This window comes from Pleurodeles waltl, chromosome 7 (genome assembly GCF_031143425.1).
Source record: "Pleurodeles waltl isolate 20211129_DDA chromosome 7, aPleWal1.hap1.20221129, whole genome shotgun sequence".
Classification (NCBI taxonomy): domain Eukaryota; kingdom Metazoa; phylum Chordata; class Amphibia; order Caudata; family Salamandridae; genus Pleurodeles; species Pleurodeles waltl.
Genome location: NC_090446.1, coordinates 1,188,732,493 through 1,188,804,581, shown reverse-complemented (window position 1 = coordinate 1,188,804,581; position 72,089 = coordinate 1,188,732,493). Strand labels below are relative to the sequence as shown.

The following is a 72,089-nucleotide window of genomic DNA, read 5'->3' as shown; positions in this document are numbered from 1 at the left end:
CTCATCTACATTTCCAAGGTGTGATGGTTTTGCCATATCTATACAATTGGTTGCTAGCAGCAGCTGCAGAAGAACCAGCCATAGAGGGATAAAAAATAATGATGAACTCTCTATCCAGGCATGGTTTGCTCTTAAATCTACCAAAACTACACCTTAGACTTTGGCAGGATTAGAGAATCAAAGGTCCACATTTCTGAATGGATTGAGGAATAGTATTCCTTCAACAGGAGTGAACAGTCAGATTAAGACAAGCTTTTACCAGACTTCTATCAAAGAATCAAGCCTCAGCAAGAACCTGGATGAAGGTCCAAGAACATATGGACTTATGTGTGTTCCTTTTTCCTTGTACATTGTGTACTACATGTAAGATCTATGCTAAAACACCCCCTGAAATAATTGAAAACATCATCAGTGGAATTTGAAAGGCAAATACCTATGAATCATCACATCTCTGCAAAACTTTACTGGTGGCTGAAGAAGAAAGGATTTTGCCCTAATACCAGTACCTCTGTTAATCGTAATGACAAATGCAAGCCTGTTAGGATGGTGTGCAACATTGGAAGAATGGACAGTTCTGGAGAAATGCAGTGGAACATCGACCATCCTCAAACTGGAGAGAAATGATTGTACTTTGGAAAGCCTTGATTCATTTTAAGAAATCACTACAAAACAAACGTTCTAATTAGAACAGACAATCAGGTGCCATTGTCTTACGTGAATAGATAGGAAGAATCGAAATAATCATCTCTGAAAATGATGACAATGAGAATAGGAGTTTGGTCTGAACAGATTCTTCAGAATCAGTCGCTGACTGCCAAATACATAAAAGGGAAGGAGAGCATTAGAGCAGACTATCTCAGCCAGAAATTAATACCATCATGCGATCTGAGTCTAAGCCGATCTGCATCCCCAGAGATTTGCCACATATTTGGAAATCCAGAAATAGATTTCTTTGCTTCTTCTGTCCAGTGCACAACTGGACAAATTATATTACTGATTTGCAACTCTGGGTGCATGGGAAGTGGATGCTCTAACTATTCCTTGGCCTTTCCTTCCTCTTTATGCGCATTGTTTTCCATTGACTGCTCAACTTCTTGCAAAGATCCAGAGGCACGCAGCTGAAGTAATTGTGGTGGTACAATTTTGGCCTAGAAGTCAAGGTGCCCTCTTCTTCCATCTATGGCTCTATGTGTGATATGAATTGTTGAATTGCATGAATGTCAATTGGTGAGAGTGGGCTGAGCAGCAAAGATGCTGCTCCTGGTGGGGCTGCTACTATTTACCATTCTATTTACATTACCTGTAAGTAAGACTTATCTTCAACAATAAACCTTCTTTATATACCTACATCACTGGCTACCTGTATACTTGCGTACTAGTGCCCATCATCTATTACACTCTATCTTCCCCTTTGGAAGACTCCTCTCCATTAACCTCCTATCCTATTCAGTCATTGAGATCCCTTCCTCTTTGGAAACTGCGCCTGTCAGAGTAGAAGTTGAAAGGGTGGGGCTTTTAAAAAAACACTATTTTAGATCATTTAGCCCTTTCCATACAACAATCCAGACATCTTTCCACTCTGAAAGCTTACTCCAAACATTGGAAAAACTTTCAGACATGCTGTTCAGGGAAATCTATCTTGCCTGTTAGATGTAGTATCAAAGTAATATTTTTTTATTGGTTTCAAAAAGATTTAGATGTTCCTACAAATGAACACATTGGATGGCTGAGCTTTCGGAGAACTCTGTTGAGCAGCGGTACCCGACCTGCGGCCCGGAGAACCCTGGGGGTCCACAAAGCCCCCTCAGGTTGTCCACGACTGCTTAGAGAATTAAATAATAGTAACAAATTAAGACCCCAGCTTTCAGTCATGACTCAGTGGGGGGATCCCCAGATTCAAATTATGATTCAGTGGGGGTCCCCAGTTTCCAGTAATAATAAAGTGGACATCCACAGAAGTCAAAAGGTTGGGAACCACTGCTGTGGAGGATTTTCTGACAATGAACATCTAGTTTTTATAATGCTTAGAAGTTTTTTCTTTGTCTGGACCAACAATTCCCCTATTGTGTCCAACTTGGGACTTACTCTTGGTTCTACAGGTTCTTCAATGGTTTCCCCTTGAAACTTTGAAATTGATTGAATTAAAGTTCTTTACCTTGAAGGTTGTTTTTCTAAAGGCCATCATTCTGCTCTGAGGGTTGGACAACTGGGAGATCTTTTATGCAAACATCCTTATCTCTGAAATTTAGAAGATGTTATAGTATTAAGACCAAATTTTTAATTTCTTCCTAACATTTCTTAGCTCACAGAGTTCACGGCAATATTTCTATCACTTTTTTTTCCTGATCCTGATTCTTAAGATCATCTATTGTTACATTCCCGGGAAGTCAAGAGAGCTGTTTTGAAATACTGATATTTGGAAACAACTAATGCATTTAGGAAATCTGACCATATGTTCATTACATTTGGAAACATTAATCAAGACAATAGTCTCTCTAACATTCCTATCAGGAGATGGATAAGAGAAACTATTTATTCTGATAATATTCTGGTAAAAATTCCTTTTCACGTTAATGTTACAGGAAGGTCTACTGGGGTGTGGCTGCATCCGGGGCAGAATTCAATGGTGTATCTTAGATTGAAATGTACAGAGTTGGCACATGGGCATCACCGCTCACACTTCTGAATTTCTATTTAGTTCAGGAATTGGATGCAGGAAATTTTGGACAGAATGTTTTGAAAGCACTTAATTCAAGAAACTGAAAGATGTCTTGAATTTGGTTTATTCACGCACTTCTTTCATTATTAAATTATGGATGCATTTGATGGTGATATGTGTTTATTTATAAGTGTTGCTGCCAGCAGAGCATTGCTACACCCCAGTAGTACTGTTTTAGAGGAGGATGTAGGACATAGAGATAATTCCTTAATTACTTACTGTTAATCTTCACCACTCTTAGTCTGAAACGTCCTTGAGACATTCATTAGGATGAACTGCTGGCCTATTTAAGCTTGGTAGAATCAGGAAGAATTGGGAGTAATCAAGTCTAACATTGACACCTCTAGGTTTTGTTTGGGGTTCTAGTCCTATCCCTCCTGATTCCTTTCCCTTTCATAAGGTGGAATCCACCTCATTAGTAATGACTGTGATGATGATGTTTTAGACTAATGTTAAGCAATTGAGGCATTTCCTTCTAACAGACTCCGCTAAATATTTTTTTGAAATATTTGTTTCATTTGACTTTCAGCTGCAGTGTAGAGCAACATAGTGCTCATAACAACGAAACAAACAACATCTGATTTTTTAACTTTTCCTGTCTTCAGGATGTATATATTATGTACAAAAGGAATACATATACAAACATTTGTATATTTGTATCGTTTATAGATGAAATTTTATTTTATGTTTATGGATGAAATTTTATCTAGCTAAACAATTAATTATGTTGAACATAGTGTGGCAAAATTTCAAAGGACCCGTTGCTTGGCTCTAAAATATTTAAAGAAGTGGGAATAACTGCATGAGTAGTATCTTGATTTCACATTACACAGCTGTCTCAGGATATCAAAATGTCCCTTATGACTTTTAATGAAATTGACAAGTGACACCCAACAGTTCATATCAATAAACACAAGCTTCCAAATGGACCAGCACTTTGTCAGTCTGTGAGTTTTAGATAAATGCTAATCTTGAGTTTATCTTTTAGGGAACATCATATCCTTAACTACTTTGAAGCTGATTATAAAATCCACTTATTAGGTTCCCCCCAAACATCCTCGGAAAGTAAGGCTGCCTTTAATGTCACCCTTAAATAAGGAATTCAATAGATTAATACGACTGCAGCTTATCTCATTTTGTAAGAAAAGGGTTAGACTGATAACACTATTAAAGAGAAGAAGGAGGCAGTTAAAAACAAAAGGCCAAAAGTCAATGGATTGAGCTGAAAGAAGCGGCTGGTTTGAGACATTCATGTAAGTTATGGGCCATTATCGCAGATTGCTGTGGCACCAGAAAAGCCACTTTTTTACCCCCTATGAAGGAGGAGGGCTTGTGGAGAGGTTACATTTTTTCTCTTTATGCAGAAAATGTAGATACTGTTAATGTCATCAAAGATACACTGCCTGCCTGTAAAAGGGATGTGGCTAGTTATGGCCCCCGTTCAGAAGCAGAGACTGAGCTAACTTTTAAAGTAATGAGATCTCCAGGTGCAATGGGCCCAGATGAGGTTCCTATTTCAGTGATCAAGCAAGAGGCCTCTCTGCGGGAAAACATTTTTCACCCTGTATTTGAATACTGCTTCCTCGAACAGTACAGTTACCCCCTCATGGGTTGGAAGTGTCATTATTCCCCTGCATAAATAAGGTGAAAGAAGCACTCCAGCAAATTATAATCAAATTGCTCTGTTGGACACTGTTGGCAAGCTGTTCACCAGAAGCCTGCGAGAATACTTTAAGTCATGGGTAGAGAGCTGCATGATTATTCAGCTGGAACAGACTGGTTTTAGAAAAGGGCATAGTACTCTTGATAAGATTGCAGCTTTACAGCTAATAACTGAAAGATATGTAACAAGAAGGGGTGCTCTGGGCTATGCAGCTTTCATAAATTTCTAAACGACCTTTGATAAGGTTAACCGCCCTATCTTGTGGAAGAAGTTAGCCAAGCTTGAGGTTCCAGCAAATCTTCTGCATTTCATTATAGCTTTGCATACTTCGACCTTTGAACTTCCAAATGTGTAAAAGCTGTTTTTCTATCATAGCCATTTTTATTGGTTTGGTGCTTTTGCATAATACATAAAGCCTAAAGAAGGCCCTTATTGAAATCACAAGTAAACGGAAACATAGAAGAAACTCTCTCTCCCTAACCTCTTCTGGTGGGTAGCAAAATTCCGATCAGACAGCCTCCATAATACTACACAATCAATTTAGCTTACGCTTACACTCTCAATAGCTCTTTCTCCTGAGAGTCTAATTGATCCTGCAACTTCAAGGATCTCAAAGATCTCGGGCAACCTTTGATTGTCATCTGTGCCAATAGGTACTCCATTAGAAAATGCCAGGCTTGTAACATATATTTATAGCCCATGTCATGAAGGCCCCATGAAAACTGAAAACTCTTTCATCACTAATAGGGCCCACAGCTTGAAAGATTGTCCATAATATAGCTGTTTCCACCTAAGAGCTATCAGCTGTTTTACTGCTAGAATCTTGAATGCATATTCTGCAGTCATTTAAGGTGCTGATATTCTGTGGGTCATGCAATAAGATTATGGCAGGTTCCAGATGCATTGGGTATCCCAACACTTCCCTCAAGGTGCTAAGGATTTCCTTCCAAAAGATTTGAAGATGGTAAAAGGCCAGCACACATGTGTTTCATCTCCCTGCTGGTTTTAAACCTTTCATCATCATTTATAGTTTTGGGTTATGCAGAGCTTACTTCTAGAATGTGCTTTGGCCCTGTCCACATTCCCTGGTGTTGGTGAATACTAACTTCACCCCCATATTGCTGAAACAATTTTTTTCCAAGACAATGATTGAGCAACAGATTGTAATTGTAGATCCACAATGCAGTTAGTAGGGGCTGCTCTTCTTAAGTTAAATTGGAAGGTATTTGACATATGTCTTTCTTCCTCCATATGTGATTGGCATCGCTCTGTTTGGAAATTCTTATTTGTAACCAGCATATGGGGTCTGATACACTTAGGGGGTCATTCCGACCCTGGCGGTAAAAACCGCCAGGGCCGTGACCGACGGAAAGCACCGCCAACAGGCTGGCGGTGCTTTCCTGGCCATTCTGACCGCGGCGGTAAAGCCGCGGTCAGAAAAGGGGATCCGGCGGTTTCCTGCCGGATTACCCCTGGCTGGGCTGAATCTCCATGGCGCCGCTGCTTGCAGCGCCGCCATGGAGATTCTGACCCCCTTCCCGCCATCCTGTTTCTGGCGGTTTTTACCGCCAGGAACAGGATGGCGGGAACGGGTGTCGTGGGGCACATGGGGGCCCCTGCACTGCCCATGCCTCTGGCATGGGCAGTGCAGGGGCCCCCTAACAGGGCCCCAGCATGATTTTCACTGTCTGCTTAGCAGACAGTGAAAATCGCGACGGGTGCAACTGCACCCGTCGCACCCCTGCAACACCGCCGGCTCCATTCGGAGCCGGCTCCTGTGTTGCAGGGCCTTTCCCGCTGGGCCGGCGGGCGCTCCTTTCCCGCTGGGCCGGCGGGCGCTCCTTTGGCGGGCGCCCGCCGGCCCAGCGGGAAAGCCAGAATGGCCGCCGCGGTCTTTTGACCGCGGTGCGGCCAGATGGCGGTGACCGCATGGCGGGCGGCGGTCAGAATGACCGCCTTAGTAATTTAAGTTTTCATGAATTCGTACTCCTGATATGCTTGGGGAAACATGTATCGCCATGTCCACTTTTGTGTAGGGAATTTACCTTGGCACCTAACCTTTATTACTTTTTCTTGGTCCATATGGTGATAAGTACTTATAAAGGGTGTTACTTAAGTTAACAATAGGACTCTCAGATTCACTGTTATGATTCTTACCTGGTGAGCTTCTTAGTACATGATGCATAAGCTGATTGTCTGTATACCCTCCTCTCAGGAGGATGAACCTTTGTATACTGTATGCTTGAAGAGATTATTTTAAGAAATAGAACCAGTTTGAAGACAATTATTGCTTTAACCCTTCTTATCTGGTTCTTTAAGCTTGTAAAATCCGACAGAGGAAAATGATCAGCTCTCATCAGTCAGTCATATTTAAGAGGTTCAACAATTTGTCATTCATCGTCCTTTCCGTCACAATGAGTGAAGGAACATTTTTGGACTCAGCCACTCTAAGTTGAAATTTAGTGATAAAATTGGTTCTCCCTTCAAACTGTCTGTATACCATTATTTTATCAACTGCTAAAACTTCTTTTAAGATTTACATCAAACCACAAAGGGATTGCAAATGGCCTAATTGTGAACTTCCTGTGGAGTAAATCCATCTAACTGTTTTTGCTATGCCTATGAAGAAACACGCATTGATAATACCAATAGGCCTGGCTTCAATGCAATGTTGTATGGTATTATGTATGGTAATATCAAAAACTGTATGGTAAAATAGCATAGAAATCAAATTGATAAAAAGGTCAGGTGACAGTTGCACTGTCTAGCCAGATCTATGAATCCATGCTGGTTAATTTTAGCAACACAAAAGGATGATGGACGTAGTGCTGAACAATGCAAACACTCACCCCCAGTCACAGATCTGGGTTTAATCCATCGTTCTTTTGCTCACCATGCCACCCCAGTTTCGACCCAGCCATATGCAAATCAGTCTTGACCCTATTCCTCATGGGAACAGTCCAGCCCGAACTGCCAAGCCAGGTCCTCACTGGACCAGAAGCAAGCATCCTGGGACCGGATGTTTGACATTGTTCAGCATTCCATCCATCACTTGTTCTTTTTGAATTTGCTGCCCCAAGTGGGAAGGGTATGCCCAGATGTGGGTCCCTTGCTCCCCATGCCACTGGAGTCAAGCTAGCCTGGCTGATGAAGGGTGATACCCTGAAACCGGTCCTAGGATGCTTGATTCCAGTCCAGCGAGGACCTGGCTTGGAAGTTCGGGTTGGACTGTTCCCATGGGGAACAGGGTCAAGACTGATTTGCATATGGCTGGGACCAAACTGGAATGGCATGGGTGGCAAAAAAATGATGGATTTAGGCCCAGATCTCTGTACTGGGGGTGAATGTTTGACATTGTTCAGCATTCCGTCCACCACTTGTTCTTTTTGCATTTGCTGCCCCAAGTGGGAAGGCTATGCCCAGACGTGGGTCCCTTGCTCCCCATGCCACTGGTGTCAAGCTAGCCTGACTGATGAAGGGTGATACCCTGAAACCGGACCTAGGATGCTTGATTCCAGTCCAGGGAGGACCTGGCTTGGCAGTTCGGGCTGGGCTGTTCCCATGGGGAACAGTGTCAAGACTGATTTGCATATGGCTGGGTCCAAACTGGAATGGCATGGGTGGCAAAAAAACGATGGACTTAGGCCCAGATCTCTGTACTGGGGGTGAATGTTTGACATTGTTCAGCATTCTATCCATCACTTGTTCTTTTTGCATTTGCTGCCCCAAGTGGGAAGGATATGCCCAGACGTGGGTCCCTTGTTCCCCATGCCACTGGAATCAAGCTAGCCTGGCTGATGAAGGGTGATACCCTGAAACCGGTCCTAGGGTGCTAGATTCCAGTCCAGGGAGGACCTGGGTTGGCACTTCAGGCTGGACAGTTCCCATGGGGAACAGGGTCAAGACTGATTTGCATATGGCTGGGTCCAAACTGGAATGGCATGGGTGGCAAAAAGACGATGGATTTAGGCCCAGATCTCTGTACTGGGGGTGAATGTTTGACATTGCTCAGCATTCCGTCCATCACTTCTGTGCTGCTGATAGAGAAAAACACCATAAATTCTAATTAACTAAGACACTTTAGAAGCATTACAATGTCACGTGTGCCCTGTGTGCCCCTGAAAATTCTGTCCCCTCGCTAAAGTGCCGGAGGTGCCGCTTGCACAGTGAAACATGGAGCAGCTGATTAAACCATTTACACTGAATTTCACTGAATACACTGCCCCAGGGCAGCCTGGAGTCTTTGACATTGTCATTGAGTGCATTGTTCATATTTGCACCAAGCGCACCTTTTTAAAGGTGCCCCATGGTGCAAACATGAACAGTGCATCTGATACATAATGTGACCCCTGAGGTCCACTGCAAATCATGCAAACTTGTTTGGAGCTGCAACAACAGAAGGCTCTGGTTGTCACTCAGTGTGCAGGTGAAGCCAAAACACTTTCCATCTCTTATTCTAGAGAATTCTTCAAGATCACAGTGAGAGGAGGTGAAAGCAAGTTCACAGAGACAAAGGGGGGGGTGAAGGAGCAACTCATTTTGAACAAGAACCTATGAGCTGGAGGTAATGTAATGTAAGGTGGGTTTGTAGTGTGCTGCTTGTCACAAGTGAAGGTATCTAGGTGGTAAGTAGGTGAGTGTAGGAGTGTGGTGAAGCTGAGCCTGAATACAAGCAGTCTGTATGGACCTGCAATAAAACTAGTTGAATCAGGACTTCAGCTTCCTGTGGAATTCAAGAAGTGAGGAGAAGGCACTGATGTGTTTCCAGGTGGTCCTTCCAGGATTTGGCGGCTTGGTAGGAGAAGGATTGACCTCCAGTTCTGCTTCTGTGGATGCGGAGTGTGTGTGCAATTGAGAATGATGCTGAGCAAAGTTGTCTGGTTGGTCGGTGGAAGGGAAGCCAGTGATTGTGGTATGTGGGTCCCTTGTTGTGTAGTAACTTGAATGCATGTGTGAGAAGTGTGAGCTGGCAGTACTTCTGGATGGGGAATTGGTAGAGCTCTGTGGGGAGTGGTGTTGGTTCATCGTGGGAGGTCTACGACAAGTCTTGCAGCAGCATTTTGGATGGTTTGAAGCCATGTGATTAGGGCCTGTGTGATGGTACTTCTGGCGCCCAATGGTGGGAGCCACTAAATGATTGGACATAACATCCGGAAAATGTGGAAGAATGAGGAGGTGACAGTGTTGACCTGGGACTTCATGGCAGGATTGGTGTCCAGGATGAGGCCTAAGTTCCTAGTGTGGTCAGTTGGGGTGGGTGTGGGCCTAAGATCAGTGAGCAACCAGGTGGAGTCCCAAAGTGTTAGAAGAATGCTTCCACAGTGACGACACTAAAAAAGCTGCCATAAAACAAGATGCAACCTTCCATATGTATATGTGTGTGTGTCTGTGTGTGTGTGTGTGTGTGTGTGTGTGTGTGTGTGTGTGTATATATATATATATATATATATATATATATATATATATATATATATATATATATATATCCACACTCCATTCTCCATCAAAGGGGCCTCCAACCCTGCAGGGCTGCTCCATAACACGGGGATGGAGAATCCCTTGAATTGAATTCCAACACCAAACGAAATACTGGAGCCTCAGTTCCATAAAAGCCACACATTTATTCCTCATAAATACTGGCAGCAAAGGTAACTTTCTTTCCTGACGCGTTTCGGCATGTCTGCCTTGTTCACAGGTGATTGCGAGTTGGATACAAGTGCTTAAATCTCAATTGGTCATGTGCCGCTAGTGTATAGTACTTCAATACCTATAATGCACCATATTATCTTTATAATATTTGGAACAATGGTGAAGTCTTTTCAATCTTGCTTATTAGCGTCATTAGTCTTTCATCTTGCTTAATAACATTATTTCACCACAGTTTGTTATTTTCGTATTTGAAAGGTGCATCATTTTTCAAATATAAGGTGGTCATGTGCGCTGCATAATTCACAATCCTTAACAACTCGCAATTGCTTTAAGCTTGACTGTCTTTCAAATACATAGTCTCTTTCACATGTAGAAAATAGGAATGTGAAGATGAGGCGAGTCCCTCTTACTTCACCCTTTCTCACCTCTGTATTCAGTATTTCAGGCTAAATCCTTTTCTAATTACAGGGGCGAGCGGGTCATGCCCACTAAATAACATTATATCCACACTCGTGTATAAATATGTCGCTCGGTGTTTGAATTAAGACTCAACAGATTATGTGCTTTTGATTGTTATTTATTTTGATAGCATTCTTATGGGTATAGCATTTACATTCTCTTCAGTAACAGCTGGTTCTTCTCATCTCCTTAGGTCTCCTGGGAATCCCATCCACCGGTACCCTCAAAAGGAGAGCTCAGTTAAGTTCTTATACACGTGCTCTTTATTTAGGTGAGGTTAGTATGAGTGGTCCGCCATTCCACGTTCTTAGGGTGTGAAGTTAATAAGGATTATAGTGCAGGAAGGATACAGGTGGAGAGTCAAAAGAAACCCAAGCATAATTAAGAAAACTAATTGGTTCACTCATCCGCCATTTTGGTGGTAAACCGTCAAAAGCAAACTGAAAAAAGGGGAGTGAAGGGAGTTGGGGGGGGGGGTGTCTATACACCAAAAAAGACAAACCAAAGCCTTCTGTATAAAGCACTTCTTACCTTGAGAGCATAATCTTTACACCCTGTAAGGTACTTCCTTATGCATATCCTGTCACTATAATCATTTTATATATATATAAATATTTATATATACATATATATATATATATATATATATATATATATATATATATATAAAATCAAAGGTTAAAGTGATGATACAGTTAAGTGAAAATGTCAGTTTAAACATAACATTTTAAATTGAAAAAAATCTGAAATTTACCACTTGTAGTTATTTATATACTTATATAGTTAACTTGCGTGCCTGCCATGCACAGTGTTGTCATCAATGAAATAATTTCAGATCTCATAAGTTATGATATCAATGATGTCAAAGAACATGTCATGAGTGATGTATTATGTGATGTCATAAGCGATGCATGGCAAGGGAGGAGTTATAGTTACTTGAAAGAACCATAACTGGTGAATTTCATTTTTTTGCTTTGTTTTACATGTTCTGTTTAAATTGGCATTTCACATCTAACACCACTGTAACCTTTGGTTTATTCAGTGAATGCCTGAGGTTTTTTTTAATGCAAAGTGAGAAAATATTACAAAATCCAACTATAATGTCATTTTAACCTTTGATTTTTTCAGTCAGTTTCTAGTTTTTTTTGTTAATATTAAGTAGCATGTTATTATCATACATAACTATGTCAAACCCCTGCACAAGTGTCTGCAGCTCCTTATGTGCCCCAGAGGCATAAAAAAACAGAAGCATTTGCCCTTTACACCCCAGGATACTACATGTAAGATGGCCTTGGTGGCAAATGAGCACCATTTGGGTATTACAGCCTTATATGCTACAGCATGTACAAATATTATAGCCCACACTCGTTTTCTTTAGGACTGCAGGTTTCTTAGCCTTTGTTACCCTGTGTTGTATTACCATACCACTGTTGGCGAACACCCTTTGCACCACCTTTAATCCAATTTGTAGAACAGTGAACTGAAAATTGTTTTTCAAGACCACAAATATCTAGGAATTTCAAGATGAGGAAAATTATAGAAATGTGAAAGTAGGCATTCATCAGATGCAAGAATTCCAGAACGTCTCCTTGAACAATCAGTGATTGTTTTCCCTCTATCGTGAAATACATGGAAATGCAATATCTGTTGAACTTCTTCAGGTCCTGGAATAGGCAGAATCCAACCATTGACTTCTGCATCAGCCAACGTTTTGTCCTACTAACAACGGGAAACAAGAATAATTGAATTTGGTCGTTTGAAGAACTGGATATCCTCCATATGTGCTTCTTCTGTGTGAACCATTGGAGGCACACCTGCGGCTGTATGGCAAGAGTCTACTTACTTTTTCTGAATATTCAAAGTAATTAACAATAGTTGAAAGATCTTGTGATCTTGAAGTAATAAACAACAGTTAAAAGATCACAAGATCTTACAACTAATGCAAATTACTTCAAATATTTAGGGAATGTAAGTAGACTCTTGAAATATATCCCTGAAATGGAACAGACATTCTCCAACCGGCAACGATGGACAATGTTAGGCCTAGTTAGAACTGTTCCTTCGTGCCCTTCTGAGCCCGCAAATGAATGCCTTTAACTGAGTGATTGTGTTATAAACTCCAGGCCTGCATGGCCTAAATGAGCATTGCTGTAAAACGGTATCTTTAACAGATAGCAATTTTATTTTAATTCTTCTTGCATCTGATTGTATAACATCTTTCTATAAATTTCCTTTCCGAGTTAGCAGCATTTCCAGACCTTTATCCAGCCAGCCCACGATAAAGAGAGGGCAGCAACTGATTTAATGAAATTGCTTTTTGGTAAATCTATATTCTATGAGTAAGACCATGAATCCAGCATGGACACATGAGAACGTGACCAAGGTGCCTCCATCCGTCGCACTTGAAACCTTGACAGAGGATGAACGGCAAAAATTAAACAACTGCAAAATATATTGGCCACTGTAATTCTTATACATCCCTTTCAACGTATTTGGTATCGGGTGTAGACTACATTTTTGCTTTATGGATATTTGTCTCACTATTTGAATATCATGAGATGGCAGACTAACATGTAGAATGAGTGGAGACCCGAAAGGAAGTTACACAAGAAAAATATTTTGGGAAGAAAACACGTGTAAGCAATGGGTACTTTAGAGGCTGTGCTTGAAAAGTTTACAGTGGAATAATAGCTATCTAATCAACACAATAAACTCGGAAGGATACTGTGATTATTTGGAATGAAATGTGTCAGACAAGAATACTACATATTGATAAAATCCACATGGAAATTTGATTGCGTGTGGGTAGAGTTGTCCATCCACGGATCTAGCCCCACATATATACCAGTTGTAGGAACTTTGCATCGGATTTGGAGGCCTCATTTAGGGGCTATTTACTTTGTTGCATTAACACATTGCTGGCTCTTTCATGCTTGAACCACAGGTGTTCTATCCTTTATGTGATTGGATGGATGCCTTTACTTCCTTTGCTCTGATTCCCGAAGCACAAATAAAAATCAGGAGGTAGTGTTGGGGACTCCATATTGCCCCAGAGACAAGATCCTCTTGCAACTTCATAGCAGCAGGAAGATTATATAGAACATATAGAACTTAAATCTGTTGTTATGAAAGTTTAGTAGGGGCCCAGAATGCCGAGGTCTACCAAATCTAGAAAGACATAGGCATACAATAGGTTTTTGAATGTTTTTCAGCAAGGAAAAATTTGAATCTTCTTTCATGTCCTAGGCGAATAACACTTTATTTATGAAAGGAAAGGTTTTCTTCGGTCTTTCACTGCTATCATATTACATTGAATGGACGTTCCGGTGGCGCAGTGCCCTGCTCCATACTTGCGAAGAGGCATCAAGCCACTTTTTGTGTCTTAATGCCGCTTTGTAAATACGGCCCCTTTACACGCATCACTTTGCATGAAAGGGGTGTGCAATGGGTGTTCCTGTGGGCGCTCCACCGCAACACCTGTTGCATTTTGACGCTGCCCCAGATTTACAAAAAAACATAAACCTGAGGCAGCGCCAAAAACTAATGACACCCCAGGGGTGTTATTAGGGTGGTGCAACAAGGAGAAATGCTTTTATTTCTCCATGTTTTTGCTTTTTCTATGTGTTTCTGCAACACATATAGAAAGAGCAGAACGCCATTAATGGTTGTTTATGTGCAGGAATGTGTCCCTTTTGCACATAAACAGTCATTAAATAACGATGATTTGTCACTTCTATGTGTGCTGCGTTACACATAACGGACACCTTCCTGCACATAAACAATAATTTGCTGCAACAAAGGCACCCTTGCACCAAGGTGCAAGGGTGCCTCGCTAGCGATAGGCAGCTAATTGTAGTGCCAGCGCTAGGGAAAACACAGAGGTTTTAATACAACGCATCCCTGTGTTTCTGAAATGGAGCAGCACTGCAAACTTTGCCGCAGCACCACGCTGAGCCACTTCTTTGTAAATGAGACCCCAAATTTTCTTGGTTTTGACATTAGACACTACCTTTCACCCAAATGTTGTTTCAGCTTTTGATTTTTCTTGGGGTGTAATGCTTCTGAAATTCTATCGTTCGCCTTCATCCCTTGAAGACAGGAGTCTACATTGCTTGGATTAAGCAGCACAATCTTCATGGATCTGGAGATGTTTGTAAATATAGAAAATCTAACAGTTTGTGAGCTGGTGGCTCTCGAATCATGTAGTTAACTGTTACCATTGCTAGGTGGTGTAAAGTTATCATTAACACTTCCCTCGTTCCCATTCCACCACAAAGGCAGAGGAAAGGTAAGGTGCAATTGTGGTATCTTTGTGGGACTACCAAAGTGTTCCAAATACTGACATTTGTATGACAGTCACATGGATGTTAGCCAAATGTTTATTAGCATTACCTATTGTACGTAGAAGCGAAACAAGACTCCAGTTTAGGTGCTTGACTTAGAATTTGGGGGACAGGTTACTCTGCACCAAAAGTGGTAGAGTATCCCCTCCACTAAACTGCTCACTTTATTCGGACAGACCATCATGTTTCTAACAGCGTTGCCTCCATGGCTCCGTCATTCCGTCATCTGAGACTGTACACTGAATCCCTGAGGAAAGTGGGGCCATATGTGCATCAGACAGTCTGCCCTTTTTAGCGCAAATGGTCCGATGTATTGCTTTCTGTTCTGGACCAAAACATGAAAAATAGAAATAGAAAAATGAACCCCGCACCCTGGGAAAAACTCCCAGTTTCAGGGTCAATTATATTTTTGTTTTTCAAAAACAAACTCCCACCAGTTTGTTTTTGGAAATGAAATGTTTGATTAGAGGCCGTCTAAAACAGGGTGGCTTCTCACCAAACTTTCAGTGTTTTCAGAGGGGCTGTCATGATGGTCGCTCCTCTAAAGGCTCAGAGATTTCTGCAGGGCTGGAGGAGATCTCTAAATATGCTGGGTGGTAGTCGAACCAGGGTGGTGGTTGACATTTTATCCACCACCCTGGCTGACAGCAGGCCACCCTTCCATCTAAATCAGTTCATAGGTATGGAAGTGGTCCATACTGCCACAAAGTAATTTAATGTTTCTTGATTTCAGACATGGTATAACCTGGATGGTGTTGATGTTTTCACAAGTAAGGCCTGGCATGAAGAAGAGCGACGTGGAGATAATGTCCAGATTAGGTTCTTGTAATCATAATAGGTCCTAGTCCATCTTTTGTTGCCATAGTTCTTATGTCCTGGCCTTCATCGTGATATGGAGTGGGTGTTGTCCTTTGTGTGGGGCTCATGTATTATTGCACATAAATTACTACAGCCATTTCTACTACTGCTTGGCCATTCAGCATGACTGGTATTGCTGTGTGCCTTAAGCGACAAGCTAGCAGCATCAATTACCCTACTGCTGGTTAGAGTTTTGCTAGTCGTTCCACGTTCGCAGCCACACACACATAATTGAACATGGAGCATGGTCTCACTTGTTTCCTGTCTCTGATTTGCCCACCTCTTCAATCCCCTCCCACTAGCTCATGTGTGAGCTTTCCAGCTTGCCCCTTGGGGATGCCTGCTAACACTTGAAAACTACCTATTCATCCAGATTTCTAACTTCGGACGTGTGTAATAACAGCAATAGGTGGTACATGGGGTAATAAGAAGTTTCTAGGGTTATTGGATCGGTAGTGCTTAGGGGCAGTAAACAGTTTTAAGGGTTAATGGGTGGGGTAGCAAGGAGTTTTAGAGTTGAGGGGTGAATTATGGTGTGGGAGGGTCATAGGGGTATTGAGGCGGTCTAAGAGCTCAGGGATGAGTACTAGATAGGGGTAGCAGGGGTTTAAGGGTTCAGGGATGGATAGTGTATAGGTGTAGTAAGGCTTTCAAGGTTAAGTCATAGGTAGTATAGGAGGGTAGTAATGTTTTAGAGGGTTCAGGGGTGGGTCGTGTATAGGGATAGTAAATGTTTTTTCAGTTAACAGGCATTGGTAGAAAGTGCGGCCTTTCTGTAGGGTTTTCTGTTGTCAATTGTATTGGTAGTATTAAGGAATAATAATGAATTTTCAGGATTCAGGAATGGATAATGTATGAGGTAGAGAGAGTTTTTACAGTTCAGGGATGGTTGCTGTAGAAGAATAGTAAACGTCTTTTAGTGTTCAAGGATAGGTAGTGTATAGGGGTTGTTACAGCTCAGGGATATGCTGTTTATAGCAGTAGTAAGGAGTGTTTAGAAATGGGTAATGAATAAGGGTAGCAAGACGTTTTTAACATCAGGGTTGTGTTGTGGAGTAGTAGGAGTTTTTTTAGGCTTTCGGGATTAAGGGTGGATTATGGTGTGAAGTAGTAAGAGTATCTCAGGTCTAGGAATGGGTAGTGTACATAAGGTAGGAAGAGTTTGTATACCTTAGGAATGGGTATTTTACGTGGATAGTAAGGTTTTGTATGATTCAAGGATGGGTAGTGTATAGAAGTAGCAAAGGGTTTTAGGTCTCAGGGATGGGTAGTATATAGAGATAATAAGGGGTTTTTAGGGTTTAAGAAAGGGTAATGTATAGGGGTAGCAAGGGTTTTTAAGGAGTCTGGGGTAGGCAGTGCATATGGCTAGTAAGGGAATTTTAGGGTTCATGAGATGGGTTGTGCGTATAGTGTTTTAGGGTTCAAGCTTGGGAAGAATAAAGGGGCCGTAAGATTTTTTGGATTGAGGGATGGGCTTTGTAAAGGGGTAGTATGTTTTTTAGGTTTCATGGATGTATAGGGGTTGTAAAGGGTTGCAAGGGTTCAGGCATTGGCAGTGTATAGGGATAGTAACAAGTGTGTACTGGATAACGAATAGGGGTATTAAGGGTGGGTTGTTGTGCATGGATAGAAAAGAGTGTTAATAGTTTAGGAATTGTAGAGTATAGGCGTAGTGTATAAGGGTTGTAAGTTGCTTTTAGGGATGTGGGAAGAGTAGTGGCTTTAAGGGTTTCACAGCTGGGTAGCACATAGGGTTATTAAGGGTGCTTTTAAGGGTTCAGGTATGGGTTGTGGCGTGAAGTTGTGATGGGTTTTTGGGTTCAGGGATGTTTTGTAGTGTGGGATAGTAAGGGGTTTTAGGATTAACTGTGGGTTGTGGGTTTTTACTGTTAAGGGTGGATTATGTATATATGTTTTTTAAGGAAGGGATGCAGAGGTTCAGGGTGACTGGGATGTTATTTTATTATTGGGTGCAGTTTACTTTATCAAAGGAGAAAGCTTCATTTTTGGGACAGTTTACTGGGGGTTTCGCAGTGTTTGGGGTTTGCATGTAATTTTTGGAGTGCACTATATTTTTTGGAGTGCACTATATATTGGTTAGAATTTTGGGGTGAGATGTAGCGGAACAGGATTATGGGTGGGTAATGTTTTATTGTTCTTTAACAGATGTTTTTGGGGTCTCAGGATGTGTGTCGCTCTTACTTTTTTAGTGCAATTTATTTTTTACAAAATATTTGTGGCCATTAGATTTTAGGTACAGGATGTAGGTGAATTTTGGGTTTATAAGTGGAAGCCTTTTATTTTCTTGGGACAGTCTTTTAAGAGTTCAGCATTGTGGAATTTTTATGCAATTTTTGGGTGCCGTTTGTTTTTGTAGGAAATATTTTTGATGGTTGAATGAAAGGATTTGTAAGTAATTCTAGCTTTTTATTCTGAATAGTATGTGGGGTTATGTTTGTATAATGTAATATTTTCCCAATAATTTGCTGGACATACTGCAGTTTTTTGCACAGGTTTTCCAGGAGCTTTTTTCAATGTTTTTTTTTATAATCTGTAAAACGTTTCAGGTTTTTTTTACAGGTTTTCAAAGTATTGCAATTGGATTTGTAACATTGGAGGACGAGTCATCTTGTTTCTTAGATTGTAGTTAAATCTAGAGCACCAGGTTTCACTTAAGTCTTACGGACGTTTTACCCTTTATGAAGAGAATGTTTTTTAATTTATAAAATTCTATGGTCTGTATCTAAGAAGAGCTCCTGAATGTGTAAGAGGCACTTTTTTCCGGGTTTTCTAGGAATGTTTTTGAACACTTTGTACTTTAGTTTCAGGTGTTTAATTACTTAAGAAAACAATTTAGATTTTCTTTGTATTTGAAATCACAGTAACTTACTTTTCTGCTTTTGTATATTTGTGCGCGATCTGGACTGGGACTGGATGTTTATTGTTTCTAGAAGTCTTTTTTTACTTAGGGCATAAATTTGAATGTTGCTACAAATTGTCTAATTTAGGTAAAAGGCAGAGTGGTTATGGTCTGAGGTTCTCTTTATATAGTACCCCAGAGTTACTCCTCTGCCCCTACACAACCGGATAAATATTCAACATATTTCTGGTGAGGCTTCTTTTCTATATTTCTTTCCCTACAATAAACATAACCTCTGTGTGCTAAAAGTTTGCTTCCTCGTTTAGAACCAGTGTAAAGCTGGCTCCCTTTTTCGGCTTTCTTTGCGGAGGTGTGGAAAATTGTAAATATGATGTTGTTAAGTATGTTTAATGTTTTTCTTTTAAACTTACATTATTTACATTTTTCATTCTATACGTTTTATTATTCTTCCCGAAAGCTGACTGGTTTTGATGTGGCTGTTTTCAATTTTAGTTGCTGTCAGTTACTATCCTTTATTGTTTTTTTTCCTTTTTTTGCATTTCTAAAAGCTTTCAAGACATAGGGTAGGATGGGGGAAAATTGAAGTGTTGATTCTTGTTGACATGTCGAACAAAACATTATATTTTTTTATAAATAAATTTTTTTAAATGATTGTTTATCATTGCTTTATTATTTCCTCTAGAAAAATAAAAATATTGTCTTTAATTTAAAAAGAATTCAGCACTGTAGTTCTGGAAAATTATACTGAGTTGATTTAAAAGACTTGTGGTTGATAATTGCCAATGTGTTGATTGCTACTGTTGAGTGGATGTTCTGCTTTTTTCTTTAACACTCCATTTTTTTCAATATAAGTGATGCACTTTGAATACTTAGTCGTAAGAAAAATCGACCAAAAACTATATTTGGAAGATTTATTCACATAGTATTGTCTACTTTATTTAGTTGATCTGTATTTATGTTGCTTTAATTCAGAAAGTGTGCCTGCCTGCCCTGTGCTTTGTGCAGATGGCACTGTTAAGTAGTTGCTGTGTGCAGTATCGGGTGTCTGAAGCTCATTTCAGAAATCGTAAGAAGACTGAATGTAAAATAGTGGCCAGTTTGTTTTGTTACACATGGTCCTTGTTTTATTTTAAAAAAAATATCGGATATTCATATGGGTTGTTATTGTTAATGCAGTATAAAATACTGACTAAACATCATGTATTTGAACACCATTAAAAAGTTGTTTTTTTGTTGTTTTAAAATGTGGTTATAAAATATCACACTTCTGTGTTGCCATATTGATTAGGAAAAAGGTAGTCTTTCCCATTTTCTTTTAAATATGTATTTCACATTGGAAAATGTGTTAAAACATGATATTAATGTTAGAAAAGTTTAAAAAAAGTTATGTAAGTGGTGTGGAAGTAGAGGTAAAATACATTGAAACTCAACACAAAATAAACCATAACGTGGTAAACACCACAGTGTAAAATACTGTGTTGCAATGTATTGACTTACAACTGTTAGATATATGTACAGCATTGTAAACTAAGATGTACTGTTACATACTGTTAAAGGACAGAAGGTTCTGCAAGAATGCAGCAGCATTTCTAAAACACCTTTATTTTTGACTAAAAGGTACAAGTTATGCCACAGAATGGGCTGGTATCCATGCTGTGGTTTCTCTCTAATATTTTGCCTTCAGACCCCCTGTTTTTGCTGCCTTCCTTTTTGCAGGCCTTAGGGTTCTGTTCACTTTACCACTGCTAACCAGTGCTAAGGTTCTTGTGCCCTTTCTCTAAAACATGGTAACATTGACATATACCCAATAATCTTCCTTTCAAATATATACGTCACCCGTAGGGTGCAATGTATTTAAAATTTAGGGCATGTACCTTTTAGTTTTACTTGCGCTAGGGGTGAAATACTCTTACATTTGTTTTTCACCGTTGCAAGGCCTATCTTTCCCATAGGTTAACATTAAAGATGTTGTATTACACATTATGGGCATAATTCCCAGATGGTAAGAGATACCCCCTTCAAGTTTGGTGTATCTGGAATCACAATTTAAAATGCTAACTTATGGTGTTGTTGGATTTTAAATTGCGATTCTGAAAATACCACTTTTAGAAAATTAGCATTTTCTGCCTTAGCCATTTGTTGTCTGGAGTCTGCCTCTGGTCACATGATTGGGTGTAGTTGGCAGTTGTGCTTTATGTATTCCTCCTAGACAGCCATACACAATGGGAGTTTAGATGTGACTTGAAGGACCATCCAGGGTAGGTTGATAGGATGAAGCTGGACCCAGCCCTACTTACACCTGAATAGGCTGTGTCCCTCCTGAAGGACTGCATACTCCCTGTAGTTAGTCTGGAGCCAGGGACGGAGGGCAAGACATCTGTGCACTGCAAAGGCATGTCTTTGAAGTCTCCCCCACATCAAAGGCACCACTGGGTTTAGGAACTGGACCTCAGGAACCACCACTTCAGTACACTTCTGGACCTGTGGTTACTCTGCCAGGCAGGCAGGACTGTTACTCAGCTAGACTGCACTCTGTTGGACTTCTGTTTGGCTGTGCTGACCTGTTGCATGCTTCCCTCTTGCCTGGGAGTGAAAAGGGCTGGACCGGCATCTCTCCGAATCACAACCCAGAGTGACTACAGGGGCTAGTTGGCTGGCCCCCTGATCTGAATTCTCAAAAGACTTGCAACCATCATGCGTCTGCAACTGGACTCTGACATTTGGGAGTCTAACCTGCCAACTAGTGCCATCCCAGTCGTGGACCCTTGGAAGTGGGCCTAATGTGCTTCCCAAGCAGAACTGATGCAACCTCCCTGCTAAGTGGTGCATGTCCGAGCAGAATCTATGTGTCTTCTCAGCCTTGAGCAGAAGCGACGCATCACAGATGATGCATAGATTGGACTTTGCACATAACACTTGCATCACAGCTGCATCCCTCATCTTGGGTTTGACGCATTGCCTCTGAAACTGCTGCTGTGCAACGCTTCTCTGGATCAGGTCCCTGCATCACTCATCGATGACAGCTTTGACGACAATGCCAAAGCTCTGCATCGCAGTTTCACTGCTCAACGTAACTCATGATCAATCCAGCTGAGCAATGCATCCACAACACCTGCCTATGCATTGCAAGAGCTGTCAGGATCCCTGACGCCAACGCCACAGGACCTTGCGCCGCAGCCTTGCCACATCTCAGAACCAACAAATTGGCTGTATGACTCATCATCAACTTGGATCCACGCAATGCTCTGCAACCAGGATTTCAGTTATTTTGTTCAGTGGCCTAACTGGTTCCCTATAGCTGGTCCGCACTCCATTGCAGATGGCCTGAACTTTTGACTTTGTCCCAGTCCAGCGCAACCAGACAGCCACGGTTGGCGCTTTTGCTTTTACGCGCTATACTACAGTCTATTGTTTAAAAATTATTAACTCAAGTTCTACTGATTGGATTTTTGTCATTCTGGTCTTGTTTTATTTATTAAATCAAGTTCTATTTTTCTAAACTGGTGTGGGTCCTTTTTGTGTGGTGTTTTCACTGTGTTACTGTTTGACGCATTGCACAAACACTTTACACAGTGCCTTCAAGTTAAGCTTGACTGCTCTGTGCCAATCTACCAGAGGATTAGCACAGGTTAATTTGGAGTTTGTTTGTGTCTTACCCTAATAAGAATTGTGGTTGCTGCTTGACCAGGACTCACACCTCGGTCAACTAAGAAGCTAATTTCTCACAGTGGGTGAATGGATCAGAAAATGTGAACATTTAATGGGCATATCAGATAAAGTATCCCCTGCTGTACGTTATGAGGGGTTCAGTGACCATGTAGTGGAAAGAGCCGATTCTGAGTTCCCGTTATAAGGTCATAGAACTCCAAGGTGCCTTGCCATATTCTTAAAGTGTATGACACGGGTACTTTTTTCCTAATAACACATGGCCACACCATCACCGTTCTCCCAAAATACCTAAATCTTTGATGTGTTGCTCTTTCATGTGAAACAGATCAGATGTTTGTAAACATGAAGAATAAAATTAGAATCTGTAGTGCAAAATAAAAACACATCAAACAGCAGTTAGATATTTGTTAAAAAATATATTAGACTTAGATCAGTACAAGTCTGATTTTTAAAAAATGCTGTAGCTCAGAATATGTAAAAACATGCAGGGAGAGTCTAACATTATTATAATTATCAAAAGTGTCGCAAAATAACATTGCCATAAATATCTCAGTTCCGATTATCACTTTTCATCTAGAAAAAAAGAGCAGAGGAGGGAAAAGCCATGCTTTGTTTTAGATTTTGAAACTGTAGCTTTAATTATTCTCTGTGACCTGCCTTGGCCTTTGGCAACTGGCAGTAGACATTGTAATGTCAGAACTAAACTGCAATAAGTTATTACAGTTGAGCAGCTATGTCATTCTTTATTACAGTGACTAGGAGTGTCACAAGTCCCCTGTAATAAGAACTTTTGAAAGAGGTTTTTATACAGGCCCCCATGTATTATAAGAAGACAATACGATACTTCAAGAATTTAACTGAGGGGGGAATCACAGAGCTAATCCAAAACATTCCAAAAACATGTAGCAGAACCATAACAAAATCTGTAGATGCATTACAACAATAGTTTGACCCCATTGGTAATGCCGCCTATGAAAGATATTTCCTCATTCAAACTGCCCAAATGAAAGGCAAATTTTGGATGACCACTGCATTGATCTTTATCAGACTATGCTTTGCAAGTTCAACTATTTAATGATGAACAAGCCATGAGACTGCAATTTATAGATGAGTGTCCATTTGAATCCTTCAAGAGATTTCTGAAAGGCATTTTCTGACTAGATGATGCATTGTCAGTGGCAATACCCAGGAAAGAGTAATTGGTATTGTATCTTCAAGACTATTACTATTACGTATTTCACTAGCCTTGCTAGACTTATCCCCACCTGTATACCTTTCCAGATAACCTCTCGAATTTACTTTATTGTATGCCAAAGAACAGAAAATTCCCTATTCCAGGTGACAGTTCCATCACCCCACTCAATACAAGTCAGCTAAAAAGTTGTAAATGAGGATGATAACTTGCAAAAGAGATTTAATGATAGTACACCGGGGCTTTAATGCAGAAGACATCTCAGTGTGAGAGGGTGGACAAGCCTGAGAGGAGACTGAGAAGGGAAGTCACTTATGTGAGAGAGGTCTGTGGCAGCTGAAACGTCTCGCAGGAATCAAGTCATACTGTAGTCCACCTCTCACCAGCAACGAGTTTCAAGAGTTTCTCAAAACCTTGGTTCTAGGACTTTGGTGAATAACAATGCTTTGGCATCAAAAAAATTGAGTGGTTGGAACATTCATGGGCACCTTGAAGAAGACTGTTCAAAGAGCTGAAGCTGAATGGGTCCCACTGAACAAAGCTTGTGTCGGGTGCTGAGGGCCTATTGCAAAGCACCACACTCCATCATGGGTGCAGCAGAGTCAGGGTCTGAATACTGCCCCTCCGGGGACAATGACCCCTTTCTGTCTGATGTGAGAGAAGAAGTTCAAGACTAGAAGGGGCACAATAGAACAGAGTAGCAACTACAATGCCCAAGTAAATATAAGCTTCCTAGGGAACAAGTAGGAGTGTGTGTGTGACTGTGAGACTCTAGCAGCATCAAATAGTATATCTTGACTACTACCTACTTTCACACTTCCTCCAGTACAGAGAATACACCATTCACTGTGTCCCAAGCATCTTGCTGTTTCACTGACTGCCACACTGCTTCTTATTAAGGTACTTCATCAGAAGAGATTTTTAACCCCATCAACTCCTTTTCCGTACTGGGGATAATCAAAGAAGAGAAGAAAAAGGATCTCTTTGCTCAGTCCTGCAGCTCTTGCAGTCCAACAATAGGCATTCCAGAATGTCCCTTTGTTTGATAATGTGTGCTTGGATTTTGGGGCCTGCTGTGACATTCATCCGATGCCCCCTTTAAACAAACTAAATGGGTAGGTGTCAACTAGTCTCATTTAATGAGTAGTGTCACTATGAAAAGTGTCTTTCATAGCTACCAATTGGTCACAGGTGTGTGTGGCATCTTCAGCCTGCAGCAGGTGTGTGCGTGTGACATCTTCAACCTGAAGCCCTGTGGATACCTGGAACCTTGATCACAGATGTGAAACTTTAAAAGCAGCACTGCAAGCCCCAGAGTGCGAAATTCAGTTGACTAAAAAGAAGGGAAATGCTGAAGAGGATCACACATGAAAAGGGCCACTTGGCGACTATGACTTTCTGCCAGTCCTCATTCTTGAAGCAAGAGTAGTAAGCATGATGGGACATGTAGTTTCATTTGTTTAAATTAAAAATATGGGCATGGTAGTCCGGTAATGCTAAATCTGATTGGCTGAAAAACTATGCCTGACTGAAAGTCACCCTTAGACTATGGAACCAGATGACAGACTTGTAAATAGTTTTTTAATGATGCATTTTGGCTCCTCATGTTTTGTGTAGTTTTGATGCAGGCCCGGTCATTGTATTACATGGCTTCTCCAATATACTTAGAGAATGTAAAAACTTATCCTAAAATAACTTAAACTTCATTTCCAAATCAAAGATCAGCAACAATCAGAGTATAGTAATTTAAAATCGGTGATAGCCTACCTACATAAATCCAAAGAGGGGTATTATTGGTTGTCTACTACAAGGGTGTTGCCGCCGTATTTTTATAAACTCATGTGACTGCTATGATTTTATAAGAAGTAATTGTTCTCCATTAAATATTGCACTACGTTAAGCATCAGATAATTTCAGCCCTACGCATAACACACTTCTCCTGTTTTGCAAGATTTTTTGGGGCGGATGAAGGCACGGTATTGATGCTTCATCTGGCTATTGACCAATGCAAAATCGGCCGACTAGGATTCAAGTTTTCAAGTGGAAGCCTGAAGGTAAAGCGGTGTCGAGAGTTCGTTGTTTGCCCTCGCTTCTGGCAAAGCATCAGATTCTAACGGGGGGTCGGTGTCCCATAAAACCACCCACCACAAACACTAACTGGAAGGAAAGCGCGAAACCCCAAACAGAAACCGGTTGAGCGACATTCACTTTCGGAAGGGTTGCTCTCAGTCCGCGTCAGTCGTTTTATTGTGCAATGTGGCGAGGAGGCGCGTGCTTGGCCAATCATACCCACGCCCCGATCTTATAAAACCAGTGACTTTCATGGCCCTGGCTGCGGCGGGTTTACTTTTGACGGGACTCGCGCACAGCAGGTGTTCCGCGGTTGTGGTATTCGGATAGAGCGATTTATCCACCTTGTACTGCGGCACACGGGAGAGGGCAGGTGAGGTTTGCAACTAAGCGACAGCAGCTTTATTCATTCTCACTTATAGCACACTAAACATAGTTATCTAAGCGCTTAAAGAGGACCAGAATAGTTATTACCCAATGGAATTGGTACTTATTTTACCGATCTCTGAAAGATAAAAGTCAGAGTAAACCTTAGCCTGATCAAACTCTTAAGATCAGGAATTACGATTGTGATGTGCAGCTCACATAGCATCACATCAAGAGAAGTTTCAGAGACTGGTTCATGTTAGACTATAGACAGAAATCACAATGAATTGGAAAAACCCGAGGGGGCCAAGAGTGGATAAATGGCGTAGGGAGCTGGAGAAATGGACGATTTGCCAAGGAGACTCCCTCTTCAGGGAAGCGAAGAGAGGATTAAGACCCCTAGACATAGCGTGAGCATGGGAAGCCCTGGAAGATAGCATGAAAGAATTAAACACTAGCTCTCCTGATGCCACCCCAGACAGGTCTTAGGTTACCTGACCACCTGGCTTACTAGCCCGCCAACCCCCTGCCACCAGGGGGGACTTCGCCCTCACTAGCCAATCAGCTACTATGATGAGAACAGTACTGGGGCGCCTCGGCTGAAGTGAAGGACCGGAGAGCAGGAAGCCACAGTCACAATCTCTAATATGAATGAGGCACTGACTCAGGGGGAGTTGGGAATGGGGACAGGGAAGGAAGATGTTGAATTACTATTACTATAAATTAGATGTATTGTTATATCCAGGTAGTTGCCTTACTATTGAATGACAACAGTGATGATATTGATGTACTATTTGATACAACAATTTGTGATACCTGACAATAAAATCTGTTTACAAAAAATTTTTTTTAGACTATAGTCAAAAAATACCCTGTGAGCACTCATGAAAAGCTGGCCATTGACATGAACGACTAGAAATCTCTGAATCCCTGGACACCCAAACAATGTCAGTCTAGATAATGCCTGGCGTTTGCATATATAGATAATTTGTGGGATGACTCTAGGTGCTGCAGATGTCTATTATTTAGTGTACCTTTTAGGTCACAACAACAGACAGCCTTAAGCTGTCTGCTGTCTCAGACCTATTTTGGACAATACCAATACTTAGTTGGCTGTAGGTCAGCCCACTGCTTGTCATTGGTTGCTTTTCTCATCATTCTCATTTGCTTGCTTCTTCTTCAAAGGCTTTCCTTCTTCTTCTTGTGTTTATCTTGCCCGTGGTTCCAGTGCTTAAGTTCTGCTATTACCCGCTACAGTACATGCTAGTGCATGTTTTCTTGCTCTCTCTTTCTCTTTCTCTCTCATGTGATGTTTCTACACTGAAATTTCCACGCTGTGTTGTTCACTGCCTTTCACTTCTAGCTCCTGCATGGTTTCCCCCAGTCCTCCTGGTTCATTCATTTTTTTAATACGTTTTCAACCACCCTCAAGCCCGCATCTCCTTTGGTCCGTTCATCACTGTACCCCATTCTCATCACTCGTCAGTGGTGACAACACCCCCCTCAGACCACTGCTGCCCCCTCTCACCTCGCCTCCTCATTTCCTCTTGTACATTTTTTAAAAAAATTTGGGGCCCAGCAGCTGCATTTTGCTGACGAGCCAATCCTCCTAAAGAAAAAATTACTTTCATGCTTTTTTATATATATATATATTTTATTTTTTATTTACCACTCCAAGATGGCTGTGTGCATGATGGAACAGAAAATAAAAGAAAAACCAAAATGGCCACCTCTTCATAACACATGCTTTTGTCTGTGTGCCGATGTTGTAGTCACTGTATTGTTGTGACACATACATGCACAAGCTTGATGATGATGATGCATGCACAATTATGCCTCATTGCTCTTTTTTGGGGGGAGGGGTTTGTGACACTGTTTTGTACTTTTTGTACTGCATTTTTTGTATTTGCTAATGCTTAACAGCATCAGCAAAGAGCAATGGCAAAGCCAAAAGGTTGGGTGATGTCTTTGAATGGTGGCTTTGCCAATCCATTTTTTGCTCAAGTTGCTCGATCTTACAGTGTGAACATATCAACGTGTTGCTTAGGAGAAACCAATGGGAGGAATGCTTTAACCACATCCTTTGAGAGTACAGTATTCGGATATATATGATTGATAGTTGATGATTTTCAGGAGGGCTGAAGGTAGATGCTGAGGAGCACAGGTGACATGGGTGATACTCGTGGGAATAATGCCAGACTGATAATAGGGGCTCAGTTTGATTCTCCATATTAGGCTGAAGAAGGACAGGAACAAAATGAGAGATGATCCAGTAATCCTACACAACTAGGAGGCAAATGAGCAGGATTTCTTGGTCAAAGGTGTTATGGCCAAACTGAAATCTTGTACGTCCACCAGGCAGTGTTGTGATGGATGTTTGTGGCATTAGTGAGTTTGATGGGTAAAAAAATCTTTCTCCAGATATTATGAATTTGGGCTGTTCCGTGGAGGTGGTCTTGTATTGTTTGAGGGTAGATAAACGATGTTCAAAGGCTTTGGCCCTTTGCAGTTTTTGTCCAAGGGATTTCAAAGAGCTTCTGAAGCAGCTGAAATCACTGCTGCTAGTAGCTTTTAGATGGGGTGGTCAGGTCTGGAACTGTTGAGGGACTGTACTAGGTCTTCTTCACAATTGTCGCGTTGAGATTGCTTTACAGTGTTGTTTTCAGGAGCTTTGAGTTTATTCTTATGAGTGATCGAATTCTGCATTTATTTGAGGCGGAAGTAGGAGGAGAGGTTGAACCCATGAGCACAGAGAGATCAGAGCTGTGAAATGTTTAGAATTGTTAACAAAATGTTGATAGAAGAACTGTTCGAGTGACGTGTTTCTTATTTCTCACCCGTTGCCCAAAAATCAAGCTAAAAGGCCACTGATGCACTTGAAGGTGTTTGGCCAATGTTTACCAGACAGACACATCATTGAAATTGGAGTAGTTAGCAATCTTAATCTATTCAAGGGTATATCAGGGATCAGGCTCGGCTGGCAACTGGGCAAAGTGGGAGGGCGGGGCTGGGTGAATAAAACAAAAATAAAAAAAAATACATACAAAAAAAACTTACCTGAAGCTCACTGCTGCTCTCCGCCTCACTCCAGGCACTGGCTCCCAGCTTGCCCTGGGCCAATCATGACGCTGCTCACAGCAGCGTTATGATTGGCTGGAGTGCCCTGGCTGGGCACTTCAAGGCAGACTGGGAGCCTGGGCCTGCTCTCTCCAACCCGGCAACACAGTGCCGGGTAGGAGAGAATACTGTGTGCATGCGTGATTGGCCGGCCCGAGACAGACGACCATACATACATGAGCACTGAAGGGAGTGCTCTGTGCACTCCCCTCCATGGCTGTCATTTCCAAGGCCCCGCCCCTTTAAAAACAAACTGATAATAAGCATTGTTTATTATCATTTTATTTTTAAAGGTTTGCAGCTGCTGCTGCTGGTGTAGGAGGGTGACACTCCTCCGCCATAGCGGAGGAGCCACCCCTGTTCGGGATACCAACCAGGTTCAAGCGTGATCCAAAGCCACTATTGTTTTTATTTATTTGCTTGCTAACTTTATTGTATCTTTTCTAAAATGAGTACCAATTATCTAACTTAAAAACTGTTTATAAAGCCGAATCTGGACTCACAGAGGTGTTGGGAGATTGTACATCCAAAGAATATTTTTAAACATGTCAGGAGGGCCTTCAATGTAAGCTTTGTTATATTAATTTAGGTGCTCCCGACTCTCAGGTAATATTATTTTATTGCAAAGGTGGCCCTAGGTGGAAGGAAGAGCTAGGACCATGCATTTCCCCTAGCTCAACCTTCCTCAGCAACTGGGAGTCACACCACATTCTATAACTCACTGCATTTTAAGACGCAATGGAACATTCCAAGGCTCAAAACAGAACCAAATAAAAATAGAGAAATTGTCACTACCCCCTCCATGCAGTACAGCTCTGTATAACCTCTCGCTCTTTGTTTCGCGCTTCCTTTGTCATTCTTTCTTTCAATAAAAACAAAGCAGAGCTTGGACCCCAGATGATGATACTGCCTCGTTACCTTCAGACAGCAAATATGGTTCAACTACTAAACAATGACTACCAAAACTGGGAGTTCTGAAAAGAAGGACACTCCAGTCAACAAAAATCTCAGCAGTCAAAAAACATACTCCGTAAGTAAGACCCTCAGTTTCTGAACTTGGCATATGCTCATTTAGACGGCCTTATTCCTTCTTGCTCACCCACAAGAGTAATGGTGCTCCTAGATCTCAAAGTTCATAGAGACTGGCCACCACTGCCCTGTAAAATATTTTCTTGGCAATCCAGCAAGTCATATATATATAAGACTAAAAGCCACAGCCATGCCCCTTGACACTCCTCAGCGGCACTAGAAATTTCTACAGACCTCTTGTATTATCCCAGCAAGTTTACCACTCACAACCAGCAGTCTCTTCTAGCCTACACCAGACTCTTCAGGCCCTAAGCAGATCATTTTGGGCCCTAACGATATCTTCCAGATATCTATCAAGCTTCTTCTGTAGTTATCTTGGACAGGCTCCCATTCACCTCAGTTGGATCCCCCGCTCCTTTAGTCCCTGCAGGCTCTTTCAGCACCAGCTATCCCATGCTAAAGGGAAAAGGACCTCAGGCTAGCTGGTTAAACACACCCTCATTAGACACCCTGTTGCATTACTGGGTATATGTAGCACTCATTCTGCTTTCTGTTCAGTCCCTTTTCATACACCTGAGAGCAGGAGAGTTATCTGACTAGGGATGGACTTTGTGCATATTTGGAAGGGGGGTTAAAAGTAGTTGTTCTTGTGCTGAGTAGATTGGGTCCCGTGTTTCATTGTTCCTGTACATTACTGGATGGTGAAGTGCATTGTTCTGCCTGTTGGTAGAGGGTCTGTGCGCTGTTTCCATCGGGTCCCTATGTGTCGTCCTATTTGACTTTCTGCTCAGTTGCCCGTGTGCTTGTTTACAATGGAGCTGTGAAGTTTTAAGCTCCAAAACATTACAATTGGAATCTTCACTTTGCAAGCACGATGGTTTTATGTATGCTCGCTTTCTCATGCAAGTGTGTGTTGTGTGAGGATTCCTTTTCGTGTGGTCGTGACACAATTGCCTCTGCAATGGTGAATTTGTCATGTGACGTTTGCATGCCCTGTGTTTTGTTTATTATTATGGGGGAATTGTGTTGTCAGTTCATGTCCTGTTTTAATGAGTGATGATACACTGACGTCGCTATAATGAACGATGCTCCATTATTCATTTGGTTGTGGCCAGTTACAAGTCAGGGCTGTTGGGTGAACACATTAACAATAGTGCTGTATGTCCTGTGTTATGCTGTAATCTGTAATCAGGCAAAAGGAACACCTTTCAAATATCTGCTTCTAGTCGTGTAATGGGTGGAGTAGATCCTACTCCACCCATAGCTAGCTCAGATCTCAGGTTACCCATGTCAGGTCTGAGATGTTCAGCCACGTTCGTAATATTAGTTCTTATCGCTTTACATTGTGGCATTCCCAGGTTAACTCTCGTTATTATTACAGTCTGTGATAGCGACTCTTGCTTTTATATTCTTGGATTGGTAGCCACATTGTCTGTAGCTGACAAATCAACACCAAAATAGTATACATGAACGGAAGTTTGAATCTGGGAAGTTTCCTGCAGAATTACCAAGGCGGGGATGTTACAAAGGGCCTCCAAAATGTGTGTTTCCCATTTAGGTTCTGGTAAGGAGGGTATGTCAAAAAATCTAGACGGATCAATAGCAAACTTGACACACACACAGAGACCACTTCTTCCACCATCTTATTTTTCATTCGTTGTAAACCCATTCAACATTTTTCCGATTGACAAGACAGCAAAAAATGTTCACTGTCAGAACCGAGAGTCAACTCCCAGAGTGCCAGAAAAGAAATCTGCTGCAGCCATGAGATCGGAGGACATCCACGGAAGCATGGGGCAATCCCGAAAAGGGGTCAAATATGACCCTTTTGTTCGAAAATAGGGTTTTATATGACCACAGGAATTGCACATTCAGTTTTAGGCTCATGAGATAATATGCAATTGCTTGACTTCTGGTGTTAACATATTTATTTTGCTCTGCCACCATGTGCTCCCACAAGTTCTACCATGGGCAATGATGGCAGCAAGAAGATGGGTACTGAGCACATGGATGCTCATAGGAGCTGAGAGCTAGGTTTCTGGGCTTAGGGCATGGCCATGTCTTATGCCTACATATGCTGTGAGCACAGAGTGTGGTTAATGCGGTCACACTGCCTTTTTCACTGATACTCTAAAAAATCTCAGTGAGAACATCCAGTGGCTTTTAAAGGAACTGCAATATCAAATACTTATGCAGTCTCCCAAGGACAGCTGTTCACTCACAGTAAAATTTTATCTTTTTCATTTTGTGGGGTTTCTGTGAGGACATTTTAGACTATTAATAGAACTGCAGCCTTTTGTTTACTTGTCTGATAACATGGCAGATAACTTTTACTATAAAGGCTATTATAAAGGCAATGGATATTTAGTTAAGAGAAGCCCGGAAAAGCTGAAGTGGCAACGGTATCAATGAGAAAATAGCGAAGGAAACAGAATATTAAATGAATTGCTGAAGAAATATGAACACATCATCCCCTTTGTGATGGAACTTTATAGGCTCCCCTTGCTGGCCCCTTGCTGGCCCGCACCATTTTCAAAACCAGCTTAATCATTTACAGAGTAATTTATCTTGCAGACAAGCTCACCATCTCTGGTGGTTCCCGGCACACTTATAGCCATGACACCTTTAGACTGCAGACTAAGAAGAGTAAAAATGAAAAAATAAGCCAAAGGCCTTTCCCATCTGTGCACCTAGGGCCTTGAATGACATCCCCACATCTATTGTTACCGCCCTAACATTGCTTAAATTTAGGAATGATTGAAGACTTACCCCTTTAAAGAACACCATATCTTAAGGCACTATTTATCCAAAACCCAGCTTCCTCTCCTATTAATCATTGCTTGTTGACTTTGTGCAGAGCTCCGCTGCCTTTTGGCTAGGTTAACGCTATAGAAACACAATATTCAAATTCAGACATACAGTTGCCTGCTGGGAGTTCTCTTCTTTCTCCTATCAATATTCAAGGTGCATATTTGATACAATTGCTATCCCACCCTGAAGTGTCTTTGATGTGTTTTCCCTGGAGTTGATGAAATAAATGAATGCAGAAAGGGTTTTTGCTGGTGTGTGTTGCCAGCTGGCTTCGCATCTGCTGGTGAGTCTGGCGGCCATCTGATCCTTCTGCCTGGTTGGACACTGTATCCCTAAAGAGTGGAGTACTGTATTGCGACAACTGCTTTCGGGGCTCCATTGTGTGGATGCTGCAGAAGGTGGTCAGTCGCATTTAGGCCCTATGTGGAGTAACATGGGGCAACACAAGCGGACGGACGCATCACAGGGCAATACTATGGAACAGTATACTACCCCTGTGGCTCCCCAGCGGCGGCCGGCGGGATTGGAGATGAGTGGAGATGCAGCTGGAGCGCCTCTGAGTGCTGGTGACCCTTTGCGAGCGGAGCTACTTGTGGCCATTCAGGGCTCCCAGGTGGCACTGGAGGGCAAAATTGAGACAGTTGCGGTGGAGGTCAACTTGCTGAGAGCGGATCTTTGGAAGGTGTTGGACAAGGTGAAGGTGGTGGAGGGTTGCATTGCGAAGCTGCAGTCTGAGGTGGGGACACTGCGGTCGCAGGTGGCGCAAGCTACACCTACTGTGGGTCAGTTAGAGGCGAGGCTGGAGGACGCGGGGGAAGATCCAGGTGGAACAATGTCAGGTTGCTGGGCTTCCTGGAGTGAGCGGAGGGGTTGGCTGTGGAATTCTTTCTGGAGAGCTGGATCAAGGACGTGTTGCAGCCGGTGGGGCTATTCAGAGTGTTTGTGGTGGAGCTTGCTCATCGGGCCCTTGTGGTGCCGCCGCGGCCTGGTGCTCCTCCTAGGGCCATTATCGCACGCTTGCTCAATTATAAGGACCAGGACTGTATCCTGCGCACAGCGCAGGACTCGGATAAGGCGATATAGGAGAACTGCAAGATCTCAATTTATCCTGACTACACCAATAAGGTGCAGAACTCTCGTAAAGGCTTTATGGAGGTTAAGGCGAAGCTCAGAGCCATGAACATCAGATACATGCTCCTGTATCAGGCCCGTTTGAAGGTGTTGTCAGGGGCAAATCACAATTTTTTGAGCGACCTGAGGAAGTGTGGCGCTGGCTGGAGATGTGGGAGAAGATTGCCCCTGGTGGACCAGAGGGATCTGGAGGCGCCGCCCGATGGGCATCAGGCTCCGGAAGCCCAGACTGGTGTTCACATGGTTCAGGCGGCTGGTGGAATCTTGCCACAGGGTGAAGATACAGCGAGATGGAACAATGGCGGTGGTGCCTGTAGAGTCGATGGGGGCACAGATTCGGAGCGGATCTTGGAGGTGGGTGGGGATGCCGAGATGACTAGACTGTTATTCTTGCTGTCGGTTTGCGGCCCTAGAGAGCTGATGTGGGACTGGGATGGGATTGGCCCTTCAGGCTGCTCTTGGTGGTCTAGTCCTCAGGTTCAGGGGGGGTACTGGTTATGTCTTGATTTGATGCAGTGGGGGGGGGGTCACTCCACAGTTGTGGTAGGCCATTTGTTGTGGTAGGGTGGGGTTTAGGCTGCTGTCCTGGCAGCACTCATGGACTGGACTTACAGTATGGTACATTTTGGTTGTTTTACTGTTTTTCGAGGATGGGCTGGGGGTGGGGAGGATATATGTTCATGTTTATTTAACAGTGCGGGTGGTGAAGCGGGGTATGTAGGTTGTCCTTCTCTGTGCTGTCCTGGGGAGGGTAACACACGGTGTGTGGTATCCTGTGGGTGGGGGCTTCCATTCTTACTGACATGGGTCGTCTTATTAATATGCTGGCTTGGAATGTCCGGGGCCTGAAACGTACACAAAACACTATAGGGTGCACTTGTTCCTTCGTAGGCACAAGGTTCATATTGCTTGTCTTCAGGAGACTCATATGACAGATGAGGAAGCGCATAAATTGGCTAGGAAGTGTTGGGGGCAGATGATTTCATCCTCCTTTTCTTCCTATGCACTGGGGTATCTGTGTGGGTGGCTCCCGGGGTTCCCTTTACCCATGTGTACAGTGAGGTGGATGTGGAGGGTCGTTATGTAATGGTGGAGGGCATATTGGATGGTCTACCCATTGTGATTCTTAATATTTATGCTCCTAACACAGGTGATTATGTCTTTTACTCTAGGATACCTGAGATATTAGGGGACAGCCTGGATAAGCCCTTGGTCTGGGCAGGGGACTATAATTGTGTGATAAATGGAGGGTTTGATCGTCACCCGCCAAAGTTGGGAACCAAACCCCTAATGGTACAATCTCTCAGGGATGTGATGGTGCACTTGGGTCTCTGGGATGGTTGAAGGGAACGACACCCGGAGGATAAGGAATACACTTGTCATTCAAGAACACATGATACTTATTCTCGACTGGACAGGTTTCTGTTGGGAGGCATTGATGGTTCGCAGGTTCAGGATGTTACTCATCTGGGTCGGTTTTTATCAGATCACGCGCCGGTTCGGCTCCAGTTGCGGTGGGGTGAGACTCTTCCCTGGGCGGCTCGAGGTTGGCGTATGCCCACGGACTTGTTGTCTGATCAGGGATGTCGAGAACGAGTAGGCGCTGCCATAAAACAGTATCTGGACTTAAATTGGAACACGACTGCGTCTTGTGGTTTGGAATGGGAGGCTATGAAGGCCGTCATCCGTGGGGAATGTATAAGCATGGTGGGAGGGGTGCGTAGACAGTTGGAGCAGGACCTTAAGGCACTGGAGGGGGCATTGGGGGAGGTGCAGCGGCAGTCACCTGAGTCGAGCGCAGCCAGGCGGGAGGAGCTCAGGTTGTATAAGGAGGTGAATGCATGTTGGGACACCCGAAGTAGAACAACTCTCAAAGGGTATAGGCAGCAGTCGCACCGCAAAGGTGATAAGCCAGGCAAACTCTTAGCGTCGATTTTGAAACGGGAGGTGGAGGCCCCGCCGATTCTGAGCATAAGGAATACTGAGGGCGTGCTCCTCACGGGGCATAGGGACATTCTTATGGAATTGGTGTCCCACTTTCAAAGGGTGTCTGGGGCTGGCGTGGTACTATTGGGAGGGGGTGTGTAACAGTTTATGCAGCAGTTGCAATTGCTGAGGTTGGACCCTGAGAGCAGAGACACTCTTGAACTTCCAATCACGGTAGAGGAGGTGGGAGAGGCTGTGACGGCAATGGCAAAATCTAAATCTCCTGGTAGTGATGGATTTCCTGTGGAGTTGTACCAGGCTTTTTCCTCCACACTTGGGGAGAGATTGTTGGAGGTGTTTGAGGAAGCGCGGGGTGTGGTAAGTTGCCAGGCACCATGCATCAAGGTATAGTGTGTTTGTTGCTCAAGCCGGGTGGGGATGCTGCGGATCCATCTTCGTATCAACCGATCACCATGTTGAACAGTAATATCAAGGTACTTTGTAAAACTTTGGCTACTCGGCTTAGGGGAGTGATCCGGGGTCTGGTACACCAAGACCAATGTGGGTTCATACTGGGTCATAGTACATCCCTTAACCTGCGTCGATTGGCGCATGTCATGCATGAAACTCAGGGATTGGAGTCGGAAATGGCATTGGTGTCTCTTTATTTGGAGAAAGCGTTCGACACCATTGAATGGGAATATTTATTTGAAGTGCTGCGGGTAATGGGTTTTGGATCCGGCTTTCGTGCTTGGGTTCGACTATTGTATACTGCCCCGTCAGCACGTGTGTGTGTTGGGGGAGAGATGTCTGCTGATTGGGAGATCGGTAGGGGCACACAACAGGGGTGCCTGCTTTTGCCACTCTTATTTGCCATGGCTGTGGAGCCCTTGGTGATTTGGCTTCGTGAGGAGTTGGCGCAGAGGGGGATCCCGGTGGGTCGGCCGTGCATGTAATTTCTATGCAGATGATGCTTTGGTATATGTGCGGGATCCTCGTGTGTTGGTGCCAGAGCTGATGCAAAGAATGAAGGTATTCGGGCTGTATCCGGTCTTAAGATCAATATGAAAAAATCACTTTTGTTCCCTCTGGGATCTCTGGTTGGAGTTCCTCCGGCTGGGCTCCCTGGTCTGGGGTTGCGCTGGGAGGTTGAGTGCTTTCGGTACCTGGGTATCTGGGTCGCCAATTCCGTGGATGTGTATAATGAAAACAATATTGAGAGGGTGGTTGCCGGTTTGGAGCGCTCAGTAGCTTTTCGGAATAAGTTGCCCCTTTCTGTTATGGGTCGGGCAGCAGTCGCAAAGATGGTGTTTTTGCCCCGGTGCCTTTATTTGGTACAGAACTCATTGTATCCACTGCCTGCACAGCTTTTTCGATGCTTGGATAGCCTGTTGATCTCTCTAGTATGGGCTGGCCAGGGAAGTAGGGTGGCACTGTCCATTCTGCAGAATGACCTAGAGGGGGGCGACTGCAATCTCTAACATGAGATATTATTTTGCAACGCAGCTACAGTGTGCCGCAAAATAGATGTCAGAGGTGGATAATTGGGAAAAGAGGTTGTGTACTGGTATGTGTGATGGGCGGGCTTTCGCACATATTCTCATGTCTGGGGTAGATCTGACCCCGCCGCACCTTATCTGGTGAGAGCTACTGCCGGGATCTGGGAGCAAGTAGCTAAACAGGTGCTTAGACGGGCTCCTTTTGACAGGGAATTAAGGATAAGGGACCTGTCTCTGTTTCGGGATATAGTAAGGACAATGTCAATGGAGGCCTGGCGGTCGGGTGGTTGTGAGGTGGTTGGTGATTTGTACCCTAAGGGTGAATTTATTTCATTCCCGACTCCCAGGAGCTCTTTGAGTTGGGCTCTGGCCAGTTTCTGCAATATGCCAAACTTGAAAGTGTAACCGGCGAAATCTGATATGGGTTCCCGATAGCCCCCAGGGCTTCTTCGGTATTGAACGGTCTTCTTAACTGGGGTGAAGATACGCACTTGATTGCTCGGTTCTATAAGGTTTACAGGAGGATCGACCGGGGTGCTTAGCGTGGGACGTAAGGCATGGGAAGTCGACTTGGGGATGCCTATTGAGGACGATGATTGGGATGTGGCCTTGTCTTTGGTTCGAACAGTCTTCTGCAATCACAGGTTTGAACTTTTGCATTGTAACTTTGTCCACAGAACGTATATCACTCTTGGTAAGCTAAATAAGATGGACCCAGGTCGAGGGGCTTGTTGTCCCCTATGTGATGAGCTTAGTGCTTCATTTCTGCATATGGCCTGGTCCTGTAGTGCTGTTGGTACATTCTGGCAGGAGGTGGAAGAGGCGATATCCAAGGCTACGGAGATAGAGTTGGAGGTTACTCCTTTGTCTTGTCTCCTGGGGGCGGTGCGCAGGCCGCGGGGCAGAGGTGTGGTCTATAGGTTGGTACAGTTAGCGTTAGTATTAGCTAAGCCTAGAGTAGCGATCAGCTGGATGAGTGTGCAGGTCCCTGCGACTTCTGAATGGTTGCGGGATTTGCTGGAGTGGGGGGCAGCGGAGGAACAACATATGCATATGACACGCAGTAATGATAGGGCACTCACTGATGTGGCTGCTTGGGGTGCTCTGCTGGAAAAGTTCACTGAAGAGGGGGACGTAGGTTCTGTGAATAGCAGTGGGATGGCGGGGGATGGGGACACATGATCTCCCTCTTTGCACTCTTGACTACCAAATGCGGAATTTAGTTATCTTGTTTGGTTATGCTATGAAACGTCTGGTCTCATTGGGATGTAGGACGGGGGCTTTTTGGGATTCAGGGTGGAACAGGGGTGTCACTCTGCCTACTCTGAGGATACAATGCTGTGCTCGCTCTTCGGACATCATTCTATGTTGGTAAAATACTGCTCTGTTATACCTGCACTGTGTTGAGTTATTATACAAGTTTGTAATGTTTTCATTAGAAAATAGAAACAGATTTAAAAAAAAAAGATCTACAGAGAAATCTTCCAGCTCCAGACGTACATGTCACCTGCTCAGATCAGACTTGAATTTGAGATTACTAAGCAAGTTCTGGCATGTATTGGGCGTTTGCATTGCAATGCCACAAATTAAGGTCTGCTAAAGTAGAATCTCTTGTCCATCACATATTGATTGAACTGAATTCCACACTCAGCACCCAAACAGGATCTTATTTGCATCTGTCTTTGAACTCCTTCAATTTGCAGCCTGCTTGGGATTTATCATTAAGTCATCAGGGGCTCAAAATGATAATAAAGATGAGCAGTAAACGGCTCTCTCTGCTTGAAGACAAGGCCAGCCACTCTAGCATGACAGAAACATGCTTGGCTGACAATCTCAACACACGAGCTGCTGAAACCCCAGAGTTATCTCAGCGAGCCCTTTAAGGAAAAAACAAAGTCTCAGCTCATGAGATACAGGTTGGGGCTTTTACATATCAGCTGTTACTTACTGGCCTGGAAGCGATACGGAGATCCAGGGTACCGCAAAATGGACCAGAGGACATCGTCCATGTTCTGTGCATTTGCCCGGCTTTACTACAGGACCGCACCTGCTCCTACGAAGAAGATGGAACGCGAGAGGCATCAGATCCTGCAGGGAGGCAGTTCTAGCCTGCTTTGACATTAGAGACCATAGATTAAGCTTTGCCACTGTAAACCTTTTACAGAGATTTGAGAAACGGGCATAGGCAACTGCCAGCAGCAAACAGAGTGAGATAGCCACGAGGGCTTTTATCCTTTAACTCTGTCCTTTTCCATTTCTATGCTTATGCTCCTGCACTTATCATCTGGACACTTAAGGCCTTAACACTTGTTTTCAGATTTTAGACAGCCTCATGCGCAAGGTTTCTTATTCAGTTCTTGGGAAGGGCCCTTGGAAGCCCAGTTCTAGGTATCAAAGACTTTCTAACAGCACTTATAGATCAATGCTTGAACTTTAATTCATCTCATTTGTGCTTGAAATTCTCAGAGCCTGCCTGTTGTGTGTCTGAAGTTCAATCCTTGCTTCTTAAACTGTAGGAAGCTGGCTCTGTATATACTATATCAAAATGAGATATAGTGCGCACAGAGTCCAGGGGTTCCCCAGAGGCTTAACAGAGGCTAAAGTAGATAATACTAATGCTTTCTCTGGTAGTGTGGTCAAGCAGTTAGTCTTGTCAGAGGGTAGTGCAAAGATTTGGTACACACACAGGCAATAAATGAAGCACACACTCAATGACTAACTCCAGGTCAATTGTTTTTAGATAGCAAAAATATATTTTGTTACTTTATTTCTAGAACCACACGATTCGAGTTGCAAGTAATTACATTTGCAAGAGAGTATCCAATATATGTATCAATACCACTTTGTTTCGAATTGGCAAGGTATACAGTTTTTTAATAAATAGCTATAATCTGTTTTAAAAGTTGACAGTACAATTTTCAGAAACAGTTCTACAGGGGAAGAAAAGTTAGCACAGTTTCGAGGTAAGTGCAAGACTTACAATTCCAGTCTCCGGGGGTTAGGATGTCCATAGGTTGGGGTTCAAGTTAACCCCAAACACCCACCACCAGCAACACGGGGCCGGACGGATGCAGAGGTCTTGTTACGGTCGATTTAACATGGGCTTCTATGGAGACTGGGGGCACTTGAAATCAGGCCTGCTTGCAGGTAAATACCCGAGTCTTCGGAGGGCAGACCTGGGGAGTTTAGAGGAGCACCGGGGGGGGTGGGGGCCACAGGTCAGCACCAAGCACACACCCTCAGTGGCAGAGGAGTGGCTGGGTCCTGGGTGCAAGCACAGCGATGGGCTCCCAATGCTTTCCTATTGGAGGACACCGGGGGTCACAAAGATGCTGCAGGTGAAGTCCAGGGGGTTGGTCCCAGGAAACCAAAGGCTGGACAAGGAGAAGGCTGCCTGCTGGACATTGCTGCACTGAAGGTCGGATTCCCCAAGGCCAGCAGGCTCTAGGAGTACCTTTTTGTGTCTGGAACCTTCATCCGGTTCTGTCTCTGTCAGGGAGGTCCTGTAGATTCAGGCTGCAGGCGTTATCATGTTGGACAAGAGGGGTCAACCCAGGGTGAGCGCTTGCTCAGAATCGCCTGGGTACCAGGTCTAGTCAGTTGTGCCACCTGGGCATGGGCCGTGGGTGTCGGGTGCAGAGTGGGCAGGTCTTGCGGATCCGGGGCGGTTCTGGAGTTCTTGGACAGAATTTATTCTTGGACAGGGCCACTGTCCACAGGAGTTCTTGGTCCTCTGGGGTACAGGCAGTCCTCAGGGGTTTTCAGAGGTTGCTAGTCCTGCAAGATTTGTCGTCTTCTTTTAGAAGGGCTTTAGAAGCTGGGGACCGGCCGGTAGGGCTGGGGCCAAGTCAGTTTGCGTCTTCACTCTTCTTTGCTGGGGTCAGCTTAGCAGTCCTTTTTCTTTCTTCTTGTGAGGTTGCCAGGAATCTGACAAGCTAGGTTCAGGGAAGCACTTAAATCCTGGATTTAGGGGCATTACAGGGGTCAGAGGCAGTAGCCAATGGCTACTGTTCCTGAGAGTGGCTACACCCTTCCCATGTCCACTCCCTTTGGGGAGGTGGACACAGACCTAACCCTATTTGTCCCTGCACTCCAAACCAAGATGGTGGATTTTGGAAGGAGGGGATCACCTCAGCTCTGGTCACCTTAGGGTGATCCCTGATGAGGTGGTCACTCCTTGTTTTCCCTAATTTTCCACAGGACTTGCAGCCAAAGTGCAGCTTTGCCCAGGGGGCAGGCATCTCCCACTAGTTGGAGTACCCTGTGGCACTGTCACAGGAAGTCTGAGCCTTTGAGGCTCACCGCCAGGTGTTACAGTTCCTGCAAGGGAGGGAGGTGTGAAGCACCTCCACCGAGGGCAGGCTTTGTTTCCGGCCACAGAGAGCGCAAAGGCTCTTACACCAATGTGGTCAGAAACTCGTCAGAAAGTGGCAGGCTGGCACAGACTGGTCAGCCCTACACTAGCAGTTTCGCTAGCATACAGGACATCTTTAAGATGCCCTCTGGGTGCATTTCTCAATAAATCGAACAATGGCATCAGTGTGGGTTTATTGTGCTGGGAAGTTAGATTTCAGTGAAGCCATCATGGAGCTGTGGAGTTCGTATTGACAAACTCCCAGCCCATTTACTATATATGGCTAGACTGCACTTACAATGTCTGAGAATGGACTTAGATGTTGTAGGGGAATATTGCTCATGCAGCTATACCCTCACCTGTGGTATAGTACACCCCTTAGGGCTGTAAGGTCTGCTAGAGGGGTGACTTACTTATGCCACAGGCTGTGGTTTGTGGGCATGGCACCCTGAGAGCAGTGCCATGTCGACTTGTCCTTTTTCTCCCCACCAGCACACACAAGTTGCAATGGCAGTGTGCATGGGCTTGGTGAGGGGTCCCCCAGGGTGGCATAATACATGCTGCAGCCCTTGGGGGCCTTACCTGGCCACAGGGCTTTTGGTACCATGGGTACTTTTTAAAAGGGACTTAACTGGGTGCCAGGGATGTGCCAATTGTGGGAACAATGGTACAGTTTGTGGGAAAGAACACTGGCGCTGGGGCCTAGTTAGCAGGATCCCAGCACACACTCAGTAAAGTTAGCATCAGATATCAGAAAAAGTGGGGGGTACTGCAAACAAGGGGCCAGTTTCCTACATAAACCATTTCACTTGCACTTCAAATGTTATAGCCTTCCTGCATGAATGTGCAGATTGCCCCTTGTACTTTATCAGATTACCACTTGAAATGGGTAGAGTCTACCTGTCTGTATCTGTAGATAGTCCCTTGCACCCTAAACCACCATGCTAGCACTTAAAGTTGTTAGAGCCTTTCTGACTCCTAATATTGTTATAGGGTGCAGAGATTGATATAGATAGGAAGAGCATAAGTGGCTATGCAACTTTTAATTGGAAACTGTGTGAGAATCTCTTAATTTATTTTTATGATGATTATTTGGAATATGTTTTGTGCTTTTATCAATGAGCTTTTCTGTGTCATACTCAATGGTTTGTATTAATCACGCAATAAAGATTATTAGAATGCAGAAAGGTAATGATAAAGACAAAATAGAGAAGGTTGAGCCCTCTATGGTGCTAAGGACTAGAGAAAGGACTGTTTTGTGAAATTAGTTTAAATAAAAGTAAGGTCACCTCTTCCTTTGTTTAACTACTATGTAACGAGAGAAGGACGGGTGTTTTTTGTACTTTTTAACTGCCCCATCGAAGGAAGGGGCATTACCCAGTTGGGACTACAAGTAGTAAATTACAAAGTGGGGGCTGACTGAACATTTTGTACCTGACGTGGAAACGTTTGATAGCTGCTCCATGTTGCTTAGAAGCCACTGCAAAACACTCAAAACAACGAGATTCGGGGAGTGATTCACGTTATTAGCATATTTCATGCACCTATCATGTACCTGGCAGGCCTTAGGAGTCTTATCATTCAAAAGCCGATGAAGAAGTACATTTGAAAATGTTAACAGCTGCAAATTGAGGGTTTCAATAGCAAGGCCTATCTTGGGGTGGTACTGGACATTCTGAAGTTATTTAATCGGATTTTGAAAAACAATGAGCTGAAATGGATGGAAAAAAAATTCAAGGCACAGATGAAATCATAAGGAAATAACTCACATTAGCAAATAAAAAATGTGCTGTGTGTCACCAAGATCTCGAAATAGAAACGAAACATAAAGGTCTAACAAAGGACCTGAGATCACTAAATACAGACGGTTAGTGCAAAATAAAATGTGCATACCGTTTAATGTTCAAAAGGTATTCTTTCTGAAAATGTAGTATGGATTGACAGAAACAGAAAGGGGTTATACCATGACCAAATGAGTAAGGAATTACAAGGTACAGTTTCTTTTTTTATCCTTTTGATATCCTAATGGGAGTAGGATTGGTGACCGATACCACACACAGCACAGCCTGTGCTGACTTCTTGTGTTTAGTTTATGGGTAGTGATATCACCAGTCCAGTGGTGTTCCCTTGTTCACTTACGGGTGGAAAAAAAAGCTGTGTCGGCTCCATCGGGATTCAAAACTGTGACGCTCTAGGTAACACACAGATCACTGAAGCAAGTGATGTATCTGCCTCTGTGAAGAAAGGGATTACTGTTCTTAATGTGAACTGATACTCTTCAAAAGGTTTTCTGAGTGGACTTTTGTTGAATGGATAGGAGCAGTACGAGCAGAAAATGAGTAATAAAATTTAAAGTTGTTCCAAACAGGGCCCCACAAAATATTTCTTGCCATGTCCCTCCAAAATCATCACGATGACACTGGCTCTCACCCCCACACACACACACATCTCCCCACAAAATTGGGAAAACAAATATTTTACAGCAGACGACAATAATTCTTTGCAGGACTTTCAAATGGACAGTACCAGCATTTTCTTCAGTACTCCAATCAATGGAAATAGAATTCCCGTATTACACACAGGGCTGCATGGCTTTCAATAGGACAGCGACTGTGTTCTGCAGCACATTTGTCCTTTGGAATGAGGAGGGGCGTAACGTAGGCCCCTACAGCTTCTGCAGCACCTGGGGGCTCCAAACCCTTCACTAGCCTGTAAACCTTTCAGAGGATCATGACCACCTCGCAAGAAGGCAAATTCTGGACAGTGACAGTAAAAATTCAGGACAAAGGTAAAAAAAAAATTACGGACTTTTCTGAGAACGTCGCACAATTATAAAAAAGACATCAGGCAGAAGTACAAGCTAAAAGAAGTTTATGCTGTTTAGTTTATATTTCACATTGGAGTATTGAGCAAACATTCACAAATAACTAGATGTAATGAAAGATGAAAAAACAAGCAAAGATATATACACCAAGCAGAATTTGATAGCCATCATAAGGGGTTGTTTTCTGAATTCTACCCCCATTGGCTCACCCGCCTCTAGCTTCGTCCCTGACAGGGCCAGCTTTACTGCTGGCGGAAGTCGGTATGACAATCTTTGTTGGTGCCTCTCCCCAAAAGACCAACTTATCCAAAGGTGTCCTTAACACCACCCTCCAATGGTGTTCCTCATCTCTACATAGACCCTCTCATGTGTATTTAATTTACTTTATAGCAATACTCATTGCAGGTATATAGGGCAGGGTGTTCATGTGCGTTACATCACACACATATAAGACAGAGACAATAACTCGTGTTTGTATGACAATGTGTAGGAAATGTTACTTAAGATAATGATGGCTACAAGGTATAGGAGTCACAGGTCATCCATACTGGTAGGATGTATATGGTCTAGAGAAATACAAACCCAGGTTTAAAACATAACCTAGTGGTTGGGGTTGTTTTTACTAACAAGTATTCATAATTGTCCTAAATAACCCTATTTATCATTCTTGAAATAACGAAAGATGGGGAAAAACAAATGCTAGTAACAGAAAGGAACTACGTGACAACAACAGTAACCCACTGAGCTATCTACATAAAAAACATTTGTTTCATTTGCATCTAGTTATTTGCAGGGGTCCATTATCCTACTGTACTACTTAGACTCTGTGCTGTGTTACATAGACTCTGAAGTCTATGAAAGATATTTTAAAATGTAAATCTTTCCCCCTAGGCCATCTTCCCCAGAGCTTGGCACATGGTGTCGGGAGACCAGATAAAAAAAAGAGATATTTGACAAAAATAGAAGATGAACCACAATTTTACATCTCCCCAGGGGCACAGATTGACGATGCTCATTCACATACTAACACACACCAGAAGGTACTAAGGAAATAAAATGCATTTTTTAAGCCCATCATTTTATCCAGTCATTAAATCGCCTTCTGATTACAGTTGCTAACCAGTATTGTGTTGAAAACTAATAATGGCTGCCTTTCACTGTTTTCATTTGGCCCTCGTTGAAAACTGGGACACAAGCCAAATTTACTGCAATTTGCCAGGACAACAGGTGAAAACACAGGACTGTCCCAGCGAATACGGGACATCTGGTGAGAAACTAGAAACCCCTGGGTAAAAGCAAAATGTCTTGCCCTAGGCCAGGGCAGGAAGAGGCACATCACATGCTAAGACTGGCCCACTGTCATTCTGTATGTGACGATCAGCCACAGACAGAATGACAATGCGCAGGTTGATCATCAGTGCGAGACTGGTAGGGGCTTCTCTTGTTCACAGAGGAGTTTGAGCTGCCGCAGTCGGGAGTTCTGCAGAACTCTGAGGTGGAATGCATGGGGGTGGGGTGGATTGGAGTGGGGTGGAGCACAGCTTGCTGCAATCCCCAAAATTACAGCCAAAGGGCGTTCGTAAAAGGGATCGTCACAGACAACGGATGTGATGCCCAAATTACGGACTGTCCATGAAATTTACAGATGGGTTGTCACCCTATTTCAGAGGAGCCCCATTCCGCCCTAAACCAATGTATATTCGAGACATAGGAGACTCGAGGCCCCTCTTCCCATTCTGCAGGGGAGTGCCATCATTTCACCTTATGCCATTGGAACTGAGGAAAGTCTACATGCTTTGAAAGACCATTTTATTTTAAAATTCACGCTACCAACACATCTCTTTATAGCAATCTATGCTTTGAGTGGAAGAGTACAAGGGATTTTTCACTGCTGCCTTTTTTATACCTATTCTGTGTATGCGAATAAAGCCTCGTAGATACTGGATGTGCTGTACCTGTTGAGTAACTGAAACCTTGCACTGCTGCTGCTTATGCTGTGCCTTCCCTGTGTAAGTAAGATTGTGCTACTGCTGCCTGTGCTGCAGGGGGGAGGTGTGTGCGTGTGTGTGCCCGACAGTTATTGTATTCTGTATTCACCAACATCCAACTCCAAAAAGTCTATAAAGAGACTAATAAATAACGAAAACACCCACACCCTCTCATGACCTGGTCTGAACTAGAACCTAAAGGAACCCAGGCACATTTTGTAGTGAGCACAGCGACTGAGCCTGCCAACTACAAGGAGGGCTTGGAGGAACGTGGGGGGGGGGGGGGGGGGGGGGGGGGGGGGGGGGGCAAGGGAGGGGGGGTTCCTCCCCCCACAAGAAAATGTGGGAACAAATGGGAAAAATGGTGCATTCTAAAACACATTTTTTGTTAAAAAGTCATTTCTATTAGCTTTTAAAGCATACTAAATGATGAACTTACAGCACATCAAAATACAGGAGTCTTTCTTGAGGCCCCTCAATGATTCCCTATCTCTCATCCTTCAAGAGTGCCCCCATCTTTCCATAGCCGTTTTCTCACATGTATTTAATTTTTTATAGCACTCTTCATGCCAGTGTAGAGTGTCTGAGCACTTTACATCATACACACACATAGAAACAGTGAATACTACATGTGTAAATCAGTGTACCAATGCATGGAGACCACTCACAGCCCTGCATGGACACCTATCACCATAGCATGCACACCGAAGATGGATCGGTTGAGGTAAGTGGGGCTGGGATTTTTTTTAGGGGTGGAAGACAATTTTTTTAAATTTTAGGGTGCATGGGGGGATAGGGATCAGTGCTTGGGAGCTGGGGTAGATTAAAGGGCAGGGGGTTAGGGGTGTCGGGGTAGTTTGGTGGATGTCAGGGCCGGGAGGGTCGAGGTAGATTAAAGGGCATGGGGGCCAGGGTAGTTTGGTGGATGTCAGGGCCATGGGGGGGAGTTGGGGGTAGATTAAAGGGCAGGGGAGCTGGGGGAGGTTTTTAGAGGGGAACAGGGGGTTTGGGGCTCAGAGCCGGGAAGGATGGGCGGGTAAGCAGGAAGGAGCAGGAAGAAGGATAGGTCAAGGTAAGTGGGACTGGGGTTGTTTTTAGGGGTGGGGATTTTTTTTTAATTTTAGGGGTGCGTGGGGGGGTTTATGGCTCAGGGCCAGGGGGGTTGGAGTAGATTTAAGGGCAGGCGGGAGGTGGGGTCGGGGTACTTTGGTGGATTTAGGCCTCAGGGCAGGGGGGGGGTCAGAGTAGTTCGGGGAAGGGAGGTTTTAAGAGGTTCATGGGGGTTTTTGGGCTCAGGGCGTGGTAGTTTTTGAAATTTAGGCTTCAGGGCAGGATGGGAGGGTTAGGGTAGTTTGAGGAGGTATTGAGGGGTGCATGGGGGGTTTAGGGCTCAGGGCATGGGAGTCGGGTAGTTTTTGGAATTTAGGGCTCAGGGCCAAGGGGTTGTCGGGGTACATTTGGGGGCAGGGGTAGTTTTGTGGATTTGGGAGTAAGGGTGGGGGGGAAGGGTAGTTTTACGGGCAGGGGCGCAAATGAAGGCTGGTGATTTTAGGGCTCAGGGCAGGGGGCGGGTAGATTTTAAGGGTAAGGGGGCCGGGTGGTTGGGGTGATTTTGTGGATTTAGGCCTTGGGGTAGTTTTAAGAGCAGGGGAGATCAGGGGGCTCGGGTAGTTTTTTTAGGTTTAGGGTTCGGTTAGGGTAATTTAAAGTACAGGGGCGTGTTAGGGTGTAGGGCAAGGGGGGAATTTACCACGCATATTACTTTACCACACATGCTGTTACAACAGAAATTGTTGTAAAGGCATGCGTGGTAAAGCAATGCGTGTTAAAGATGCGGTTGTGGTTCTGACCGCGTTGTTCAGGCATGCGTTGTTTTTGCATGCATGGTTGTGTCATACAACTGTCAAACGATTAAGAACAGAGTGTGACTGGATACAATCATGTGATATAAAACTCACAATAACTTGAGTTTATTGAAATAATTGTGGTGGTGAATGTTTATGTGGATCCAGAAAGAAAGTTATGTGATATAGATCAAAAACAATGGTTTAGTACAGACCTAGCAAATGTAGGCGCATTGTATGGACATAGTCCAGTTTTAACATTGGGGGACCTTAATATGCGCTTGTCGTCATTACGGGAGGATATCGAACCAGGAAATATGCTAGCTGCCTATCATATCCCACCAGCTGTTTTTCTGAAATGCAGTAACTCGAAAACTGCACGTGATATGCAAAAAACCCAACTTGAAGGGGGATTTGCTTGTCTGAATGGTCGTATGGTCTTGGATAAGCCTGCAAAACAAACCTTCCAACATGGAAATTTGAAAGGGCCGATTGGTTACATTTTTATGCATTTCTGGAATTTTGAGAAATGTCAAAACATACAGATGTTAGAGTGGCGACCCTGAGTGCCCCAACCTGAAACAGGTGGACGAGGGGGTCATGCAGCTCCTATCCGGTCCCTGGGAAACATACAACAGGAGGTGCCTCATGCTAAAGTGTGCCTGGAGAAGCTAAGGACAGGTGACTGGCCAGTGCCCTCAGCCCGGACGATACCACCAGGCAGGTAACTTCAGCTAAGAACACATATGCACCCTATGTGAGGTGAGAGTGCATGTGATGTGTTGTGGGAAGTAAAGGCTGCTACTGACCTGTTACAGCGACGGGGGCCCAGGGTACTAGATGTGAAGCATGGCAGACACCTGGAGCCATCTGGTACTGCAGTGCATGGAATCGGTGCCTGGAGAGGTGTGGCGCTCCCCCCCTGTTCACCACAGATTTCTTTGGCGGCCCAGAGAAGGAGTGAGATTGGCTTGAGGGCATTGGTGGAGGCATTAGCACTGGGTCCCAGGCACCGTAGGAGAGAGCCACTGTGAGCAACTGTCTCACCATAGGGTTGGAGGAAAGGCGCAGATGGCGACAGAACATCTGGCCACATGTGAGGGGGTACAACCAGACAGTGTGCTGGCAGTGCCGACACCCCTGAGCTTGGGAAGGATGCAACAGCTGTTGAGGAAAACTGAAAAGCCTGCTGGGGACCTGTAACTGAACTTCCTTACAGGAATGCTGCCTACACAATTTGGTATACTTCTGATAGCAGAAATGGTCTGTAATGTGTATTTTGCAAGTATGTGTGCCATGGAGCGCGGCCCTGGCCAGGCGGGTTCCAGTTTGACAGTGCAGAGTATTCTTCCTTCTGCTACGGGTGGCTGGTCACTTCTAGAGTGTCTGTGCTGGGGGTCCTGATGTTACACACAAGAAGGGGAGGGACATACACACACACACACACACACACCCTGCTGGAAGTAAAGGCAGGTAGCCAAAAATATCTGGGTGGGGACAGCCTCACTGGACCCACCACCGTATAGTATGGACATGGGTGGAACCTGATCTCTGCATTGAGCTGGATATTTGGCTGAGCAATGAGGTCACGTGACTGCCTACTAGTTGTGAGTTGGGTAGTTGTCATACAGCTCCATTTGGATCACCTTGTGGTTAACACACTGCTGTTTTAGCACCCTTACGTTGCCGGTCTAACATGGAAAAGCACAGTTGTTTATAGTTTGAGGTGCTTACCCAGGAGGGAGGGATGTGTGCTATTGAGACACAATCGCACACAGGGAATCTCACATACAGGAGTGGATAAGATGCTATATGGCGCATTTGAACAGACACATCCCCATCTTACGCATGTGCGTGGTGAAGGGAGAGGAGACATGCAAGATAAATGATTAGACACATTACATATTGCTACCTGGAGCATAAGGGGTCTTAATGCCTACATGTAGGAAAATGGCTCCCTGTTGCAGTTACCCCCCACTTTTAGCCTGATACTGATGCTGACTTGACTGAGGAGTGTGCTGGGACCCTGCTAACCAGGCCCCAGCACCAGTGTTTTTTTCACTAAAAATGTACCATTGTTTCCACAATTGGCACACCCCTGGCACACAGATAAGTCCCTTGTAAAAGGTACCAGTGGTACCAAGGGCCCTGTGACCAGGGAAGGTCCCTAAGGGCTGCAGCATATATTGTGCCACCCTAAGGGACCCCTCACCTAACACATTCACACTGCCATTGTAGATTATGTGTTGGTGGGGAGAAAAAGGCAAAGTCGACATGGCATCCCCCCTCAGGATGCCATGCCTACAAAATACTGCCTGTGGCATAGGTAAGTCACCCCTCTAGCAGGCCTTACAGCCCTAAGGCAGGGTGCACTATACCACAGGTGAGGGCATAGCTGCATGAGCAATATGCCCCTACAGTGTCTAAGTCTATTCTTAGACATTGTAAGTACAGTATGGCCATATTAAGTATATGGTCTGGGAGTTTGTCAAAAACAGACTCCACAGCTCCATAATGGCTACACTGAATACTGGGAAGTTTGGTATCAAACTTCTCAGAATAATAAACCCACACTGATGCCAGTGTTGGATTTATTAAAAAAATGCACACGGAGGGCATCTTGGAGATGCCCCCTGTATTTTACCCAATCCTTCAGTGCAGGACTGACTGGTCTGTGCCAGCCTGCTGCTGAGAGATGAGTTTCTGACCCTCTGGGGTGAGAGCCTTTGTGCTCTCTGAGGCCAGAAACACAGCCTGCACTGGGTGGAGATGCTTAACACCTCCCCCCTGCAGGAACTGTAACACCTAGCAGTGAGCCTCAAAGGCTCAAGCTTTGTGTTACAATGCCCCAGGGCACTCCAGCTAATGGAGATGCCCGCCCCCTGGACACAGCCCCCACTTTTGGCGGCAAGTCCAGGGGAGATAATGAGAAAAACAAGGAGGAGTCACCACCAGTTAGGACAGCCCCTAAGGTGTCCTGAGCTGAGGTGACCCCTGCCTTTAGAAATCCTCCATCTTGGTTTTGGAGGATTCCCCCAATAGGATTAGGGATGTACCCCCCTCCCCACAGGGAGGAGGCACAAAGAGGGTGTAGCCACCCTCAAGGACAGTAGCCATTGGCTACTGCCCTCCCGGACATAAACACACCCATAAATTCAGTATTTAGGGGCACCCCAGATCCCAGGAAATTAGATTCCTGCAACCTGAAGAAACAAGAAGAACTGCTGACCTACAAGCCTGCAGAGAAGGAGGAAGACGACAACTGCTTTGGCCCCAGCCCTACCGGCCTGTCTCCAACTTCGAAAACCTGCTCCAGCGACGCATCTGACAGGGACCAGCGACCTCTGAAGCCTCAGAGGACTACCCTTGACTAAAGGACCAAGAAACTCCCGTGAACTCCCGTGAACAGCGGGCCTGTTCAAAACCAGTTACTTCTTTGCAACAAAGAAGCAACTTTCAAAGACTGCATGTTTCCCACCGGAAGCGTGAGACTTCACACTCTGCACCCGACGCCCCCGGCTCAAGATCCAGAGAACATACACCTCAGGAAGGACTCCCCAGTGACTGCGAGCCCGTGAGTACCCAGAGACGACCCCCCTGAGCCGACCACCCTGAGCCCCCACAGCGACGCCTGCAGAGAGAATCCAGAGGCCCCCCTGACCGTGACTGCCTGTAACAAGGGACCCGAAGCCTGGAACCAACACTGCACCTGCAGCCCCCAGGACCTGAAGGGACCAAACTTCAATGTAGGAGTGACCCCCAGGCAACCCTCTGCCTAGCCCAGGTGGTGGCTGTCCCAAGAAGCCCTCCCCTGTGCCTGCCTGAACCGCTAGAGTGACCCCCGGGTCCCTCCATTGTTTCCTACCTGAAACCCGACGCCTGCTTTGCACACTGCACCCGGCCGTCCCTGTGCCGCTGAGGGTTTTGTGTGCCTACTTGTGTCCCTCCCAGTGCTCTACAAAACCCCCCTGGTCTGCCCCCCGAGGATGCGTGTACTTACCTGCTGGTAGACTGGAACCTGAGCACCCCTGTTCTCCATAGGCGCCTATGTGTTTTGGGCACCTCTTTGACCTCTGCACCTGACCGGCCCTGTGCTGCTGGTGTGGTAACTTTGGGGTTGCCTTGAACCCCCAACAGTGGGCTGCCTATGCCGCAGGACTGAGACTTGTAACTGTTTTACTTACCTCCTAATCTAACCTTTACCTCTCCCAGGAACTGTTAATTTTTGCACTGTGTCCACTTTGAAAAGAGCTTATTGCCATTTTTACAAAGACTGTATATGAAATTGCTTTTATTCAAAGTTCCTAAAGTATCTAAGTGAAGTACCTTACATTTAAAGTGTTTACTGTAAATCTTGAACCTGTGGTTCTTAAAATAAACTAAGAAAATATATTTTTCAATATAAAAACCTATTGGCCTGGAGTAAGTCTTTGAGTGTGTGTTCCTCATTTATTGCCTGTGTGTGTACAACAAATGCTTAACACTACCCTCTGATAAGCCTACTGCTCGACCACACTACCACAAAATAGAGCATTAGAATTATCTACTTTTGCCACTATCTTACCTCTGAGCGGAACACTTGGACTCTGTGCACACTATTTCTTACTTTGAAATAGTACGTACAGAGCCAACTTTCTACACTACATGAAACAATAGAGGGTACAAACAGACCTCCACAGACACCCGGAGATGCGTCTCACCAATGAGGAACCACTAAAGCTGCGAGGGAAATGTTGGGGAGAGATGTACCCTCGACATATTCTTCTTTCACAAGGAGGACCCTGATCTGGATTGTCCATGGGTTGTCATTCCAGCACCATTATGTCCACACCGACATCAAGGAATGCTTTGTGTTCCTCTGTGGCCTACTGGAAGGCAGGGAGGTCTGCTTACTAAATTCTTACACATCCAACACAAATGATAAGGCAATTTACTTGTCTATAATGGACATTCTGCTCCCATATGTAGATGTCATTTGGGATGGAGACTTTAACTGCGTCTTGGATGCTGACCTTGACAGATGCCCAGACACAGCACAAAACCAGGAGTGACAGCAGCCCTAACTGAAGTGATGGTCCACCTGGATTGTATCGACATATGACACATGCTACATTCCACAATGAAGCAGTACTCCTGCTACTGGGCCACACACCACATGCATAGCCAGCTGGAAGGCATATTGGTAACACAAACTCACAGCCTCACTATACCTGCAGCACAGAATCTGAATAGATTCTTCTCAGATCACGCGCAACTATCGGTGGCTTACGTGGCCCACAGCAGGGACTTGCTCCATCACATAGCGACCAGCTCCACGATGCGGTAAGGGGTCCTGTCTTTCATGATGACATCAGAACAGCACTAGATGAACAGCTGGAACACAAGTGGGGTGCCACACGGAGTAGAGCGATGGAGTTGGAGGCACTGAAGGTGGTAGTGAGAGGAGACTGTGGGGGTCATTCTGACCCCGGCGGTCTAAGACCGCCGGGGCCAGGGTCGGCGGGAGCACCGCCGACAGGCCGGCGGTGCTCCCAAGGGCATTCCGACCGCGGCGGTAAAGCCGCGGTCGGACCGGCAACACTGGCGGTCTCCCGCCAGTGTACCGCCGCCCTTTGGAATCCTCCAAGGCGGCGCAGCTAGCAGAGGGGATTCCGACCCCCCCTACCGCCATCCAGTTCCCGGCGGTCCGCCCGCCGGGAACCGGATGGCGGTAGGGGGGGTCGCGGGGCCCCTGGGGGCCCCTGCAGTGCCCATGCCACTGGCATGGGCACTGCAGGGGACCCCGTAAGAGGGCCCCTACAAGTATTTCACTGTCTGCTTGGCAGACAGTGAAATACGCGACGGGTGCAACAGCACCCGTCGCACCTTCCCACTCCGCCGGCTCGATTACGAGCCGGCATCCTCGTGGGAAGGGAGTTTTTCCCTGGGCTGGCGGGCGGTCTTTTGGCGACCGCCCGCCAGCCCAGGGAAAAACTTAGAATACCCTCCGCGGTCTACTGACCGCGGTGCGGTATTTCGGAGGGGGGAACTCTGGCGGGCGGCCTCCGCCGCCCGCCAGAGTTAGAATGACCCCCTGTATGTTGAAAACGTATGGCTTTAGGTGACAGCTGACATGTGAGTTACAACAAAAAGAGAACAGCCAGGCGGAACTGCAGAGAGGAGAGGGAGTGCGCTCACCTGGCCCCATTTGGAACCTCTCTTGGTACTCTGTTGGGAGATCACAGAAATTTGGGATGCCCTACACAAGCATAATGTCCATGAATACAGACAGAGGCTGCATGCAGAGGGGAATAGGTCAGGCAGGATGTTGGCGTGACTTTTGAAGTGAGAGGCCCTGCATTCCCTGATCCTTTCCCTTAACAAAACAGATGGAACAAGAGTGGTGACACAAACGGGCATAAACCTGGTGTTGCCAACATACCTGTCAACCCTATACAGGATGCCCATGGGTACTAATCATCAGCAGATAACAAATTTCCTGAGTACAATTCTCATCCTGGCAGAGGACAGGTTGGGGCTGGAAGCTGAGGTAACACAAGAGGAAGTGCTCACTGCCATCAAGTGCCTAGTGATAGGGAAGACACTGGGAAGTGATGGACTTCCCCCTCAATTCTACCAGTCCTACGCGGACATTCTTGCAGACTGCCCCTAGAGGTGTACCTGGAGGCCAGAACCAGTGCCAGTCTCCCTGCCACCCTGAGGGAAGCCATCATGGTCATTGTGCTGAAGCTGGACAAGAACCAGGCAAAGATGGCCTTGTACGGACCCTTCTAAATGCTAAATGGGAATAGAAAGATCCTTACTTTGCTGCTCACCAACAGACTGCTGCCAAAGGTGGGGGCATTAATGCCTAAGGGCTATTTGCAGTTTATCCCAGGGTGGAGCACAATGAAGAGCCTGTGGCACCTCAGACACATCCTATATCCCATACAAAATTCCAAAATAATGGGGCCCTTGTGGATTTAGACACAGAGAAGGCTTTTGATAACCTCAACTGGGTTTATATGTTTGAGGTCCTGACCAAGATGGGGTTTGGACCGCAATTCCTCAAGTGGATGAAGCTCCTGTATAATCTGCCCATGGTGCAACTTCACACCGGTTGGCGGCTGTCACCACAGTGGTCTATTGAGCGAGGCATGAGGCAGGGATGCCCCCTGTCCCTGCAGTTCTTTGTCCTCGTGTTGGAACCTGTGGCTATGAGGTTGAGGCATAACCTGTACCCTTAGGTTATGAGGGTGGGTGAGATGATGCATGTGGTGTTCATGTATGCGGATGACATGCTGATGTACCTGGCCCACCCGGGGGAGTCTCTCGCCATCCTGTTCCAGGAATTGGCCACATTCAGAGAAGTGTCTGGCCTAAAGATGAACAGACAGAAGATGGTACTGTACCCCCATGTGGCTCTGACCTGACTTGTGCTCCTAAAGAGGTGCTGCTCGATATTTTGGGACCTCCGCAAACTCTAAACATCCTTAGTATGGGCTCTGGGTCAACACAAGGTCAGACTGGAGGTACTGAAACTGAGCAGAGTGGAAGAGGAGTTCAGCCTCCCCAAACTTGAACGTTATTATATGGTATCACAACTGCAGCATGCGATAAAGTGGTAGACAACAGAGCCAGCTGGGAGAAGCAACTCCTGAGGGGCTTGGAGGAGTTGGAGAAGCTCCCTTTGTGTCTCATGAGAGGCAACAGGCAACTGGCCAGAGGTGGTGTCACAGGTTGTGGCAGTGTGAGACAGGGTGATATCCCAGGTCCCTCGACATCCACTGTTTAACAGATCCCACCCGTTGGACTGGTTGCAGCTGTTTTGAAAGATATAACCAGTAATGACAATGCGAGACTGGACGGATGGGGGCTGCCTTCGGTTGGGGGACCTCTGTCCTTCACATACTTTCATCACATTTGAGGAGGCCAGGGAGGGCTTCAGGGTTGCAGCATGGCAGTTCCTGCACTTTGCAAAGCTGGTGCTCACAACTAGAGAGATCTGGACAGGCTTCTCGAAGGTGCCATAGGTGTCCCAGACCATGGGGATAATGCTGGAGCGCAGACAGGGGAGACAGTTGATGGACAGATTATTGTATCAGGTGATCGCAGCTGACCAACTAACACCACAGATCAAAGGCATGATCTGCATGAGATACCGATCTGGAAACCCTACTCACAACGGCAGAATGGACACTGGCCTGTGCATAGGTTCAGGAGGTCCCAAGTAATGCCAGGTTCAAACTCACACATTTTCACTTCCTCCACTGTACGTCCATGATCCCTGCTACACTACACAGACTACACAGGATTTACCTTGGACAACCCTTGGAGTGCCCAAGGTGCAGCTAACCAGGTGTTGCCTTCGTTCACATGACCTAGATAAGTAGGATGTTATGGACGTACTGGGAGGATGTGGATGAGAAACTGAAGGGTGCGAGGGGGATGGTCATTTAGCTCACGATCCAACATTGGATATTGTGCCTGATTCCCAGACCAAAGAACATAGCAATACAATATAACTTCATGAAACTGAGTCTCTAGCTCACTAGACAACGGATGGCAATACGATGGCGGGCCAGTCCCACAGTGGACAAATGGCAGAGAGAAGTGCAGGAATGGGTGCTAGTAGAAGCGATACGACTCAAGCAGGTCCATGCGGATGACAGGGTGAATTAAGACCTCATGGACTGGACAGATATGCTCCAGTGGCGGTTTCTTTTCAAGGGCAGGGAAGCATCACCCACACGTCCTGCAAGCTGAGCAGGAAAAATAGAATAGCAATGAAAAGATTTCATTGCCATTTTCTTTCTTCCTACACAGTGCGCACCAGCTCAGAGACATGCCTGGCGTGCCCTGTCATGCCGGAAGCAGAGGTATCAGAGGACTGCCTCTGCTTCCGGCAGCAGAGGGCTGGAGCAGTGCCTGGGCTCGATGCTCCAAAGTGTGCATGTCACTTTGGCTGGCTGCTTTGTGCCAGCCAAAGTGACATGCGCACTTTGAAGTTCTCCACACAGCTCTTTAAAGTGTTACCAGCAGCACGTCAACATGACGGTATACTCCAAACATCTTTCAGGAGGTGAACTCGAGTTCACTGACTTGTCATCCAAATAACATATCTTCAAATAATCTCTCTGCTCTTTTGCATGTAGGTCAAAGGATGATAATTGCAAGTATGGTCTCTGTACACTAATATTTTCCTGCCCTATAAAAAAAACCTTAGTGCATTACAAGGTAAGGGTAAACTGCTGAACTCGCTGTTCATGGCCTTTCACAATCACTCCCTCCTTTGCCAAACATACCAAGTTAATGTGACACAGCCGCTGACAAAATTCATCTAAGTTTACTTCCTGTCATATAATTATGACGTCCCATGTTTTTTGCATCACTTCTGCTACTAATATCGTTGTAAGGAAGCTTCTCACCGTTGTCACTGCGATTATATTACACATCCTCAGAAGGGAAACTGGGAAATTGAGCCTGAATGGCGTTTCGGTTTCTCATGCCTTTGCTGAGACCACCAGAAAGTGCCAGCACCCTCTTTGCACGAAAAATCTAACAGATCTAGACACGATATCAATTTATGTTGAACAAGCCATTCCTGTTGGCTTTTTAAATGACTATTTGTTTTCCTGCTACCTCGTGGCAATATCTGACTTTTTAGAACAACCTATTTATATATGAATTCTAGTAACAGGTTTTCCCCAAAAGCCCATCATATGTTCCGCACCTCCCTTCTACCTCTCATTATATATAAACCTCACTCTTTTCTACTGTGTACAAATGCTATATTTTGGCAGAAAACAGCATACGGTAGCATGAAATCTCAGTATACGTTGTGCCCTTCTTCTCTGGGTCTCCATGTTGTGGTTTACGGTAACAAGTACTTGGATTCTTAAGAAAATGTCTATATCTAAAACTGTTTTATTTAGTTTTATGAGAACCACATAGATTCCATTGCTTGTTGCATCTCCATTTATCATACCGATGTTTCGTTTTCAGTGAGGCGACGACCGAAAGTTGTCCAGGTTGCTTCCCAACAATGTCAGACGAGGAGAGCAGTAAGGACAGTTCCTCCGAGTGCCCAGTTTGCTATGAGCGCCTCCACAGTACGTCCACAGCAGAGAGGAGGCTGAGCTGCGGCCACACTTTCTGCCACGACTGCTTGGTGAAGTATTTGGTGACGGCCAAGCAAGAAGGACCAATCAAGAAAAACATTGTCTGCCCCCTCTGCAGATATGTCACATTTCTGAACAAGAAAGGCATATGCTGGCACCCCAAGCCTGAAGAGAAAGCAAAAACTCTGGAGGTGCCATTGTCGCCATCTTGTTTAAGGCATCCAGTGGAACTGGGATCTACAAATACATTGGTAGTTCCCAACACTGAGGTCATAGCCATTGATAATGACACCCAGCACGACTTTCCAAGGTACCTAGCTATCTGTCCGACGGAATCGCGAACTGCATCCACCAACAATTTGGCCGCATCCCAGATCTTCGTCATCAGTGAATATGGCCGGCCAATGGACAATGAAGAGAGTGAAAGGCAAACCTCAGCAAGCCCACGCACAGGACTAAACTGCTGTCGTTCTCCATCACTGATACTGCTCTTGTTGATGATTCTGGTGGTCGCCATTTTGGCAGCTGTACTTCCATGGATTCTCATCTCCAAAAGAAACACATGAATACCTAAGAGCTTTATCTGCACAAAGATAAACTGCAATTTGTGGTATTCATCAAGTGGCTGGGCATTTCAATGTTCAAAGTATTGATGGAATTTCTAATTCTGCAAGGACATTTGTTCCAAATGAAAGTCATGACTTTGACACGATGGGTCATAGTTTTATACCAATCATTTGTTCGCATATTGTAATATATAGTAATAAAGACAACAAGGTTCACGTCTGTTCCAACATTATGGTCTACAGGTAAACTGTATTACAATGACAGCAAAAATAAACAGGCAGTAAATCCAACATACTTAGAGTGTTATTTAGAGATAGAGTTTGATGGAGTACTCACTCCCCCAAAGTATAGATTTGGCTGCTCTGTAAAGAGTTGGATGAACCACCATGTTTCAGTCGGCAGAGTCCTTGCTGGCTCTGCTGGTGGAAATGTTAGACCTACTATCCAGCAAACATCAAACCTCAGTCTAAGTACCTTAGACCATTGACGTATTTAGGGTGGACGTTCAGACATACTTTTTTCATGCTCAGGACTGCCAGGAAAAGCCTGCCAGTCCTTAATAATAAAAAAATACCCATGTACACTGGAAGAAACTCCCAGTGCCATTCGTTCTTTTGTGTTACAAAATCAAACTTCTGCTAAGGGACTCTTTTAAAAAAAAACATAAACATTAACTGAATGGCTGCATGAACAAGGCGGCTAACATACAGTGCCTTCAGAGGAACCACCTTAATGGTGGTTCCTTTGAAGGCATAGAGATCACCACCTGGCAGGGTGACAGATGTTATGACCTTTGACATGCCGGTGGGTTGGCGGGACACCAACAACATTTTAGGTAACCCCCTAAAGTTTCTCTATGAAAAGTAGTATTCAACAGGATATGTGCATTACTAAAAGCCAAGTAGTTAAACAATTGGTAAATTATTTATGTGCAAATTGATTACGTGCACAGTGTACTCAATCACATCTTGCCTAGAAAATGTGTTTGCTCAAGGATATCATCAGAGAACAGGCATCCCACAGCACAATATCAAGGAAACCCAGCTTCTGAGGCAAAAAGTGAAGTTTACCTATGCCTGTAATTCAGAAGCCCACAAATGCAGGAGTCATTCAGAGATATAAGTATTGTGCTGTACGCACAACATTAATTCACAGTTCCTATAACATATAAATGCAGCAAAGACCCAGTGTAACCCAAACTAAGGGCATCTGAGTTGGAAAATGCAAACATTTGATTAGCTAAATGTGCAGCAACAATATTGACAGAGCATACCTTAGTTGATTGTGTGTGATCTGTGATATTATGGTATACAAAAGCTATTGTAATTTGTCTCTAATTTAGGCCAGCAGAATATATTTCATAAGTCTTTAGCAACAAGGAAGTTGGTGACTTCAAGGCTATACGCATTAATACCGCCAGCAGTATTTAAATGGATTACTGTTTATCCAAGAGAGCACTTGTAGCAATAATAGGGCTCCATCTTTTCGGTTCAATTCTCAGGGACAACTTTATCAACAAGTTGCATCATCCTTGTGCCATGCAAAAAAGCACAAGGGAAATACAGCTACTAAGTCAGATTATCAAGCCACGCAAGGCCATCATGTGTGGCCCGGTGTGGCTTGGTAAATCTAGCGTAAGGCAATGGAGCACAAATTGCTGCATTGCATTACTTTACCCCTGGGAGGCATTCATAGGTGAAGCGTGTTTTTTTTCATGGTAGACCTGGAATGTGTCAACACACTACGCCTCCCCAGGTGGAGTGTTATGAGGAGATATCTATGTGTATGAGTTATAGCTTTTATTAAAGAAGATACCACACCCATGCTTGGACACCTCAGAATCCTACAGTTTAAAGACACTTTTGCTTGATGCTATTACATTTACACAACGAGAGCAGACTTGTAGGTTAGATGTCACAGCTTTACCTCATAAATACACTTGGCTCGGGGGTGACATCTCTTACCACTTACTTTATGAACTTTAAAGAGCATCATTATAAGTGTGTCAATAAGTTACACTTAAACATCCAATGTGTCATTCAGAAGACGTGTTCATACTTAGAAGTTACTAACAACTGTTAGATACCTTCATAAAAACAAAATCATAAAAAAACTTCTGTGATACTTTCACTTATTTATACAGTCTTTTGTGACTTATGATGGCATGTACAAATCAGATGGGCCCACTGACTGTATGTGTGCCATAAAGAATGAATTACCAAGTCGATAAATAAAAGTGAATGTCTGTGAATGCTTGTGGTCTGCTCTGTTGATTTTTGCGACAATGTTTAACAAAATTACTCTATGGTGAGGCAGCCAGTTTGGGTTTGCCTCCTGGTTTTCTCAGTACTTTTACTCTGTTATATTATTACACCTTGACTCATTTCAGTGTTAGACTGTGGTGTGCTCTAGCAAACATTGTTTAATTAATTTAATTCCTAAAGTGACCTTCAAAGAGACTTTTATCTAAAACTCTTTTCCTTCAAAGTACAGTGCAATTTATTGTCTAGTCCTATTGCCAGATGACACTTCCCTTCTGAATAGCACGTGTATTAGATTGCAGTACTAACCAGCTTTGATTTATTAACATGAAAACTGAAAAATTCTTGTGCAAAAAAGACCTTCCTTTTTCTCTTTACTGAATTCTCACCAAGAGATGAGTGAAATAATGTTAAGTACTTAAATATGAATTTTTCTAGAAAAAATGTGTCTAAGAGAATCTAGCTGCACCCGAGGACAAAAGAGATTTAGCACACTCTGTAGAATATCTGGCCTGATTTCTGTTGTAAATATTTTCTATTTTTAGGTGGTGCCTACAGTTCAACATGTGATAGTTTTGGCGGGGGTCAGAAAAAAATCAACTGTGACAAGTAATTTATGGGAAACACATGTTCAAAAAGGGTTATCTCCAGTCACCATTGAGAGACTGGAATAAGGTTAAAGTGATTTCCTGATTAAGTGCAATTGCCTAATATCAAAAACGTACTGCTATCAAAGAATCATACTTTTTAAGATCAGCTTATCGGTATATTAGCTCTCATCTTCATTTGTGAAATCCAAAATAAGATAAAGCCAATTACATTTTTCATGAAATTGGTTACTTAGAAGATCTCGCACTGCATCAAAGAAATACAATTAAACCACAGTTTTCAGGAAGATTTAAAAATATCGGCTATTATTCAGATTGCCAATGGACTTTAATTTGTAGTTTAATTTTGAGAAATACCTGAAGCAAGTAACAATACCACAGGACAGAACGTTTTTATCAAGGAAAACATTTAATCAACTTTCTTATACAGTGAGACAACACATGCAGAGTCAAAATTTAGACTGGGTGAATGAATTGCTCAAAGTCGGAAAGATGTGGGTTTTTCATTCTATTATATTTCCTTTTATAAACAAAATACTACAGCTTAACTAGATTTCTTACATGTAATATTATAAACGAAAAGGTTTTGTAGGGAAATTTAATGTGTAAGAAAATGCTAAAATATCAACTTCCTTTTTTATTATTTATTAAATATGTTTTCAAATTAAAAACAAGTTTGAGTAAATATATTTTAAATACATTTATTTTATGGTATGTAATTTGTGTTTCTTTCAATTAAAGCAATATTTTTCTGTTACAACGTTTTCTTCACACCGTTCGCCAGGCAATAAAAGCTATTTTAGCTTTCATGATAGGCTAGTCAAGAGTAACTGAGGTCATGCTCAAAGGGCCCTTGTGGGCTTGTTAGATAGGTCTTTAGCTACAGGGCCTTATGTATCAGAGGGTTTTACCTATTCTGTGTCTATGTAAAATGTGTAACCACCCATGGGGCATAATGTTTCAGTTATTAGTTACTTTTTGTAGTTAAGGCATAATCAAATCCTGAATGTGTGGGTTTCTTGTTTTAGAGTAGCTGCATTACAGTCCATATATGCAAAGTGAAAATATATCTTGCATCAGCACTAAACTTCACAGATCTTGCACATCGAGAGTTTGTAGGACCTTCAGTAAAATGAGCATATTTGTTAAGTCACAAAAGGCCAAGGATAACAACATATACAATGCTCATTATCTTTATATTTAAATGTGTACTTACAAGAACAACATTGGATTGTTGCCAAGACAATGGTAATTGGAGGTGGCCACTGCAACATCATGGGTATTCTGCCACAATATAGCGCACTATTCATTATAGCGCACTTCTAATCTCACACCTTAAATAATGCATCTTTTAGTGGTGCTATTAATGGGACAAATTGCTTGCAGACTGGTGGGGAGCTAAGAAATAGGAACAGCAGAGAAGGTTTATTTTCAGATTCACAAATTAGTTTGGCAATTTGTGGAGCTCAAATCGCAATCTCAAATTATTTTATGGCACCAATGAAAACACTGAAAAGAAAACAATTCCGAATAGACCTGCTCAAGATGGATATATATGTGAAAAATATATTTTCACTTGTTTGCAAAACTGGCTGTCATTAGAAAGATAATGCAAAACAGGTGGAAGATCTACCGAACATTAAAAAGCAAAATAAGAAATTTGGTGGATTTTCCTATGTCCGGCAGAGCTACCTGGGAGGAATGTATTAGGCAAGAAGTGGCTTAGCAACTGAGTTTCACCTGTAGGAATGCAGCATAAATGGCTTAAAAACAATGCGTATGGTCTTGCAGGTGCATATTTTTGCCATAAGTAGCCAATGTTCTAAAATGACCCAAGAACCACCACATTTTACGTAATCTGGAGTTATCAAAAAAGGTACTAAGGAAAACCTACGAAAAGATTTGCTGTAATCCCTGTATGAGAAATCAACACTGTGATACATCATTATGAATGTGAAACACCAGCACCAGAACAATTTACCAAGGACTTTGAGCTTATAAAACATGAGGGCACCACCTTTCCAATCTGGGGAGCCCAAGTAAGTTGAATATAAAAAGGAAAACTCAGATCGCCTCCCCCTTTCCGAGGGATGCAGGATCCTGAAGGATGCAGAAATAGTCACAGACTGGCAAGTCGCCAGGTATTGGAGGGCCAAATAGCAGGGAAACCACACTAGATAAGCTTGAGGATGTTAATTTGCATCCAGGTTGTGATACCGAACAGAGAGATCCAAAAGTGCACCAGCCTCCATCAAATCTAAGAATGATTTGGGCATCACAAGGGTGTGTCCCTGTCCCACATGCTCTCCAGCATCAATGTGAGGCCATTGATTACTCTAATAAGGCTCTTTCCATGTTTTGCACTATTCTACTCCAACAACAGTCATCTAGTCATTCAAGTGGATAAGCAGACCAGAGCTTAAACGATTAGATGACTTTGAAGGGTTTTAAGGATGTTGTCATTTGGTAATGCTGTCTGGATTGTTCAAAATACAGAATTATAAAATTGAGGACCCACTGCCACTATCTAAAAGGGATTTAACGGGAAGGGGCGGATTGGAATCCAGAGCCAGAGTCTTGAAGTGTCTAAGGACTAGGAGGTCCATTGGTTATTTAAGAGTCTCGTGAGTTCTTCAATTGTCCTTTCCTAGCCTTTCTAGGCTACCCAATCCAGTAATGCGTTTGGCAGTTCGAGATTTCAGGTGGTTTGAAGCTAGTTTTTTCTGAATATTTTGGAGTGTTAAAGCTATGGGCTGAGGAATCGATTTGCAATTGTAGATTAGGAATGCACAGTTCATTTTTAAATAGATTGGTTATACGTTTTATCTTTAAGATGTCGTCTTTAAAAAACATTTTTACGAAATACTGGAGTGTGAGACAGAATGAGGGAAAAAGACTAGTCTATGATATGATTTATTTGGATGCAACCTATGCGGTGGGTAGGTTTTTATTGGCTTTGTGGAGTGGTGGGGGCTTTTAAGTGCAAACCTTTAACGTCATGTATTGTATGTAAGGCATAGTTTATCAAACCATTGGTTTAATTAAACATAATTTGAACTACTTATTGAAATCAGAACTGTTCAAATGTGCCGTCAATTTAGCTCAGCAAACCATCACGGTTATCACTGGAGACTCTCAAATTTGATTTCATAGATCCCACCCAACCACCAAACTTGATTTCCTCTTTCTGTCAGTATTCTGAAATAACGAAAAGAAGATACACAGAGCTTTACAAAACTCCTTAAAAATAAACTAAGAGTGTACTATGTGTGTGTGCACCTATTTGTGTGTAAATGTGTTTTAATGCTGGAACATATTGTTGAAGTTAAAATAGTAAAATAATCTTTATTAGAAGTGCATAGCAGTTCCCCGCAGTGCTGTGGAGACAAGAGAGTGTGTGTCTATCTTGAGTGTTTGTGAAAGCGACATTATGCACAATAACACTGCACAAGTGTGAATCACGCTAGCTCAGTGGTTCCCAACCTGTGGTCTGGGAATCCCTGGAGGTCCGTGAAGCCTCACCAGGAGGTCCGTGGCCACTTAGAAAATTAAATAATATTAAAAGATTAATACAGTGCATATAAATGAACTGGCTAAATGTACAATTGAAAATTTGAAAATGTACTGTAAATGTCAAGGAATTTGAAATTGGAGGCTTAAAAAATTAGTATCCTCAGACTGATTCGTGGAAGCAGTGCAGGTGCATCAAACAGAATAGTGTGGATGATGTGTGGCTTCAATTCAATTTAGAAAAGCTCCAACCTTCCTATTAAAAATGAATGTTTTATTTTTTTGATTTATATTTGTTTGCAAATTAAATAAAATCTGTTATCCTGTGTGTATGTGTTTGATGAATGCTTGTTTCTGTATTTCCTCATCATCATAAAACTTCATTTCGGTCCGCAAGATCATAAAAGTACAACATAAATAAAAGAACACATAATAACACATACAACTTACAAATAAAGAGAATTTTATAAAATGTGCATGTCCATCCAAAGGCAACAGGGTAGTTCAATAAATGAAGCCAGAAATTAAACCAAGCTTATTTCAAGCTTTTTAAAAATACAAAAAACAGCTTAGATAGAATAATCCCAATATAAAATATTTAGTCGTATCACAACTATAAAAATACATTGCCCAGAAAAAAAAGAAATAGCCAATTCAATTTTACAACTGACTTCTACCATACAAAAAAGGTGAAGCCCCACTAAGATTATACTTATTCCATAAGACATAACAACATTTATTCAGGAGACTACCCAGGGGGATGCGTGGTGTGCAAGAGGCAGCTCAAAAGAGCACACATTAGCACCAATACACCTCCCCCATCTCGAAACACCCAAGGAGGACATTCCCACAACCGAAATACATAATAAGGATACAGCAACTAAGGAAGTGCACGTTGCCTAATTTTCCACACCGCCAACAAGAAATGGGAGACAGCGAAAGCAAGGCAAGGCTTAGCATCAGATTTAAGAATCCTTAGAGCTGTCTGATGATCTCTTACCCCTAGTAAATGGCACACAGGAACAATCCACTTCTTCCTGCTCTTTACATACACCGGAGAGAAAAATAAAATATGCTCTTCCGTCTCCTGGTTTCCCCACATTAGTATCCTCAGATTGATTTGTGGGAGCTGTGTAGGTGCATCAAACAGAATATAGTGTGGATGATGTGTGGCTTCAACTAAGTTTAGCAAAGCTGCAACCTTCCTATTAAATGTAATTGTTTTATCTTTTTGATTTATATTTGTTTGCAAATTAAATGAAATGTGTTATCATGTGTGTATGTATTTGACGAATTCTTCTTTCTGTATTTTTTGTGTATTGTTTTGCGGTTCAAATCATTGACAATTTTTTAGCCCTGGGTCCCTGACTTCCACTAATGACACAGTGGTGAGGTGCGGCTGGTCACGGCATTCCAATAATGATTCAGTGGGGGTCCCTTGGTTCCAGTATTGATAAAGATGGGGTCCACAGAAGTCAAAAGGTTGGAAACCACTGAGCTAACTTATAAGTGAAAAGAGACTTCGGATTCTGTGTCCATTTAGTCTTGACCACTTGGAGAGAGCGAGTGAGTGCTAGCCACACCTGTTAGAAGTGTAGCAGCCTGTTCCATTAATATAACAGCCATGATGGTAGTCATTTAGGGGCATTCAGTGGTATCAGACCCTGGCCTCTTCCTAGAAGTCTATGACTTGCTGCACATCATTGGACATTTTCATCTCCTGTTTACAACAATTTACAAGATGTATGGGTGATAGGATAACTGAAAAGAAAGTAAAGTACACAAAGTGGTGTGGCTAAGCAAGATGGCAAACCAGTCTCTCTGATCCCAAGCACCACCGGTCACCCTACCTGATCAGACTTAATCCTGTGCTCTTCCACAATGAGTCTCCATAAATCATGTGCTCCTCCACCCAGGACATAACACTGCTGCTAGCTGGAGCCACCGGTGCCGTGAGCAGAGACCAGATGGCCCAGAACAGAGGCACAGCCTATCCCATGGGGCAGACTGGTCACAGACGCGCAGAGATCCTGAGTCTGGGGCTTGCAGCAGTACCTGGACAGTTGGTGTGTCCTGCACCAAGCCAGGAGCCGTAATCAGTGTTGTGGAGAAGAAGAGGGGATCCAGGGCCGCCCCCTATCTCCTGAGGCTGTACTGCCTGCAAGACCCCCTGGCCCCATAGAAAGAAGCAGCACCCATAGGAATTGGGGCACAGCTCACACTGCAGAGCGGCATACCTGCAGTCACCATTGTGTGAAGCTCTTGAGTGTCCCGACCTGAAACAGGAGGATGAGGGGGTCATGCAGCTACTATCTGGCCCCCGGGAAAAATATGACAGGAGGTGCCTCATGTTAAGGTGCTGCCTGAAAAGGCAAAGGACAGGTGACTGGCCAGCACCCCCAACCCGGATGATACCACCAGGTAGGTAACTACAGCTAAGGACACATATGCACCCTACATGAAATGAGAGTGCATGTGGGGTGCTGTGGGAAGTGAAGTCTGCTACTGATCTGCTATATTGACGGGGTTGCAGGGGTTGAGATATGAGGCATGGCCGACACCTGGAGGTGTCTGGTACTGCGATGCATGGAAGCACCACTGGGAGAGGTGTAACGCTCCCCCTCTTCGCCACCTGATTCTGTGATGCCCCACAGGACAAGAAACAGAGTACATACCAGCAACCAAAGAAATGGCCCAACCCATTGGATCGGCACCTGTGGGAACATAAGAGTGCTTTGCCTGAGGAAGCTCTAGGTGTGTCCGAGAGGAGGAGGAAAGGCGGGCCTCTGACACTGGGCATCAGGGGGGACTATACAAGCCCTCCCCCCGAATGCCTCAAATGCAGGTACTGAGGTGGGCCAAGTCTGGACCCTGACGATCACTGCGACTGACCTGCAGACTCCCAGCTGGGGTTGGGAGATGCTGACAGCTTGACCATTATCATATGGCGAGCCTCACCTATGACCCGGTTGAGAACTTTGGTGAGGAACTGGAGCTGACACCTGAGACCCTGCTGACCAGCGTTCTTATGGAATGGAATAGCGTGGCATTGGGGCATGACAGGGAACCCCGTGCTAGACAGCAAACCAAGACGGACAATTACAAAGAGCCTAGTGGAGCTCCACCATGACAAGAGAGAGACAAATAGACATCACTCACCCAGCAGCAAAGTGATGCCTCGAGTGGCCTGATACTGGCAGGCTTTACGCAACTACAGGAAACCCTGGAGCACAAAATGGATGCAGTGTCCATAAATGTAAACCTCCTGAGGGCGGACTTTTAAAAACTGAATGAGCGCTCCCTGGAGTTGGAGCAAACAGTGATGGGAGTCACAGCAGAGCTGTAGGAGCTGCGTATGATTGTCCACCCCCTCACAGACAAGACTGAGTACTTGAATACCCACATGGTGTATGCAGAGGGCAAGACAAGTAGAAGTATCATGCAGTTTGTTGGATTTCTGGAGGGTGCAGAGGAATCCACCTGAGAACAATTGCTAGAGGACTGGCTCAGGACCTCACTTCAACCAACAGACCTTTTGCTGCTCCTCATGGTGGAGAGAGCACACAAAGCCCCCGCGCCTCAGACCCCACCGGGGGGACATCCTAGAGCCATGATTGTGCATGTCCTAAACTACTGTGATAGAGACGCTATCCTGAAATGGGCCCAGATGCACAATGATGTAAGATATGAGGAAAAGCCTATCTGCATCTCCCCAGCCTATACAAGGAGGATGCAGCCCGAATGGAAGTCATTCCTGGCCATGCAGGGAAAACTGCTGCAGCTCAATATCCAATACATGCTGCTGTTCTCATGGAAACTACGAGTTGTGTTGGATGACTGAGCACATTTCTTTGGTGGCTCAGAGGAGGTGTGGGACTGGCTCAAGGGCATTGGTGGAGGTGTTAGCACAGGGACCCAGGCACTGCTAGAGAGGGGCACTGTGACCAACCGCCTCCCCATGGGAATAGGGATGGAGAATAAGCGCAGATGGGCGATGGTGACGGAACACCCGTCTTCATGTGTGGAGGTACAACTGGATAGCACTCTGGCAGTGCCGGCACCGCTGAGCTGGGGAAGGATGCAACAGCTGTTGAGGAGAACTCAAGGCCTGCTGGGGACCTGTAAATGACTGCCTTACATGAATGCTCCCTACACAATATGGTAGCAATCAAATGGGGCCCACAGTTCCTAAAAAGAGAAAAGAAAAGACGCATGGGCACTTCTAAATTTAGAAGCCAGAACCCTCACAAATCCGTTGTATGTCATGCTTCATCATTGGGTCTGCTCCTTGTCGGGCCGGCGCTGCAATGCCCAATGGGCCCCTGTAAAGGGACTCTGTGCCGGAGATCTTTTATTATGAGCGTGCCACAAAAGTAAGTAGGAGAGAAGTATGACCTACTATGTAGAGCAGAGATAACAAAAAATAAAATTGACTTGAGAACCACCCAAAATCTGATTTATTGGGGTGGTGGTTCTCGGGCAAGATTAAAAACACAGGGAGTGTCAGGAAAATAATGTTCCTAAACTCTGACCATTAAAGTGTGGGATATAGAGGATATTGGATCTCATCGTAACTAAAAGGTCAAAATGTTTCACGCCTCAGCTGTCCCGAAGGATTAAATGGTGTTTCATCAGGACCACAAAAAAACCTAAGTTTTTCTCCAAAAACAAAACAAAAATGACCATTAAGCAAGAACTTACATGAACAGCTACGCAAGCAAGAAGAAGAAGAAAGCCTCAATCGTCGTAAACTTCCAGGTGTGCAGCCACAGGTAGATGCTCCAATGCAGGACCTGCCCTTTTTTGGGATGGTAGTCCTTTGGCCAGCACTTGACCCATGATGCCCGTTCCTTGAATTGAGGAGGGTTTACGCCGATTGAGGCTTTCTTCTTCTTCTTGTTTGCATAGCTGTTCATGTAAGTTCTTGCTTAATGTGCATTTTTTTTGTTTTTGAAGAAGAACTTAGGTTTTTGTTGTGGTCCTGATGAAACGCCATTTGATCCTTCAGGACAGCTGAAGCGTGAAACATGTTGACCTTTTAGTTAGGATGAGAGCCAATGTCCTGTATATCCCACACGTTAATGGTCAGAGTTTAGGAACATTATTTTCCTGACACTCCCAGTGTTTTTAATCTTGCCCGAGGACCACCACCCCCAAAAAATGGGTGATAACAGATCAAGCACATTACATATTGCTACCTGGAATGTAAGGGGTCTCAATGTCTACACACCACAATACAGGGTACCAATATACCTCCACTGACAGGAGATGCACCTCACAAATGAGGAAAAACAAAAGTTGAGAAGTAAATGGAGGTGACAGTTGTGCCCTCGATGTATTGCTCTTATGTAATGGGGTCTCTGATCTGGTTGGCCCCTGGGGTGCCATTCTATTATCGTTATGTCCATATGGACATCAAGAGCCACTTTGTGTTCCTCTATGGCCTAATAGATGGCAGGGAGATGTGTTTCCTGCATTATTACACACCCTACACAGGTGAGGCATTTAATTGGACTACAATGGACATTCTGCTTCCTTATATAGATGTACTGCTTATCTGAAGTGGACAATTTAACTGCATCTTGGATGCTGACCTTGACAGATGCCCAGACAGCACGAAACCGGGGATGACAGCAGCCCTTACTGAAGTGATGGCCCACCTGGGTTGTATTGACATATGGCATATGCTACATTCCACACTGAAGCAGTACTCCTGCTACTCAGCCACACATCACATGCAGAGCCAGGTGGACCACATACTGGAGACAAAAACCCACAGCCCCACTATACCTGCAGCACAATATCTGAATAGATTCTTCTTGGATCATGCACCCCTATCGGTAGCACACATGGCCCACGGTGGGGCAACTGCTCAATAACATGCCGACTGGCTCACAAAGCAGTAAGGGGCTCTGTCTTCCACGAGGACATCAGGACAGCACTAGATGAATACTTAGAGCACAACTGGGGCTCCACACCAAGTAAAGCGATGGAGATGGAGGCACTGAAGGTGGTAGTGAGAGGAAAGTGCATGTTGAAAATGTATGGCATTAGGTGACATCTGACAAGTGAGTTACAACAAAAAGAGAGGAGCCAGGCAGAACTGCAGAGAGGGAGTGCACTCGACCGGCCCCAGACGAAGTCTCTCTTAGTAGTCTGTTGGGAGACAGCAGACATTTGGGATGCCCTAGGCAAGCATACTGTTCATGAATACAGACAGAGGCTGTATGCAGAGGGGAACAGGTCAAGCAGGATGTTGGCATGGCTTTTAAAGTGAGAGGCCCTACATTCCCTGATCCTGTCTCTTAACAAACCAGACAGAACAAGAGTGGTGACACAAACAGGCATAAGCATGGAGTTGTCAAAATACCTGTCGACACTATAAAACAGGCCCCTGGGTACTAATCACTAATCATAAATTTCCTGGGTACAGGTCCCATCCCAGCAGATGACAGGGTGGGGCTGGAAGCTGAGATACTGCAAGAGGAAACATTCATTGCCATCAAGGGTCTAGCCATAAGTAAGACACTGCGAGGTGATGTATTTCCCCCTGAATTCTACCAGTCCTACTCGGACATTCTTAGTGACTGCCTCCTAAAGGTGTACCTGGAGGTCGGCATGAGTGCCAGTCTCCTTGCCACCATGAGG

General features: G+C 44.2%; 1 protein-coding gene across 1 annotated transcript; it reads left to right on the top strand.

Annotated features, from left to right (window-relative positions):
• The first annotated feature begins 25,779 nt into the window (after positions 1-25,779).
• LOC138246079 (RING finger protein 222-like) lies at positions 25,780-62,518 on the top strand. Its single transcript, XM_069200296.1, has 2 exons — positions 25,780-25,879; positions 58,380-62,518. Exon 2 carries the CDS (start codon positions 58,420-58,422, stop codon positions 59,059-59,061), a length of 642 nt encoding a protein of 213 aa, XP_069056397.1. The 5' UTR covers positions 25,780-25,879; positions 58,380-58,419; the 3' UTR covers positions 59,062-62,518.
• Positions 62,519-72,089: the final 9,571 nt, after the last annotated feature.

Bases quoted from the DNA above. Each gene is read 5' to 3' on its own strand.
- LOC138246079 (XM_069200296.1), top strand. From the start codon at position 58,420: ATGTCAGACGAGGAGAGCAGTAAGGACAGTTCCTCCGAGTGCCCAGTT.